Genomic DNA, 71,098 nt, shown 5'->3' on the forward strand with positions numbered 1-71,098 from the left:
TCTCCAGGCAAGAATACAGGAGCGGGTTGCCAGGCCCTACTTCAGGGGATCTTCCCCACCCAGGGACCAAACCTGCATCTCTCATATCTCCTGCATTGGCAGATGGGTTCTGTACCACTAGCACCACCTGGGAAGCCCTTCATAGGATAGGCAGATATTAACTAGATACATGAACGTCCACGCAAATAGGCAGATAAGTATTATTACATTTTTTAACAAATTTCCCAATTTCCAAAATGTGAGAACCCAATCAAGACTCCAAGAGTGTAAGGGCTATGCCTGAATAATGATTTGCATGGTCCATGTACCAGTAAATGGGAAAAGGAAAATGACTGAAGGCTTTCGTAATTATTTCTAACATCTGGATTTGGACAATTAGCATTTGTTATTGAGGTGAAAATTGGGTACTATTTCACAGTATTAAAAATCTAGTGAGTATTGGAGTTGGGGAGATCATTTTCCCTAAAAGGTAAAAAAACAGTTAGAAGTATTCTTTCATCATGTGAGAAAAATGAATTCATCATGCTTCTTTTATAAGCATCAACATTTGGGGCATCCTACTACATCCAATGTAGTGCTTTTTCATGTACTGGGATTGTGTACGTGTGCATATGTATGATACAAAATGAAAATTATATTTCTGAAAAATTAAATTATATTCATCTCAAATAGTAAACTTAAAATTGTTAAAACTCCTATGAAAGCAACTCAGTTAAAATCATATGTATTTTATTTACCCTGATACATATGTGATATATATATAGTATATATACACATAGAGTCTCACCTCCTTTGCCTAGGTAGCTTATATCTCTTAGTAGCCCAAAGGAAAATTCCAGTACAGAACCAGACACTTGTCTTCTAATGGTAATATAAATATTATAATATAATATATATTATATATAATATACTCAAAGTAATATAAATATTACTTTAAAAATGGATTCTGCAGCAGAACAGGAATAAAAATATGTTCATTTTAAATCATTTATTTCAGTAGAAAGACAACTAAAGTTTTTTATTTATATTTTTAGCTTATGTAATGAAGTCATTATTTCCAGACAATAATTCTTCTGTCCAATTGCTTGAAACCACTGTCATAATAATTCGATTTAGATTGGAAAGAAACAGTCATAGTCACTTTTCAATTAAGAGATATTTCATTTTCCAATACCTCCATTTTCTTCATTTCTTCTAAAACTCATTATAAACTAAATTATTTCATTCAGACCAGGCAATTTCTGAAAACACAATCAAGGGTTACAGTATAAAATGAATTTTTAATTTTTTAGTTTATCTTTTTCTAGGGAACATTGTACATTAACAGGTAGAAGCTCCAGCTTTTGAAAATATTTCCCTAGGGCAGTACATTTGCAGTGAAAAACAACATTCAGGAAAACTATAATTTTTCTCCAGGATTAGCATAATATAGCACCATTAAAACATGCTTTGTAAGACACGAATGTTGTCAAGAAACAGTGATTGGTGTATGATCAAAGAGAGCAATTAAAAGGAAGTTAAAAAAAAACAATCCCAGGTGTGTGGATTTTTAAAGTCAGGAAAATAAAAATGTATTCTTCATATGCCTATGCATGTGTATGTATGTGTGTTAAAGCTATAAGTTCTGAAGAAATGCTACTCCCTGAAAATTAGTAATCAAGCAGGACTTTATAACACCATGTGGAAGGGCCAAAATAGAGCTTATATATTATAAATTTTTTTCCTTTCCTTTATCAAGTTTTTATTTAAAATATATTAAATATATTAAATTAAAATAATAAATATACAATAATATATTAATAAAATATATTATGTTGTTATATAATTAAATTATTATATTATTTATATAATAAATATAAATTAAAATATATTAAAAACTTAATAAAGGAAAGGAAAAAAATTTAACTATAATTCTTAGCTCCAAGAATTTCACCACTTTACATATGCAGTTAAGTCATTAAATCTTTTCAACAGTTCAGTAAGGAAGGTTGTTATCACTGCCTTTATTTTATGGATGAAGAAAGTGAAGCTGAAAAGAAAAAAAAGGAACAAATTACCCAAGATCATACAAATTGTGGCAAAGTAAAAATTTCAAACCAGATATCAATTCAAAATCCTTCTCTTACTGACATGAGGATTCTTTAATGTACTATACTATAATTTACCTAGATAATGTACAACAAAGTCAGCACTGAAAAGACAAGAAAATATTGATAGCCATTTAAGAGAGTAATGTGCTGCTGTTGCTAAGTCGATTCAGTCGTGTCCGACTCTGTGCGACTCCATAGACGGCAGCCCACCAGGCTCCCCCGTCCCTGGGATTCTCCAGGCAAGAACACTGGAGTGGGTTGCCAATTCCTTCTCCAATGCATGAAAATGAAAGGTGAAAGTGAAAGTGAAGTCGTGTCTGACTCTTAGCGACCCCATGGACTGCAGCCTACCAGGCTCCTCTGTCCATGGGATTCTCCAGGCAAGAGTACTGGAGTGGGTTGCCATTGCCTTCTCCGAGTAATGTGCTCGTAGCTATCAAAATTTTAAACATAAAAAAAGTTTATCCTTTTACCCAGTAATTCACTTTTAGGGAATTTCATTCATAAAACTGTGCCTACACCACAAAATTGTACATAACAATGTAAGATTATGGTGATTCTACACATACATACATAAAAAGATCTCTAAGATGTATCTTTAAGAGTAAAAGAAAAATAGAATATTACAAGTAACATGATCTTATTTATGAGTTATATCAAATTACAAATAGAATATTGATAGATAAATTGATAGACATATTGAGAAAGAGACCTTCTTACCATCCAAAGATCTTGCAATCTGATTTACCTTTATTCCTAGAAAAGAGCCCACATTACATTTCGAAAACCAAGAATTAAAATGTTTCCCTCACGGGTCTATTGGAGCTTCAGGACTGAATCCACGACTACTATATTCACTGTAAAATACATCTGACATTTACCATTTTAAAGCACTTTCGCTCAGTTCTCACAATATCCATAATCAAAGTATCCCAGAGCAGACAAAAGCCATGTTATACTATTCTGCCATTTTATGCTAATATAAACTCATATTTATTCATTTGACAAGCATTTATGGATGGTTTACTATGAGCCTACTCCTCATAATATGTGTTGTCAGGGTAGAAAGATGAATCAGATTGGACAAAGATCCTACACTGAATAAAATGAGCAACCAGAGTGTATGTGTTGGGAGAAGCAGTGAGTTACATGATACATGCACAAAGAACGTAATTTAAGGAAAAAGGGAATAGATGACATCAAAAAGGCACCAAAACATACAAACTACGGTCTCAATGATGTGCAAATCTCGAAGCCTAGGGGTCTTCTGTAAGAGTCAAAACTCCGAATTCAAGTTGTTCATGTCACTTTCTTTGCTTGTTTATTCACAACAGTTCTTTAAGATGGTACTGATCCCACAACACTCTACTCTGTGATAGAACCAAGGGACAAGCACACAAAGTCAGAGACAAGGGAGTCGGATCTGCTGAGGCGGCTCCACTTACCAACTGTTTGGGAGCATCATCTAAACCCTCCGAGCCTCCGTGTGGTAAACTGGATTTTATAAAAGTGATCGCACCACCACTTCTCTTCAGAACCTTGTCGCTTCTGTACCAAGAGGAGACGCCAGTCTCCCTGCCTTGCATCTGGGTGCCCCCATACTCACACAGTCACCCAGGGAGCAGAATGCTGCAAGCTGCACTGCCACTCCTTTCAAGGCTGCTGATACCAACGACCTCCCTCCGCCCCTCGCCCCTCTCCCTCCGTCTCTTTCCATCTCGTCCTCCCTCTCCACTCCTAACGCTCACCCCTGAAATCCACCCACCACGCTCACAGTCCTCAGCATCCATCAGCACCAACTACTCAACTCGTCAGTGGACGAGCCTTCACATGACCACAGGCTCTGCTTTCCAGGCTTCCAACTGAGGTCTTGGACACTGTGGAATGGAGAGATAAGCCATCCCCATCTGAATTTCGTGTCCACAAATCCATGAGCATAACAAATGGTTGATTGATGTAATCTGTAACAAGGGTAGAGTAACTAGAACACCCAATTTCCTCATCAGAACAAAGTGAGGAGAGAGTGGGGGCAAGAGAGTGGGATGGAATTACGAAATACAAATACATAGTAATATATAAAATAGATAAGCAACAAGGGTATAACGTACAGCACAGAGAAATATACTCACCGATTTTTAATAACTTCAAATGAAATATAATCTATAAAAATATTGAATCACTATGAGGTACACCTGAAGTTAATAACATCAATAAACTATATTTCAATTAAAAAAAAAATTACTGAGACTTGTTTTGAGGCCTAACATGATCTATCCAGGAGACTGGATAGATCCAGTCTCTGTTCCAGTCCTCGATTCCAACATCCATTCCATGTACCCCTGATAGCAGTCTGAAGTTTTTGAGTGGCATATTCTACAGGTATTATGAAACACATCTGATCTAATGTATTGTTTAAGGCCAATGCGTACTGACTGATTTTTTGTCTGGATGATCTATCCACGGATATAAGTGGGCTATTAAAGTCCCCTACTGTTATTTACATTACTGTCGATCTCTCCCTTTACATCTAAAGTTACTATTCACTTTACGCGTTTAGGTGCTCCTGTGCTGTGTGGATAAACACTTACCAATACGATATCCATGTCTTGCTCTGACCTCCTTTATCATTATGTAATGGCCTTCTCTGTTTTTGGCTACAGTCTTTCTTTTAAAGCTCAATCTGTTTGATATGAATATTGGTACCCCAACTTTCTTTCCATTTCCATTTCCATGGAGCATCTTTCTCCTTCCCTTCGTTCTCAGTCTTTGCATGCCTCTAGATCTGGAGTGAATCTACTGTAGGCAGCATATCCAATCAGCCACCCTCTGTCTTTTGACTGGAGTGTTTCTCCCATTTACATTGAAGTGCTATTGACAGGTATTGCTTACTGTCATATTGTCAACTGTTGTTAGTTTATATCTGCTCCGTCCTTTTTGTGATCTTCTCCCTTGTAATTGGATAGCTTTCTTTTATGCTGTTTAGGCTCCTTTCTATTTTGTCCGTGTGAACCTATTGCACATTTTGGTTTGTGGTTTAGCACACAGTTCGTATACATCAACCTGTATACAGTGGTTTACTCTAAGCTAATAGTTGCGTAACTTAAAATGCTTTCTAAAGGCACTACATTTTTAGTTCACCTTCCCACATTTTTATGTCATATCTTTTTATGTCTTTTTAGTTTGTATCTCATGTACTTATTATAGTGGATTTTATGACTTTTGTCTATTAACATTCATACAACCTTTTTAGGTGGCTGAACCACTGCCTTCACTATATATTTGCTGTTACCAGTGAGATTTTTTTTCTTTCATATAGTTTCTTTTTCCAAGTTATGGTTTTTTCTTTCCTGCTTAAAGAATACTCTCTTAAATTTTCTTGTAAGGTCAGTTTAGTGGTTGTGAACCCCTCTAGTCTTTGCCTGTCTAAGAAACTCTCTCTCTCCTTCGATTCTGAATGATACTCTTGGCAGGTAGAATAATCTTGGCTGCAATTTTTTTCCCCTTTTAGCCCTCCCTTCTAGCCCGCCAGTTTTCTGCTGAGAAATCAACTGTTAGCCTTATGGGGGCTCCCTTGTATGGGACTAGCTGTTTTCCTTTGCTGCTTTTAAAACCTTCTCTTTAGCATGTGCCATCTTAATTATGATAGGTATTCATGTGAATCTCTTTGCCTTTATCTGACTTGGGACTTTGTGTAATTCCTCGACCTGGATATTTGTTTCCTTGCCCAGGTTAGAGAAGTTGTCAGTCACTATTTCATCAAACATGCTTTTTGCCCCTTTTTCTTTCCTCTCTTTTTGAGACTCCTATAATGCGAATGTTAGTATGCTTGATGTTGTCTCTGCAGTCCCTTAAACTACTCTCGTTTCTTTTAAGCTCTCTCTTCTTTTTGCTGTTCTCGTTGGGTGCTTTGCAGTACTTTATCTTCTAGATCACTGATCGATTCTTATCATTTTATATGCTGTTTATTCCCTATAGTGTATTTTTTATTTCAATTTTTGCATTTTTCAGCTCTGACTGGTTTTTTCTTTTGTTTTCTAAGTCCCTGTTGACATCTCCTTCTGTTTCTCCATTCTCCTCCAAATTTCAGGAAGCATGTGTATGACTATTACTTTGAACTCTTTATCAGGTAAATTATTTATCTCCATTTCCATAGGATTTCTTCCTGGGGTTTTATCTTGTTCTTCCACAGGGAACATATTTTCTGTCTCCTCATTTTGTCTTTCTCTGTTTCTACGAATTAAGCAAAACAATTACCTCTCCCAGTCTTGACGTGTGTGTGTAGGTGAGCCTCCTATGTAGACCACATGTGTTGGCTGGCGCTGAAGTGGGCGCCAGCTGAGGGTGGCATCCAAGAGTTGCCTTCACAAGACGGCTGGAGCTGGGGCAGGTGCAGACAGGGCGGGGAAGGGTCTGGGGTATGCCACGTGAGGCCCACCTTGGCAGGATGACTGCGGTGGGCACACTAGGGGGAGACCGCAGAGCATGGCACGCCAGGGCCCCCTCTGGGGGACAGTGGGAGCTGGTTTGAGCCAGGGCCCAGAGGCACATTGACAGGGCTCTGGTAGACCAGCCCAAACACTTTCCTGCTTACGCTAACAAAGTGGCAGGGGAACACAGGAAAACGGCATTCTGCTCACCAGTGCGTCTCGTCTGCCCAGGAGAGCTCCAGAAGACCCCCACCGACAGGCTGATGCTCCGGTTAGCACCAATGAGTGGACTTCCTGCATGTACAGTCCTCTCGCCCCGTACCCCAGCGCAGGCAACGCCGACAGGCCGATGCTCCAGAGTTAGCACCCATGAGTGGACTTCCTGCATGTACAGTCCTCTCGCCACGTACCCCAGCCCAGGCAAGTCTGCACATCGGCCCTCCCAGCTATGCCTTCCCCCTGGAGCTACCACGAGGAGGGGTTCCCACTGAGGCTGCGCCTCCACCCCTCCTACCCTCTGGAGGCAGTCTCTCTCTCCTTTGTTGTGCAGAAGCTGTTCAGCTAGTCCTTAGTGCTTCTTCAGGAGAAGCGGCTCTATTAAGTGAGTATAAATTCAATGGGTCCATGGAAGCACGTGAATTCAGGGTCTTCCTACACTGCTCTTCTTGAAGTGGAACCTACTCCCTTCCCCTCTGCATTTGTTCTCTACATAGTAACAAAAGTAATTTATAAAAAGTAAATTTGAAAACAAAAAAAGTAATTTGAAACTTCTGCTTTAAAAAGAAAAAGGAGATCTTCTTCCCCTTATTTCTGCCATGAAGTACAACTGAAAACCCTGGAAACTGTACATAAAACAAACATAAGAAGACTCTGAAAAGTGGAGAGAAGGCAAACTAGCTAAGTACATATGACAGAGGAACCAGAGAAGAGTTAACCTGTGTTCTCTTTTAAACTCATATGCCCCAGATTTGGAGGTGAAGAACTGGCAACTCAGAAATGCCAACAGACATACACAAACAAAAAGCCCAAACAGAAGCCACACATCTTTGGGGATCTGAGAGGGATAGATACACTTGGAAATGAGAGGGGAAGCAAGAGTCGGGGGAGAGGGTTTTGTTAGTGAGGAACAGCTGCCTGGGCCGCTGCCTCCCTTTTCTCCTCCTTTCAGTCCCGCTCACCTACTTCTTCCCCCAGACTAGGGTAGTTTACGCTTCAGATCCCCCTGCTACACTTCCAGGCCATCACCTCCCACTCAACTCCACCACTGCCAGACAGGGATCAGACTGTCGGATGAAATCTGGGAACAGGAATGAAGGAAACGAGAAACGGACAGACGGTGAGATGCCAAATTAACCTCTTAACTTCCAATAAATTCTCAAAGTGTCAGTGAAGAAGGAAAAAGAGAGGAAGCTCTACCAAAATGGAGTGCCAATTCATACGTCAGTACACATCATGAACACTCATTAAGAGCTGCAGACTCTTTACTACCACGTTCAATTAAATGGGGAAGATTTTTACGGAAGACATGAACATGTGAGAATCAGCTGAAGGAAGGAGAATTCAGTGAGTTGCTGGGATGTAAGAAAGAAACTTAGGAAAAACTGCGAAGGTGTCAACATAATGATTGAACCAAAAAGGAAATTTAGTATACAACTACTGTTATATAAATATATTAAAATATAAGTAAAGTGTCATTTTTAAGGTCCAAATCAGTGTTGAAACTGAGCATACTAGGAAGCAGCTGAAACCTTGAAATGAGCGTTTTACATATAAATCCATTAATGTTGTATGCAATATACTAATGAATCACTCTAGGCTTTTTGAATTCCCGATAAATATTTTTGGATAAAATTTTCTGATGTTAAAAGCAAACTGTATATATCAGAAACCATATCAAGTGACTTGCACATAACATATATTAATATATATTAAATACCTTTTGTTTTGCTATCCAGTGATTCCTTTTAAAGCTGCTTATAATTTTTTGCTCAACATATATATTTATAACTGTGAAATGCTAAATATTACCACAAGGTGGCTCTTCTTATATTCTAAATTAACTGTATCATGTAAGTAGCACTGAAAAAACAATTTCCATAGAGATTATATTATCTCTTATATGTTCTTTTAAAATGAATACTATTGAAATAAGGCCAGTCTGGGAAAGGAGAAAAATATAATATATTCAACTACATACTCTTTCAATGATTTTGGTGTGTTCATGGTGGAGGAGAGAGGGCAACTGACTTGAAAATCCATGATTTAACCTTTCTCACTTGTATATTTCCAAGAGTGTATTTCCAATTCAATGTTGGGTATAGGATACAAAATGTCAGATATGAAATAATTTACTTGAGGAATGTCTTAACTAACATTTGAGAGAAGCCCAAATTATCAATACAAAACATTCATCCATGCAACAGTTATATATTGGTTCTGACCACACTCCAGACTCTGCAACAGTCAACGTAACAGAAGGGTTCCGAACACAGAGCCTGGAGCCAGACTATCAAGTTCCACTAGTAGTCTCTCCCACCTCACCATCTGTGTCTCAGAAACACTTAACTGCTTGTACCTGTGTTTACTCACATATGAAGTGGGCCCAGTAACACAAGCTATACAAGCCTCCCTTGGAGCCCAGTCGGTAAAATCTGCAAGCAGCGCAGGAGACGCAGATTTGATCCCTGAGTCAGAAAGATCCTCTGGAGAAGGAAATGGCTCCTACTGGAAGGAAACCCCTCCAGTATTCCTGCCCGGAGAATCCTATGGACAGAGGAGCCTGGCGGGCTACAATCCATGGGGTTGCAAGAGTCAGACACGACTTAGCTACTAAACCACCACTCACCAATACAAGGTTATCATGAGAATCAAATACTCAACATAAGTAAAAAGTATAAAAGAGCACTTTCTAAGTTTAGGTACTTAAGTATTAGCTATAAAATTAGGCACTGTAGTTAATTTAAATCACATCAGCAAATTCCTTGACACTCCTCCCATCAAAATTCTTATTTTCTTTTCTTTAGGTATGCTGCTGCTGCTGCTAAGTCGCTTCAGTCATGTCCAACTCTGTACGACCCCAGAGACGGCAGCCCACCAGGCTCCCCCGTCCCTGGGATTCTCCAGGCAAGAACACTGGAGTGGGTTGCCATCTCCTTCTCCAATGCGTGAAAGTGAAAAGTGAAAGTGAAGTCGCTCAGTTGTGTCCAACTCTTCGTGACCCCATGGACTGCAGCCTACCAGGCTCCTCTGTCCATGGGATTCTCCAGGCAAGAGTACTGGAGTGGGGTGCCATTGCCTTCTCCCCTTTAGGTATGAGCAAGCCTTAATAAGGTATTCCCAACAAGCACAAATGCAAGGTTAGTTTAAGAAAGCAATACAACCTCAGCATGGTCCACTCTTTCTTAGGATGCTCACCCTTGGAAGCCAGATGCCATATTGTAAGGAAACAAGGAACAAGACCCAAGGAAAGTCCAGGTGGAGGTGTCCTGGGCAAGAGCCCCAACTAAGGTTCCAGGCAACAATGAGCATCAGCTGGCAGATGCGTGTGAAGGAGCCCACAGGTGACCCCAGTCCCACCTTCAAGCTGCCCTGGGCGTTGCTCAGTAGAACAGAGCCAACCTGTCTTTCCCAAGCCACGCCTGCTCCCTTTGCAGAGGCATGAGCAAAATAAACGCTGTCGCCTTAAGCCACTACATTTGCATGTTTAGGCACTCGCTAAGCTAATAGATAACCAGGACAGGCACTGAACCCATAAACAAGAAGACACAGCTTCTTCCTTCAAAGAGGAGTACAGTGAGTACACAGGGACAGTGTGACCTACTAAGAAAAGGTGTGGACTTCGGAGTCATAGTCCAAAGTCTTAATCCTGTTTGCTGCCAAACACCTCTCTGAGCTCTGCTTTTTCACCTGGAAAATCAAGGTAAATAACAACCCTTGCCTTCAAAGGATTGCTCTATACCCTAGCAAATCACCCCCCTGCCTTGAGTCTTACCTCTCTATTTCTTCCAGATGCCAGAGACAGAGGAATCCACCTGAAATGCAGATGTGATCCTGGGACCTTCTCTCTGTCTGCCCACTGCCCACTCCCAAGAGGAAACTTCTGTTTCTCAGCCTTGCTTTCAGGGCCCTCTGAGACCTGGTCTTCCACCTTCTTGGCCCGGAAAACCCAAAACCAAACCACATAATGAGTCTTGTGAGCAAGCCACTACCTCTGAGCATTAGACCCTGTACTTCAAACAACACAGCAGACGTGGGAAGAGTCCTTTGATTGGTAATGCTGAGGCATGTTCTGTACCCTAGCTGGAATGAGGCTGAGAAAGCAAGGATACGGCAATCTAGAATTTGAGAGTGGGAAGTGGGCTCTGGCCTCTCACAGGGCAGGAATTCCCTAGATGCAGAAAGACACTCAGAGAGTTGGCGTCCGATGAAGTCCACTGCAGAACTGTTACAGGAGCTTCAACCAACTCAGCCACCCACGTGGATGACACTCCCTGGGGAAAAGAGGAGAACTTGAACAAAGCTCAAAGGGGGTGCCCAACTAACTCTGCAACACTTGGGGATTTAGGCAAAAGTGAAAGTTCTCCGTTTCAGCTGGCAGCAGACTGCTGCTCGGTGGGTCTCCTGTTCAGCGGGGCAGGGAGCCCTATGGGAAGTCCTCCAGCTGGCGTCTGTGTGAGAGCTTGGCTCAAGTGGCACCGAGTGTCTCACCTCTGTTCATGGAAAGGCTACTGCGGAGCTGTCGCTACAAGCAGGATTCTGCTGTTGGCAAAGCAGGGACAGCGGCTCACCCAGCCCTGAAGGGAGTAATAACCGAAACAGAGTCCCTGGCGCACAGAAGACGTCTCTCGGGGAGTTTAAGGATGAGCAGAAAAGGGAAAATTGACACGAGACTAGAATTCCTTAAAATGAAGTGGGAGCTTGAAACTAGCAAGACTGGGATATTAGTGTTAAATCCAACATGTCAGAAACACATGGATCACATATGCAACTGCAGAAACATCTGGCATCTTACTTCTGGGACCAGAGCTCTTAGGAAAAGGAAGAAAGAGCGCTCTGGCTAAGTGGTTTCCTTTTTCCTCCTACAGAGCACGTGAGGCAGCCTTCCTAGAATGCTCTGCCTACATCCTCAGGTTTCTAAAGTTGTTTTCTTCTAGACGTCCAAATCTCAGCAATCAAGACACATGTTGAGAGGGGTCTGCTTCGATGCCTCAGTGGATAACTGCTGCGCCTTCCCCTGCCCCAGCGACTCTGATCATATGACTCATTCTATTGTCTTCAAAGAATATAAACCTAGATAAATTCTTAACACTTATTTCTTGTTACGTTTATTGTCCATCCCCACATAAACATTTACCAAACATGGACTCCATGAGAAGAGTGGTTCTTGATAACTTATGTTGTTCCTGATAAATTCCTAGAGGCTTAGAACAATAACTGGAGCGTACAGAAGGCGGGCAACAAAGCCCTGTCAAATGAAGAGGAGGGTGGGCTCCTCAGAGTTAAGGCTATTCAGTATCACACAAACATTAAAACTGCAGGTCTGTCTTTATTTCAATTCAAACAACTGTCTCTCATTATTAAAAAATCTCTGTATAAAATCCTCTACACCTTTTCTGCCTAGGATATTCCTCTTCCCAACTGCACCCCCTCCCCCAATTCCTATCCAGACACATACTCTACCTGCTTAATTCCTTCCCAATCCTTCTGGTCCATCCAATCTTTCACAAAGGATGAGAGAAGCCAGGGCTCAGAACCAACATAAACAGCAAATGAGAACAGGAGGGCATCTGAGGACAGGAGAGGCACAGGAGAACGTCAGTCTACCAAGACAGATCACCCAGGAGCCAAACCCAGGATGCGTGAATTATACTACAGCTGGGTAAGAGTCAAAGAGAAAGATAAAAGAAACGAAATCACTCGGGTCAGCTCCCATAGTGTTAAATGAAGTGGGACCCCATGCGTTTCTGGAACTAAGTCTAAAGACTTCACTTTCAATCTCTGTCTTGCCAAGGATGGCCTTCTGAGGGGCGAGGCTTCATCCCATGAGATGACAGAGAGAGGATGGTGGAGGAGAAATCTGAGCATGGGCTTCAGAGACAGACAGAATCGGGCTTGAGTCCTTTAACCTTTCCAAACAAGGCTGTTCTTGTGGCTTAACTGCTGAGTCGTGTCTGACTCTTTGCAACCCATGGACTGTAGCCCACCAAGCTCCTCTGTCCATGGGACTTCCCAGGCAAGAATGCTGGAATGGGTTGCCATTTCCTTCTCCTCCAAACAAGATAAATTCTCAGAGAATAACTTTTCATATATAAAGAGCTGCTATTTGGCCTCTTAGAGACTCAGTCTGGAAAGAATCAATCATAACAACACTATCTGACTCATGGGATTATTTTGAGGGTTAAATAAGTTAATGTACATAAAATATATAGTGCAGACCTCTGTTCATAGTTAACTACTATTCAGTCCTTCATTCAACAAATATCTATATTCATTACTATCAATACTGTCTATCTTCTTAAAGTAGTTGAGCTACCCAGTTGACCCCAGATAATAATATCTATTGTTCATTTTGCCAGGTACTGTGCTAAGCACTTACCAAACAAGATCGATTTTTTTTTTCAAAACAACCCTATGAGGAAGGACTATTATCATCACATATTACAGATGAAAAAAAGCTAGAAGTAATCCAAACAAAAGACCATGGATAACCCAGATAATTTAAGCCCTCACTGAAGAGGTTAATACCTCACCTGAAAGATGAGCAGGAATCTTGGTGTCGATGGACCAAAGACTTGCTACTTCTTCCAACACTATAGTTTTTCCTTGAATACATTTTTTCCCTTTTTTGGAAGGATCTCTTGCATGGTGGGATGTTGAAACCTGGAACTAGGACCTCAGAATTCCTTCTCTATGTTTATCGCAGGAATTGCAGTACATCCCAAACTTAATTAAGACAGAGACTTAAAAGAACAATAACACCTGACTCATTGGTCTGTTTAATTTCATAGTTCAGCTTTTTTGCATTTCATTTGATTTTTGCTCTGCCTAATGAACTTGATAGATCTGAACCAGGCTGTGATGTTTGTTTCAGTATCTCCTTAAGGTTTCAAATGATACTCATAAACTCATAGAACATTAGATCTGAAGTGGACCTTGCTGCTGCTGCTGCTAAGTCGCTTCAGTCGTGTCCGACTCTGTGCGACCCCATAGACGGCAGCCCACCAGGCTCTCCCGTCCCTGGGATTCTCCAGGCAAGAACACTGGAGTGGGTTGCTATTGGAGATATCTATCTAATGCAGTGATTGACAAATTACTCTGGGCAAATGAAGGGATCCTTTCTCTCTAAGCAGAGTTGTTTCACTTTGGTTCACAGACTAAATTTCCCTTTTATGTTTCTTTGAAATCAAATTCCACTGAGAATGTGTGCATGTGTGTTTGCTTGTTTCTATTAAACTACCGAGCTGATCCAGTAAGAAAACTGTAGTCAGCTGCTTTCATTCATGTATTCGATATAGCCACAGCTGATGCTGGAGGTTCTGTAAGCCAGTGAAGAAGAAGAAGATATGGTCTCTGCCTCAAAGAGCACACTTTCTAGTCAGAAAGGCAGTCATACAGCGATAACCACATTCAACGGGGGCAAGGCCATAGTAAAAGCTTGAAAAGGGGACTGTGAGAACATGGTGGAGAGGGAGTCAGGCCAGCCTTTGGAGAGCATGGCACCTAAAACTGAGTCTCAGAAATGGGACAAGAGAAGTAGAATTCCAGGCAAAAGCTGTAGGAAAAGCTAGCAAACAGAAAAATAAAAAGCTTAGAATGGAAGATAATTATTGATAAAGCTGGACTTTGAGATGCATTGCATATGATAGGTACTCAATAAATGGCTGGAAAATTAAGTAACTAATTAATTCATCTAGAAGAAATAGACCATAAAAGAGATAAAAGTCATTACTGGAAGGGACTCATGGACCTACTCAAAAATTTAGATTTTATTCTCTAAACCAGGAGTGGAAAATGTGTAAATCTAGAAGAATATTATAGGAAATGTGCACCAGTAAGATGAGCCAGGTATTTTAAAAAGTACTTATTATGGAGACTATACCCAAAGTACCTGCCTTATTCAGGTACTATATAAGGTCAGTATCAGATCAGATCAGATCAGATCAGTCGCTCAGTCGTGTCCGACTCTTTTCAACCCCATGAATCGCAGCACGCCAGGCCTCCCTGTCCATCACCAACTCCCGGAGTTCACCCAGACTCACGTCCATCAAGTCAGTGATGCCATCCAGCCATCTCATCTTCTGTCGTCCCCTTCTCCTCTTGCCCCCAATCCCTCCCAGCATCAGTCTTTTCCAGTGAGTCAACTCTTCGCATGAGGTGGCCAAAGTACTGGAGTTTCAGCTTTAGCATCATTCCTTCCAAAGAAATCCCAGGGCTGATCTCCTTCAGAATGGACTGGTTGGATCTCCTTGCAGTCCAAGGGACTCTCAAGAGTCTTCTCCAACACCACAGCTCAAAAGCATCAATTCTTTGGTGCTCAGCCTTCTTCACAGTCCAACTCTCACATCCATACATGACCACAGGAAAAACCATAGCCTTGACTAGACGGACCTTTGATGGCAAAGTAACGTCTCTGCTTTTGAATATGCTATCTAGGTTGGTCATAACTTTCCTTCCAAGGAGTAAGCGTCTTTTAATTTCATGGCTGCAGTCACCATCTACAGTGATTTTGGAGCCCAGAAAAATAAAGTCTGACACTGTTTCCCCATCTATTTCCCATGAAGTGATGGGACTGGATGCCATGATCTTCGTTTTGATGTCCAATACACAATCCTGGCCCTTATGCTGTACATTTAATGAAAGTCAAAGTGTTAGTTGCTCAGTCATTTCCAACTCTTTGCAGCCCCATGGACTGAAGCCCGCCAGACTTCTCTGTCCATGGGATTCTCCAGGCAAGAATACTGGAGTGGGTTGCTGTTCCCTTCTCCAGGGGATCTTCTCAACCCAGGGATCAAACCCGAGTCTCCTGCATTGCAGGAGGATTCTTTACTGTCTGAGCCACCAAGGAAGTCCTCACAAATAATGCAATGACTGCCTCCACTCATGTACCAAATACAAGGCACTCACAGAGGCTTGTATAAGTGCTTACTTAATTCCATCTGAAGAAAGCAGGAAGGTATTACTAATGAAGTTATACTTGAGATGGACTTGAGGGATGAGTAGGAGCTCGTATCTCTATTTCCAGCTACATTCAAAGGCCCTTCAATTCAATCAGGCTGGTCTCCGCAGTGTTTCACAACACTCCACACAGTTACACCCTTTCTCGAGTTTTTTACTTTGCCCAGTGTGCTCTGCCTGGTGGCTCAGGCCATAAAGAGTCTGCCCATAATGCAGGGGATCCAGGTTCGACCCCTGGATCAGGACGATCCCCTGGAGAAGCAAATGGCAACCCACCCCAGTATTCTTGCCTGGAGGATCCCATGGATGGAGGAGCCTGGCAGGTTACAGTCCATGGGGTCACAGAGTCAGACACAACTGAGTGACTTCACTTTCATTTTCGTTTTTTGCCCTGCCTGCATCCTTTACTTATTCAATTCCTAGCACCCTTTAAGCCCAATGTAGGTCCTCCTCGTGCACAAAATCCATGAAGACTTCCCAGGCATCAAATGTTAACTGAGAACGTACCAGGGGCAAGACACTATGGGAAGGATGACAGACATTTAGGACCCAAGTGCGGAAGTGCTCAGAAAAGGGCATCTTACTATCCCGGATAAGAAGCTTATCCGTTTGAGAACCAAGAGTTCATGGGCGATGGAAATGATTACAAGCAGATCGTTTAGCTTCTGTTTTCCTTTCAGTTTTTGAGGAAATGAAAGAGTCATTTTAGAGTCGTTTTAGAGTCTCGGCTCTAAAATGGAGACTTATCTTCAAGATCATTATGGTCCCTTTCAGTTCGAAGACTAACTGTGATTTTGTGAAGCAATTTGGTCTCTTTGTTATATTTCCAGGAGGATTTCCACACATGCTTTCAAAGTCTTTCTTATGTAATAGGAGTAGAAAGATCACAAATCCATGCTAGTAGTATGAAAGGCTCTTCTCTGTGCCATTATAAGTGCCATGTAATTCCTACCCTGGATTTAGGATATTCCACAGGTCACAAATTCACTGTAATAAAGTTGGCTATCATTTTGCTCCATTGCTACTTTGGTCACCTCCTGTCACTCTAAGAACAGAGTACCTATAGTTCCTTTTCTGAACTTTTAAAATTTCATGACAGGGAGAAAACAGAGGGCAGGTGGAGTTCAGATCCTGACTATTAAGATTATAGAAACACTGCCTATGGAAAACAAGGAATCCATAAAATTATACCAAAGTAAGACTGCAGCCATGAAACCACAAGACAATTGCTTCTTGGCAGGAAAGTGATGACAAACCTAGACAGTGTGTAGAAAAGCAGAGACGTTACTCTGCCAACAAAGGTCCATATAGTCAAGGATATGGTCGCCCCAGTGGTCATGTATGGTTAAGAGCTGGACCGTAAAGACGGCAGAAAACCAAAGAATTGATGCCTTCGAACTGTGATGCTGGAGAAGACTGCTGAAAGTCCCTTGAACAGCAAGGAGATCAAGCCAGTCAATCTTAAGGGAGATCAACCCTGAATATTCACTGGAAGGACTGATGCTGAAGCTGAAGCTCCAGGATTTGGGTCATCTGATGTGAACAGACGACTCACTGGAAAAGTCCCTGATTCTGGGAAAGATTGAGGACAGAAGAAGAGGGCATCAGAGGATGAGATAGCTGGATGGCATCACTGATACAATGAACATGAATTTGGGCAAACTCCAGGAGATGGTGACGGACAGGGAAGCCTGGTATGTTGCAGTCCAAGAAGCCCCAAGGAGTCTGACACAACTGGGCGACTGAACAACAACAACAATAATTGGAAAAGAGTCATTTTATGTTATTTCAGTTATTTCAAATCATTGATAAGGGATTGCTTGTATTTTATCAACTTTCACTTTGTGCATTCAGTTTGTCTCATTTCAATGTGCCATATTAGTTGTACTCTCAGTTATAAGCAAAATAACCAACTCAGGTTAGATTTAAGTAAAAAGCAAATCTACTGGAAGAACATTAAGGTACTCATGAACTCCAAAAAAAGTGGATAATGGGGAAGAACCAAACCAACTCCAGGGACCTCAGCCATGGGACTTTATGGACCTTCACACAAAACTTCCTTAATCTGCCTGTAGCTTCTGTGACTTCCAGGCTGTATGCTCACGTTCCCACAAGACAGTAGGAGAGAGCATCGTTTGGACAGAACTGGGTCAAAAGTCCTGTTCAGACAGAATCAGCTATGACAAAACAACTTCTGTTATAAGAGTGGCATATTATGAACATGACCACGAGGACCCATCCTTGTAGAAGAGGGACAAACTTCACAGAAGGGGGAAATGTTGGGATCTGAGAAGCTACGCCTGTTGCACGTACCTTATTCTGCTGTGTTTTTTTTACATTCATTCTCCCTCCTCCTTAAACCCTCTACCCCTATGTACCAATATCTACATATCACTGTATAAAATCATACCTTGAGCGGGCTCCATATGTCCTGCTACGTGTATACGTTTTATACAAAATTAAAATGATGAAAGGGCAGAAAAAATGGTCTTCTGTTACTTTAAAAATTAAAATGAATGCAATTCAATTTGACTGTGTGCACTGTATAAAGTCATCATAGCTCAAATAAAATATTCCATACACAGAGACTAGCCCATTAGATGCTATCTGTGTTAATATAACTTTTATTTTGACAATCGCAGATATTCTTTCTTGATTGTTAAGGATGTCCTGGAGCTCAGAAGTAAACCCATATGCATATGGCCAATTAATTTATAACAAAGGAGCCAAGAATAGTGTTAGTGTTGTTTTTCAGTCACTAAGTCATGTCCAACTCTTTGTGACCCCATGGACTGCAGTACATCGGGCTCCTCTGTCTCCACTATCTCCCAGAGTTCACTCAAATCCATTGACTCAGTGATGCTGTCTAACCATGGATTCCTCTGTCACCCCTTTTCCATTTGCCTTTAGTCTTTCCCAGCATCAGGATCTTTTCCAGTGCATCAGCTCTTCACGTCAGGTGGCCAGAGAATTGACTTAAAGCTTCAGCTTCAGCATCAGTCCTTCCACTGAATATTCAGGGTTGATTTCCTTTAGAGTTGACTGGTTTGATCTCCTTGCAGTCCAAGGGACTCTCAAGAGTTTTCCCCAGAACAATTCAAAAATATCAATTCTTCATTCTCAGCCTCCTTTATGGTCCAACTCTTACACCTGTACATGTCTACTGGAAAAATCATAGCTTTGATGATATGGATCTTTATCAGCAAAGTGATGTTTCTGCTTTTTAATAGACTGTCTAGGTTTGCCATAGCTTTCCTTTCAAGGACCAAGCATCTTTTAATTTCATGGCTGCAGTCACTGTCCACAGTGATTTTGGAGCCTAAGAAAAAAATCTGTCACTGCTTCCACTTTTTCTCCTTCTATTTGCCATGAATTGATGGGATTGAATGCCATGATCTAAATTTTTTTCATGTTGAGTTTTAAGCTAGCTTTTTCACTCTCCTCTTTCACTTTCATCAAGAAGCTCTTTAGCTCCTCTTCACTTTCTGCCATTAGAGTAGTATCATCTGCGTATCTGAGGTTGTTGATATTTCTTCTGGCAACACTGATTCCAGCTTGTGATTCATCCAGCCCAGAATTTCACATGATGTACTCTGCACAGAAGTTAAATCAGTAGGGTGACAATATAAAACCCTGACATACTCCTTTCCCAACCTGGAACCAGTCAGTTATTCCATGTCCAGTCCTAACTGTTGTTTCTTGACCCACATACAGGTTTCTCAGAAGACAAGCAAGGTGGTCCTGGTACTCTGGTCTGGTATTTCCACAGTTTGTTGTGATCCACACCGTCAAGGGTTTAACATAGTCAATGAAGCAAAAGTAGATATTTTTCTGGAATTCTCTAGACTTACTATGGTGATTGCTTCACAATGAGTACAAATATTAAGTCATTATGCTGCATACTTGAAACTAGTATAATTTATACTGTTAATTGGAATCTCATTAAAATATTTTTAAGAAATGTTCGGTTCATTTTCTAAAAGTAAAATCTAGACATTCATCTATGCCAGATATTCTGGAAGACAAAGGATACATATAGTATGCATGTCCTGTATGCGCCTTTCAATAATTTGTGAAGGAGGTTCTTCTTGGACAATTCCAATGATCTTTTCTAAATCTTTTCTCTATCCCTAACTGAGGTATGTGTATACTTTGCTTCTTGAAAGTTTAATATTCCTTTGCTTCCTGGATATTAGATTATAAGATTTTCCATTTTCAAACTTATCTTTTGCTGCAGTCCTGACAAGTGAGGGAAATATTCCAAAGCTCCTTTTTCTTTTCTACACATTTATTAACTTACAGAACTCAAGGATATATCTGCCACCTCTCAGCCAAGGCTGCCAAGTCTATCCTGAAAACTACCTCATGTTTTAGTCTACCATCTCTACAGAATTCTTTTTTATATTTCAATTTTATTTATTTTTTCCACTGTAGGAGGCAGCATATGGGATCTTAGTTTCTCCACCAGGGATGGAAACTTTGCCTTCTGCACTGGAAGCACAGAGTCTTAACTACTCCACTGCCAGGGAAGTCCCTAGAATTCTCTTATGTCTCATTCACACTGAAAGAGCAATATTATCAATCGAAAACCATCAATATGCCACAAGCCAGATTATCTTCCTATGTTCACTTTGAAATTACAAGTTATCATGTTTTCCCAGTTTTGGGACTATTCCAACGCCTTAGAACTCATTGAATGATTTTTGTATCAAATTGCTCAATTCTAATGATAAATAGGCCTGCAGAGAACATCCGCTGGATCATAGAAAAAGCAAGAGAGTTACAGAAAAACATCTATTTCTGCTTTATTGACTATGCCAAAGCCTTTGACTGTGTGGGTCACAATAAACTGTGGAAAATTCTGAAAGAGATGGGAATACCAGACCACCTGATCTGCCTCTTGAGAAATTTGTATGCAGGTCAGGAAGCAACGGTTAGAACTGGACATGGAACAACAGACTGGTTCCAAATAGGAAAAGGAGTTCTTCAAGGCTGTATATTGTCACCCTGCTTATTTAACTTATATGCAGAGTACATCATGAGAAACACTGGACTGGAAGAAACACAAACTGGAATCAAGATTGCCGGGAGAAATATCAATAACCTCAGATATACAGATGACACCACCCTTATGGCAGAAAGTGAAAAGGAACTCAAAAGCCTCTTGATGAAAGTGAAAGAAGAGAGTGAAAAAGTTGGCTTAAAGCTCAACATTCAGAAAATGAAGATCATGGCATCCGGTCCCACCACTTCATGGCAAATAGATGGGGAAACAGTGGAAAACAGTGTCAGACTTTAGTTTTCTGGGCTCCGAAATCACTACAGATGGTGACTGCAGCCATGAAATTAAAAGACGCTTTCTCCTTGGAAGGAAAGTTATGTCCAACCTAGATAGCATATTCAAAAGCAGAGACATCATTTTGCCAACAAAAGTTCGTCTAGTCAAGGCTATGGTTTTTCCTGTGGTCATGTATGGATGTGAGAGTTGGACTGTGAAGAAGGCTGAGCACCAAAGAATTGATGCTTTTGAACTGTGGTGTTGGAGAAGACTCTTGAGAGTCCCCTTGGACTGCAAGGAGATCCAACCAGTCCATTCTGAAGGAGATCAGCCCTGGGATTTCTTTGGAAGGAATGATGCTAAAGCTGAAACTCCAGTACTTTGGCCACCTCATGTGAAGAGTTGACTCATTGGAAAAGACTCTGATGCTGGGAGGGATTGGGGGCAGGAGGAGAAGGGGACGACAGAGGATGAGATGGCTGGATGGCATCGCTGACTCGATGGACGTGAGTCTGGGTGAACTCCGGGAGTTGGTGATGGACAGGGAGGCCTGGCCTGCTGCGATTCATGGGGTCGCAAAGAGTCGAACACGACTGAGCGACTGATCTGATCTGATCTGATCAAAGAACCATTTTTCTGATAATCTTCAGGTCTTTAGACATGCACGTCTAACAAGCCTGTGTGCTAAGTTGTTTCAGTCCTGCCAACTCTTTGCGACTCCATGGACTGTAGCCCACCAACCTCCTCTGTCCATGGGAAGAAGAACACTGGAGTGGGTTGTCATGGCCTCCTCCACGAGACCCAGGAATGGAACCAGGGTCTCCCCACAGGCATGTTCTTTACCATCTAAGACACCAAGGAAGCCCCTAACAAGCCTAATACTATATTATTTGATTCAAAATTTCTCTCGAGATAATAAAAAATAAATAAAATTAAAAAAAAAAAAACAAAACACCGCCACACTGAACAACTTCAGGAGTTCTCTGAAATTACTCCTCCTCCTTGGAGGAATTACTCCTCCTCCTTGGAGGAATAGTGAGGAACAGTAGGACGAGGAACAGGCTGTAGTGAAGCATCCTGCGCCCCCCTGTTAGAATCAGCTGTCCTCCCCTGAAACGCGGCTCCTTTTGGAAAACAGCCTGTAACCCGGTAGAACCAGCCCCGCAGGGGATGACTACGAGTCCCATGACGCAAAGCGAGCCCCGGCCCACATTGGCCGCAGTTGCTCCCGGGAATTGTAGTCTTCTCATCACCTGTCGTTCAAACCAGGGACCGTAGCCTCCATTTCTCAAAAGTTAACTGATAAAAATAAAGCTATGGGAAAGAAGGTAAAATCCTTACCACAAAACTAGGCTCGACCCAGGCGCCGAGGACCCCTGAGACCACAACTCACGCCCCTGAGGCGGGCGCCCTCCGCGTGACGTCATTTCCGGGAGCGGCGGCAGCCCAGCCCCTCCCTCCTCCTGGCGAGGACCCTGGGCCCGCGGCCCGCGCAGGGGCGGGCGAGGAGCCACTGTTTTTTGGAAGGGGTCACGTGAGTTCTCCGGGCGCTGTGGGTGGAGACGGAAAGCTGCGGTGAGGCAGGGTCGGAGTTAACCCTCCCGGGGCAGCGCGCCCGAGCGGGCTGAGGTAGGGAGCGGGCTGAGGTAGGAGCGGGCTGAGGAGGGGATCGCGCTGAGGTACGGAGCGCGCATAGGTGGGGAGCGGGCTGAGGTAGGTAGGAAGCGCGCTGAGGTGGGGAGCGCGGTGAGGTACGGAGCGCGCTGAGGTGGGGAGCGGGTTGAGGTAGGTAGGGAGCGCGGTGAGGTACGGAGCGCGCTGAGGTGGGGAGCGGGTTGAGGTAGGTGGGGAGCGCGCTGAGGTAGGTAGGGAGCGCGCTGAGGTAGGGGGCGCGCTGAGGTGGGGAGCGCGCGGCAGCTGACACCTGCGCCCCAGTGGCGGGCGGGGGGAACTCCCACGGAGGGCCGGGAGTGCGACAGAGCCCGGGCGGCCGCCGGCTCTGCCGCGCGCCGGGGCGGAGGCGGGGGCGTCTTGGGGCCCCCGGGAGTCCGGGAGCGGGGGCTCGCCTTCCCGAGCCGAGGGGCCCTGGCCTGCTCAGACCGGACCAGACCGTCCTGGGTAGTCCCGGCTCTGCGCTGCCAGCATGCGCGACCTGTCTCGCTCGCCGAGCTGCTCTGGCCACCTCACCTGCCCGTGGTCCTCCAGAGGACCGAGAGGTTCTTCTCAGAGCAGGTCGAGGCCGCGGCGCGAGTCCCGCTTGCTGTCTTCCCGCCGGGCAGCGCTGAGGGCCTCGCGAGCTCAGAGGCTGTGCGGGTCCGGTGTTCCCTGGCCCTGAGGCCTCAGGTGGTCGAGTGGCCGAGGGCAGGGCGACCCCGCCGGCCGTCAGGAGGCTGAGAGTTCAGGCAGTTATTTACTTCTTTGGGGGGAAGCCGTCGGGCGGAACCGAGGAGCGGTGAATCAGCAGCTCGGGCTTCCCGAGTGCCTGATGATGGGGAAGGGTGCCCAGAGCCACGTGCTGGGTTAGAAATGTCTGCGCGTCTCTCGGACTCTGAGCGGCTTGTCTCTTTACCTTTCTCACCAGTAGAGTTGCGTAGACGTAGTTGGATAGGTAGACCCGTTGTTATGTGCCATTTCCCGGATCTGTAATTTACTGCCATTTCGCAGCCTATGGGAAACCTTTTTTCCTGTATCATTGTGAAATTATGAGACAAGATAAACTCCTCCTTTTGACAGCAGAGCTTATGAAGTATGGGTTTTGAACATTTGTTCAGTACCTGCATTTTATGGTGTAGCGGAATTAGGGATGGTCTGGAAACTACGAAGAACGTTTAAACTTGTAATCGTTTAATCTTGTTTGATATGTTTAACGTTCATTGCGGTTTATTTTGGAGAAGGCAATGGCACCCCACTCCAGTACTCTTGCCTGGAAAATCCCGTGGACGGAGGAGCCTGGTAGGCTGCAGTCCATGGGGTCGCTGAGGGTCGGACACGACTGAGCGACTTCACTTTCACTTTTCACTTTCATGCATTGGAGAAGGAAATGGCAACCCACTCCAGTATTCTTGGCTGGAGAATCCCAGGGACAGGGGAGCCTAGTGGGCTTCCGTCTATGGGGTCGCACAGAGTCGGACACGACTGAAGCGACTTAGCAGCAGCAGCAGCAGCAGTTTATTTGATTAATTTAATGTGACCAAGTTTCCCCTCCCCCCAAATCCGTTTGATCCTGGTTTTAATGAACTGTTACTTTAAGAACTGTTTATTATTTACCTTACAAGCTGTCTAAGCTTCTGGTTGACTGTCATTACTCTGGGTAATTTTTTAGTTTCCCTAGTTAAATCGGAAGGAAGTATAAATAATTTTTCTCCCTTTCTTTCCTTCCCTTTACCCTCCACTGCCTGTACGATATTTAGTAGTGTCAGGATCATAATAAAGAGAATAAAGTTTCAGGACCATCTTTATCACTTTTCCTCTTTTCAACTCCTTTATGTCCATGACGTCAGGTTACAATGACCCTTACAGCAATCCATCACGAAGAAAGAGAGGGAAAAAGGATAACATGTAATATTAGGATCAAGAAAAAGAGTGTAGAATACTTCTGCTCTCCTCATCTTGCAAACAGGAGTTCTTAGAGGTGATATTTGTGGATTAAAGAAAGAAGTTTAGGGTGTGTTTTCTTTCTAAACAAAATAATACAGTGTCACAAAATTAAAAGAAATGGATATGAGCATTTTGTTTTCTTTTGGATAATGCTCCTGATCAAATACTAATCTTTCATGTGTTCCTCTCATTTTTAGAGAGTGAATTCCTACGAAGAAAATAATGCATTGCTTATTACTTGTTCTCTAATTGTTCGGACTCAGAAGTGTGCAAGTTTGTTACAAAAGCCAAAAGAAGATGGCAACTCCTTATGTTCCAGTTCCTATGCCCCTAGGGAACTCTGCTTCCAGTTTTGCAACCACCAGAAACCAAAGAAGTTCTTCTTTTGGGAGTATCTCAACAAGCTCAAATTCTTCCAAAGGCCAGTTAGAAGACTCAAATATGGGTAATTTTAAACAGACCAGGGTATCTGACCAAATGGAAAGCACTTCATCTGTCTGTAGCAGTCCCCTCATTAGGACTAAATTTACAGGTGCAGATTCTTCCATTGAGTATTCTGCTAGACCAAGAGAAAGTGAAGAACAAAGTCCTGAAACAGTGAATATTGAAGATAGACCTTCTACACCTATTATCCTGGGTTATGAGGTGATGGAAGAAAGAGCTAAATTTACTGTGAGTATTGACTTCTGCTATCCATCATTAGATGAAAGATTTATTAACCGGTACTCTAAACTTGTGTTGAATGATGTTAGCCTATACTTGTAATTTCTTGAACATAAAAGTTAGTTGGTTTATACCCCTTAAGTTGGCATGCTGTTGGTATACTTTTGCTTTACTTGAATGAATTTTTGCAAACCAGACACAGTTGTGAAACCAGCACACAAATCAAGAACAGACCATTACATCATGAAGGCCTCCCCTCATGCTCTGTCAGTCAATACCCACTCTCCTGATGGCCTAGGTTAATTTTGCCTGTTTCTGTACTTCATGTTAGTGGAATTATGGAGTATTTACTCTTGGATATGGTCTCTTCAGCATACGTTTGTAAGATTCGTCCTTGATCTTGCATCTAATTGTAGGCAGCTCACTTTTATTACTGATGTTACTCCTTTTTGTGAATATACTACAGCTTATCCGTCCTACTGCTGAAGGGCATTTTAATCATTTCCAGTTTGGGACTTTTACAGATACTGCTGCAAACCTGTTAGTACTTGTCCCTCAGTAAACACATGTACTCACTTCTGTTAAAGTCCTAAGAATAAAGTATCTGGATCATCTGCCCAGATTTAGAAGATACTGATGAACATTGTACCAGAGCGGCCATACTAAGTTATACTCCTTTAAGCAGTGTATGAGAATTCTAGTTATTCCACATCTTCCCAGTTCAGTTCAGTCACTCAGTCGTGTCCTCTGTGACCCCATGGACCGCAGCACGCCAAGCTTCCCTCCATCACCAACTCCTGGAGCTTACTCAGACTGATGTCCATTGAGTCTGTGATGCCATCCAACCATTTCATCCTCTGACGTCCCCTTCTCCTCCCACCTTCAGAATTCTAGTTATTCCACACCTTTCCAACATGTAGTATTTTTTTTTCATTTTAGTTTTTCTAGTGAGTAGAATGATACATTGTGGTTTTAATTTGCCTTTAAGACTTTTTTTTTTTTTTTTTTTTGCCCATTTGAGTATTCTCTTTTCTGAAATGTCTGTTCAAGACTTTTGTTCATTTTTCTTTTGGGAGGTCTTTTCTACTTTGATTTATAGTTTCTTGTGCATTTTGTACATAAGTCCTTTTTCAGAACATGTGTTGTGACTATCATCTCTCACTCTGTGATTTGCCTTCCTTAATGGTTCATTTGATAATCAAGAGTTCTTAGTTTTAATATAGTCCAGCACATTAAATTTTTTTTTACAGTTAGCCCTTTTTAAAATCTGCCTCCTTCCTACAAGTATGTTGTCCTATGTTTTCTTCTAAGAGCTTTATTGTTGGACCTTTCATAGTTAGAGCTATAAACTGTCTGGAATTGATTTTTGTCCATGGTATGAAGTAAGAGTCAAGACACATTTTTTTCTCCCTAAAATCAGGTTTTTATTGAAAAGACAACTCTATCTCCTTTGCATTTGCTTTGTTGCCTATGTCACAATCAGGTGACCATAAATGTATGGGTCTGATTCTGTGTTCTATTTCTCCCTTCTTTACTGGTTTCACCCTGTCTTAATTACTAAGGCCCGATGGTAGTCAATACTACCATCTGGTAGCTAAGTACTGTAGCTTTGCTGTTCCTCTTCAGGGTTGTTTTGGCCCTTTGCACTGAGATTGTATTAAATCTATCTAGAGAGAACTGACGTATTTATAGTACCGAGTCTGAATCTATGAACCTAAACCATGTCAGTAAGTCTTTAACTTATTTAAATAATACTTAATTAATTTTAAATAATTTTAAATAATATTTTAATAAGTTATTAAATAATATTTTAAATAATAGTTTTCAGGGCAGAAATCTTAACCTCTTTTGCTAAGGTTGATTACTGGGTATGGATATTGTTTGATATTCTCTACATCTTTTAATGTTTCTGTTTCTTCATTGCTAGTTTAATCTATTTTGTCCTCATTATATATTACGTATTTATATATCCAATGACCTTGTTAAATCCATGTATAAGCTTGTTCTTTGAAACTGTTTCTTCTTTCTCTTGGATTTTCTGGAAGTAATGATTTCATATTTACTTCAATATTTCATGTTGTATAGTTAATGACAGTATGGAAGGATCTTCTAGGAAAAAGAATATTGAAATTATAAAGAGGCAGTTTTTAGAGTTAAAATATTATAAGACATGATATGGATGGCAAATCGGCATGGATCTGACTTTTTTGTGAGTGATTTTTGGACATTATAATAAATCGGTAGCTCATTTCTGTACGGTGACCTACCTTCTCTATGCAAGAATAAGCATTCACTGAGGTAATATTGTGAAAAGTTTGTATATAAAGTCTTTCAAGACAATACAGAGGAAGAAATAAATGACACATATAAAATCAATCATATTCACCTATTTATTAATTTAGCGTTTTTGGAGTACGAGTTATGTGCCAAGCCCTCTTCCAGGTAATAGTGGTACAGGAGCTCAACTGAACATATGAAAGATAGATAAGCAATTTTATTCTTAATATTAGTTTGTCACATGGTGATAAGTGCTATACAGAAGAATCAAAAGGGGGAAAGAAATAGTTTCTTGAAACCAGAGTTGCAGTTTAAGTGGCACTGCCAGTCATGGCCTCACAGGAAAGATGTAGCACTAGGAGAAAATGACAGGGACAGACAGGGAGGCCTGGCATGCTGCAGTCCCATGGGGTCGCAAAGAGTCGGACACGACTGAGCCACTGAACTGAAGAGAAAATGAGCCATGACAATACCCAGGACGTTGAAAGGGGAGGGAAGGGGCTTCCCAGACAGGTGGTGTAACTGCCGAGACCCTCATGGCTAACAGCAGGATAATCAGTGGGGAGAGATGTAGGAACTGAGGTAACAGCAAGGGAGTGTGACCCCCAGTTCAAATAGAGCACAGAAGCCTTTATAAGGCCTTTAGAGTTTCCCCCATTTTGAGCTGGGAATCTCAAAAAGATTTTAAAAGGGAAAATCAGATGATCTGACTTAAGCTTTTTAAAAGCTCCTTCTGGCTGCTGAATTGAGACTAGATTTTGTGGGAGAAAAAGGAAGGCAGGAGGCGGTTAGGTTCTTGCAGTAATCCATGGGACATATGGTGGTGTGCACCAGGTGAGGGAAGGGGGCCTGAGAAATTGTCAGATTCTGGAGATGTCTTGAAGAGAGAGCCTTTGGATGGGGGAGATGGAGAAAGCAAAAATGATCCCAACGCTTCTCACCTAAACAATGTGAAAAGTAGAGTTGCCATTTAATGAAATGGCAGATTTTGAGGGAAAGACCAGAATTTGTTTTTGCACATGCTAGGTTTGAAACATTTGTTAGACATCAAGTGGAGATGTCAGTTATGTGTGTGTATATATGAGGGTGTACACATGTATATATATTTTATCTCTCTCTATATATATATATATTCAGTTCAGTTGCTCAGTCAAGTCCGACTCTTTGCGACCCCATGAATTACAGCACGCCAGGCCTCCCTGTCCATCACCAACTCCTGGAGTTCACTCAAACTCACGTCCATCGAGTTGGTGATGGCATCCAGCCATCTCATCCTCTGTCGTCCCCTTCTCCTCCTGCCCCCAATCCCTCCCAGCATCAGAGTCTTTTCCAATGAGTCAACTCTTCGCATGAAGTGGCCAAAGTACTGGAGTTTCAGCTTTAGCATCATTCCTTCCAAAGAAATCCCAGGACCGATTTCCTTTAGAATAGACTGATTGAATCTCCTTGCAGTCCAAGGGACTCTCAAGAGTCTTCTCCAACACCACAGTTCAAAAGCATCAATTCTTTGGCACTCAGCTTTCTTCACAGTCCAACTCTCACATCCATACATGACCACTGGAAAAACCATAGCCTTGACTAGACAGACCTTTGTTGGCAAAGTAATGTCTCTGCTTTTGAATATGCTATCTAGGTTGGACATAACTTTCCTTCCAAGGAGTAAGCGTCTTTTAATTTCATGGCTGCAGTCACCATCTGCAGTGATTTTGGAGCCCCCCCAAAAATAAAGTCTGACACTGTTTCCACTGTTTCCCCATCTGTTTGCCATGAAGTGATGGGACCAGATGCCATGATCTTCGTTTTCTGAATGTTGAGCTTTAAGCCAACTTTTTCACTCTCCTCTTTCACATTCATCAACAGACTTTTTAGTCATATATTCAGTGTTCACTTTAGGGGAGAGGTCTAAGCTAGAGTTACAAGCTTGAGAGTGTTAGATTTGTCAAATAATTTCACCTTGGTATATTTCTTTGAATTGATCTCTTAACTGAAGAAAGTTTAGGAAAAACTGGCAAGGTCTTATATATAGAGAGAGTGTCACGTCTTTGAAAAGTGATTAAAAACAAAAAGTAGGGAGGGGTGGTGAGCAGGTTCCAGAAAGAGTCACAGCATGGACTTCTTTGGTAATGTTTTGTTTCTTCCTCTTTTACTCGGTACATGGTGTGTTTACTCTGTGAGAATCCATTAAGTGGTATACTGAAGTTTTTGTGCTTTTCTGTATATATTTTATGATTAGTGTATGTGTCTACATTTGTTTACTTAAAGCACAGGCTACATAAAACAAGAGTACAAAGTGTAGTATACACTAAGTTTCAAATAAAGGGTAGAGACAATAACTGCTATTAGAATTTAGAGGAAGCAATGATCAGTATTGTACATAGTTTTCATTGAAGTACCACTTAAACAAGTAGATAGGAGAGCTTTCTAGGACAAATAAAGCAAAAATCTATCCTGTGTTTTTCCTAGAGAAAAAAGGAGTGTTTAGAGACCACTGTGAAGGGTAGCAGTTAGAAAAGGCTCATTTTTTTTAAAACAGAAAAAATAAAGTCAATGTGTTTTGTGTACAGTTGAAGTAATTATCATATGAAGTTGACTTTTATCATGCATCAGTTATTCACAGTCAAAAGTATTAAAGTCAGTTTATCCCTTTTTGAATTAGTAACTTCTAAAAAGAATATTGACTAGTTTTCTGTGAGTATGGTTTCAGTGTGTCTGCCCTCTGATGCCCTCTTGCAACACCTATGATCTAACTTGGGTTTCTCTTGCCTTGGGCGTGGGGTATCTTTTCACAGCTGCTCCAGCAAAGCACAGCCATTGCTCCTTACCTTGGACGAGGGGTATCTCCTCACCGCTGCCCTTCCTGACCTTCAACGTGGGATAGCTCCTCTAGGCCCTCCTGCACCCGCGCAGCCACCGCTCCTTAGACGTGGGGTTGGTCCTCCTGGCCGCCACCCCTGGTCTCGGGCGTGGGGTCATGGTGGAGAGATCTGACAGAATGTGGTCCACTGGAGAAGGGAATGGCAAACCACTTCAGTATTCTTGCCTTGAGAACCCCGTGAACAGTATGAAAAGGCAAAATGATAGGGTACTGAAAGAGGAACTCCCCAGGTCAGTAGGTGCCCAATATGCTACTGGAGATCAGTGGAGAAATAACTCCAGAAAGAATGAAGGGGTGGAGCCAAAGCAAAAAGAATACCCAGCTGTGGATATGACTGGTGATAGAAGCAAGGTCCAATGCTATAAGAGCAATATTGCATATTTGGAATATTGCTCAACCTGGAATATCAGGTCCACGAATCAAGGCAAATTGGAAGTGGTCAAACAAGAGATGGCAAGGGTGAATGTCGACATTCTAGGAATCAGTGAACTAAAATGGACTGGAATGGGTGAATTTAACTCAGATGACCATTATATCTACTACTGTGGGCAGGAATCCTGCAGAAGAAATGGAGTAGCCATCATGGTCAACAAAAGAGTCCAAAATGCAGTACTTGGATGCAATTTCAAAAACAACAGAATGATCTCTGTTTGTTTCCAAGGCAAACCATTCAATATCACAGTAATCCAAGTCTGTGCCCCAACGAGTAACGCTGAAGAAGCTGAAGTTGAACAGTTCTATGAAGACCTACAAGACCTTTTCGAACTAACACCCCAAAAAGATGTCCTTTTCATTATAGGGGATTGGAATGCAAAAGTAGGAAGTCAAGAAACACCTGGAGTAACAGGCAAATTTGGCCTTCGAATACGGAATGAAGCAGGACAAAGACTAATAGAGTTTTGCCAAGAAAATGCGCTGGTCATAGCAAACACCCTCTTCCAACAACACAAGAGAAGACTCTACACATGATCATCACCAGATGGTCAACACCAAAATCAGATTGATTATATTCTTTGCAGCCAAAGATGGAGAAGCTCTATACAGTCAACAAAAACAAGACCAGGAGCTGACTGTGGCTCAGATCATGAACTCCTTATTACCAAATTCAGACTGAAATTGAAGAAAGTAGGGAAAACCACTAGACCATTCAGGTATAACCTAAACCAAATCCCTTATGATTATACAGTGGAAGTGAGAAATAGCTTTAAGGGCCTAGATCTGATAGATAGAGTGCCTGATGAACTATGGACTGAGGTTCATGACATGGTACAGGAGACAGGGATCAAGACCATCCCCATGGAAAAGAAATGCAAAAAAGCAAAATGGCTGTCTGGGGAGGCCTTACAAATAGCTGTGAAAAGAAGAGAAGCAAAAAGCAAAGGACAAAAGGAAAGACATAAGCATCTGAATGTAGAGTTCCAAAGAATAGCAAGAAAAGATAAGAAAGCCTTCCTCAGCGATCAATGCAAAGAAATAGAGGAAAACAACAGAATGGGAAAGACTAGGGATCTCTTCAAGAAAATTAGAGATACCAATGGAACATTACATGCAAAGATGGGCTCGATAAAGGACAAAAATGGTATGGACCTAACAAAAGCAGAAGATATGAAGAGAGGTGGCAAGAATACACAGAACTGTACAAAAAAGATCTTCACGACCAAGATAATCACAATGATGGGATCACTGACCTAGAGCCAGACACCCTGGAATGTGAAGTCAAGTGGGCCTTAGAAAGCATCACTACGAACAAAGCTAGTGGAGGTGATGGAATTCCAGTTGAGCTATTCCAAATCCTGAAAGATGATGCTGTGAAAGTGCTGCACTCAATATGCCAGCAAATTTGGAAAACTCAGCAGTGGCCACGGGACTGGAAAAGGTCAGTTTTCATTCCAATCCCAAAGAAAGGCAATGCCAAAGAATGCTCAAACTACTGCACAATTGCACTCATCTCACATGCTAGTAAAGTAATGCTCAAAATTCTCCAAGCCAGGCTTCAGCAATACATGAACCATGAACTTCCAGATGTTCAAGCTGGTTTTAGAAAAGGCAGAGGAACCAGAGATCAAATTGCCAGCATCTGCTGGATCATGGAAAAAGCAAGAGAGTTCCAGAAAAACATCTATTTCTGCTTTATTGACTATGCCAAAGCCTTTGACTGTGTGGATCACAATAAACTGTGGGAAATTCTGAAAGAGATGGGAATACCAGACCACCTGACCTGCCTCTTGAGAAACCTCTATGCAGGTCAGGAAGCAACAGTTAGAACTGGACATGGAACAACAGACTGGTTCCAAATAGGAAAAGGAGTATGTCCAGGCTGTATATTATCACCCTGCTTACTTAACTTATATGCCGAGTACATCATGAGAAATGCTGGGCTGGAAGAAACACAAGCTGGAATCAAGATTGCCAGGAAAAATATCAATAACCTCAGATATACAGATGACACCACCCTTATGGCAGAAAGTGAAGAGGAACTAAAAAGCCTCTTGATGAAAGTGGAGAGTGAAAAAGTTGGCTTAAAGCTCAACATTCAGAAAACGAAGATCATGGCATCTGGTCCCATCACTTCATGGGAAATATGTGGGGAAACAGTGGAAACAGTGTCAGACTTTATATTCTGGGGCTCCAAAATCACTGCAGATGGTGACTGCAGCCATGAAATTAAAAGATGCTTACTCCTTGGAAGGAAAGTTATGTCCAACCTAGATAGCATATTCAAAAGTAGAGACATTACTTTGCCAACAAAGGTCTGTCTAGTCAAGGCTATGGTTTTTCCTGTGGTCATGTATGGATGTGAGAGTTGGAGTGTGAAGAAGGCTGAGCGCCAAAGAATTGATGCTTTTGAACTGTGGTGTTGGAGAAGACTCTTGAGAGTCCCCTTGGACTGCAAGGAGATCCAACCAGTCCATTCTGAAGGAGATCAGCCCTGGGATTTCTTTGGAAGGAATGATGCTAAAGCTGAAACTCCAGTACTTTGGCCACCTGATGCCAAGAGTTGACTCATTGGAAAAGACTCTGATGCTGGGAGGGACTGGGGGCAGGAGGAGAAGGGGACGACAGAGGATGAGATGGCTGGATGACATCACTGACTCGATGGACATGAGTTTGAGTGAATTCCGGGAGTTGGTGATGGACAGGGAGGCCTGGCGTGCTGTAATTCATGGGGTCGCAAAGAGTCGGACACGACTGAGCGACTGAACTGAACTGAACTAAAGAAGAAAATTTACTTTTCATTCCCTGCATGACTATTTTACATCAGGACTTTCTGGATACTTTACAGGGCATCTAAATAATCTCCATCCTCACCTTTATATGTTGCAAAGATAAATTATTTACTTTTTACTTGAAAACTAAAGAATCCAATCTAACCCTTGCTGATTCTCTCCCTTCAAAGGGAGAAGAATCAAATGGTAAGGATGATCAACAATCCCTAACTAATAATTGTCTCTTGATCATCCACTAGAATTTTGAGTCATACTTGTAATTTAAAATTTCCTTATTTTTAGTGTTAAAAAAAGTAAAAAGAAACTGATGAAATTATATTTAGTAATGTATTTTGTTTAATATATTTAAAGTATGATCATTTCAACATGTAACCAATATATAATATTTTTAATGAAGTATTGTTACATCTTTTTTCATACTAAGTCTTTGAAATCTGGTCTATATTACACTCACAGCATGTTTCAAAGTCACATTTCAAGTATTCTATAGCCACTTGCAGCTAGAGTGCAGCTCTAGAACTACAATTGAAAGTTATTCCACACCTTAACTTGAAGGAAAAAAGTTACTGTTTTTAAGAGAGTTTCACTCATTCAGTAGATAGTTATTGAGTACATTTTGTGTGTCACGTATTTAGCTTAGCTCAAACCACTGTACCAAAAACTACTAGGAGTTGTTTCTCTGAGATTCTGTTGTAAATAGTATTTCTTCGCAATAAACTCTAAAATTATCCTTAGAAAATATAGAATCTAGCTTTCTCTTAAGTACCTTTTAAAATATTGACTTGCTGCAACCAAATTTTTCTATTCAGTAGCCTAGAAAATTGTACATAATTATAGAAATGTAAACTTTCATCTAATACGGATATTTTCTACCTTGTATTTCATCCTTGAAGATTAAAACATCTAATTTATTAGAAAACTTTGCTTGGCAGTTATTGAGTTTAAAAATTAAATTGACTGTGTAAGACAATAGTGGCTACTTTTCATATTAATTTTAGAACATATTAGCGTAAAATATCGGAGAAGGCAATGGCACCCCACTCCAGTACTCTTGCCTGGAGAATCCCAGGGACAGGGGAGCCTGGTGTGCTGCCATCTATGGGGCCACACAGAGTTGGACATGACTGAAGTGACTTCAGCAGCATAAAATATATTTTAGAGGCTGATGAGTTTATTTATTATTAGTGTGTTTCAGAAAAGCATTTTGCCTCAAATTTGTCAGTCCTGAGAAAAAAATCTTTGCTTTTGGTTCCTACATTCGATTGAACATTTGATGGCCTAAATAATTTCTGAATTTTTTAACATAATAATTGTTACCATCTGCCTTTTCAAATGTTTTAAAATTATTTGTCTTAAATTTTAAAATATTTATAGAAATATATTTTAAAGCTCTCTGTCTCTCACTCTCTCCATAGGTATATAAAATATTAGTAAAGAAGACCCCAGAAGAAAGCTGGGTAGTTTTTAGAAGATACACTGACTTCTCTAGGCTTAATGATAAAGTAAGTACTTTAATAAATCTAAACCTAACTTTTCAGTCTGGAATTATAATCTGTTCCTGGAGTTCTCCTGTTGTTACTTGTTTTTTCTCCTTTGTTAATTATTTAAGTGAAGTCAAATCTTTGCTATTTCCTAACAACTGTTTCATTTAATTTTAAGAGTCTGAATTCCCATCTCTACATATAACTTCCTTTTTTTGGAAACAAAAAATTACTTTTAATATTAAAAAAGTGAAAACCTTAAAATTGGCAACAGAAATATGGTTATTTACATAATCTTATAACTTTGAAAAGATGTATGTGTATAAGACCCCCAAAATCTTACGACTGTAGAAGAATGAAAAAAAAATTTAGCACATTGTGGTTAGTTTTCTTTACTGTGTTACAAATTATCACAAACTTTGTGGCTTAAAACACACCTCTTCATTATTTAGAGATTTGGAGCGCTCAGCTGGGTTTGCTGCTTAGGGTCAAACAAGGTCAAAATCAAAAAATTGACTGGCCTCTTATCTGGAGGCTCTGGGAGGGAATCAGCTTTCAGTATCGTTGTTGGCAGAGTTTGGTTTCTTGTGATTGTGAGACAAGGTCCCTGTTTCCTTGCTGGTTGTCAGCCAAAGGTTGTTCTTGGCCCATAGATACTATTCTTCAGGTCTTGCACACGACCCTTCCATCTTTAAAGTCAGCAAGAGTTGGTCAAGTTTTTCTTGTGCTAGAATATCTCTGGCTTTCTCTTTTGTCACCAGCCAGGAAGAAGCTTTACCTTTATAGAGCTTGAGTGATAAGATTAAGCTCATGTAAATAGTTTTCCTGTCTTAAGGTCAACTCAATAGTAACCCTAATTGCATGTACAAAATCTTTTTTGCTGTGTAACAAGGAAACACAGAGGCTTCACCAGGGGCAAAGGTCATGGGTCCATCTAGAATTCACATATGCCCACTGCACATGTGAAACAGACAAAGAAAATAATAATAAACCGCAGTACATTAAGTACCCTTAAAAATAAGTAACAAGAAGCACCCCAAAATAGAAAATTCAGCAATTGATATGAACAGTGTAATCCCCAGAAGAAAGACAAATGACCACTAAATTTGGAAACCATTTACTATCACAAGTACCCCATGAAAAGAAAATTAAGACACTATTTTTCACCTGTTGGGCTTCCCTGGTGGCTCAGTGGTAAAGAATCCGCCTGCCATTGCAGCAGACATGAGTTCAGGCCCTGGTCTGGGAGGATCCCGTACACCACGGAGCGGTTGAACCCGTACACCACAACTGCTGAGCCTGTCTCCTTAGCCCGGGAGCCGCCGCTGCTGAAGGCAGTGTGCCCTGGAGCCCGCGCTTCTCAACAGGAGAGGCCGCCCCAGCAAGAGGTTCACATACTGCCATTGGAGAGCGGCCCCGCCTCTCTGCAACTAGAGGAGAGTCTGCACAGCCATGAAGACCTAGCACCACCAATAAGTAAATAAAATTACAGTTAAAGAAAAGAAAGAAAAACTATTTTAATTTTCACCTGTCAGGTTGACAGCCTTTAAGTGGTATATCTATTGTTAGAAATATAAGTCTTCCTAGAGGACATCCTAAAGCTATACATAATTTGACATGATAATTACATTTCTGGGATTTATCCTATATAATAAATTATTGATATGGGCAGGATATAGCCCTAAGGATACTTCTAATGATGTTTTATGTATTGTTTTTCTCTTTTTTCATTTTGTTTTAAATAGTTAAAAATTTTAGAACCAACCTAAATTTCTAACACTAGGGAACTGATTGAGTAAATTGCAGTAAGATTTCAGTAGAGAAACAGCAGCTGAAGTGTTCACAGGGCTGGAGGAAAATCAGGTAGGACAGATAGGGGTAACTGGTATTTAAGAAACCAAGAGAAAAAGCATTTTTCCAAAAGAAGCAAGCAGTTTATGATGCTTCGGAGAGGCCAAATAAGATGACCTTGGACCACGGATTACTCCCTACTTTTGATAGATGTTGAGTAGAGGGAACTTCATGGGTCCTACTTTCCCACCTGCCGTATTTCCTATTGCTTTCTTGGACTCTCAAAACTTCTCAAGTTGGTATGTTCTTAAAACTTTTGGTGATGGGAAATTCCATTTATGTGACTTAGCAACCGCTAGGATGCCAAAAAGCTTCCACCATTCTTAAACCTCAGTTTCAATGAAAAGGTAAAATATAAAATGCTAAACTGTTTTATTCTTAATTAAGGTATTGTTAAGATGACTTATTGCAACATGTCAAAGTACTTAATATTATTTCTAAGATATTTACATAATATATAAATTTTATTTTCTGTACCTGAGTTTTTATTTTACATGGTTGATTTAAAAACCTGTAATTCTTTACTTCTGTTCATCTTTTTAAATAGTTAAAACACACAAGAATACCAAAGTGATTCATTAAGTTACCACATACTTCAGTGGAATTCTTAGCTTTCTTATGAAATTGTTATAATTTTTGTTTATGCAGACTCATTTCTGACAGTCTCAGTTCAGAGCTATTTCATCCTTTATGACTTTTGTTCTCCTCAGGACTCAACTGTTATTTAGTGTTTGCTTCCTTTTATCTCTCTGGATTCATCTTTATTGCCAAAATATTTCTTGCCTTAGGCAAGCTGGGATTTAGATTGCTCTTAAGGTTTTGAAAAAAGATGTTAATAGAAGTTTAATTTAAGTCTTGTAAATATCTCCTTGATACTCTTAAGTTGGGCACTTAAAATTAATAAGTGTATATGTCAGTCTTCTAGGTACCAGAAAGAGCTCCATTCATCACCTGATTTTACTGGCAAGAGTCAAAATGTGTGTCAGACAGCAGCAGCCACACAGTTTAAATGGTAGTTATTATTTTTATAATTGTTAAAGTAAAATCTTAGCATCTTTAAATCATGAAATTTTTGAGTTCATCACTGTGCTAGGAATTTGGTATCATATAGAAACTATACAGATCTGATTCTAACTTTGAGGAGTTTACATTTTCCATTTTTCTATAGCAGTGAGAAAAAAATAGCCAGTTGACAATGTGAAAATCATTTTAGTTAAAATAACACTGTTTAGAAAGAGAAATTTTTTCTTCCTCTTTTTTTAACTTACTGGGTTATAATCTGGCTTCAGCTTCTCTAGGAGTTTTTAAGAGCCTCTTCTGAGAAAGTCAGAGGGCAAAGTCATGAGCAAGGTCTGGAACACAGTTCTCAGAGTTGCGGCATCTGGCAGAGTTGTAGAGCAGACTGGTGATGAATAGTTTGCAGAAATGTGGCCGTGAGAGTGGGGTTTTCTTTATTTTCTACTAGAAACCTCACTATTTTCTACTTCCAGTTTGCAGAAGCAGTTTAAAGCTGAGTAATTCTCTGAGGTAAAATGATTATTCTCAATTGGTTCCACCCAGCAGAACATAGAGAGGAAGCAGAACCATTATCAGCCCACTGTCAAGACAAGCAGAGCTCATATGAAAATCTGGGCTAAGCTCAACCAAGCATTCAGTCCTTCCATTAAAAAGAAATTCATGGTAATCTTCAACTGTCTGTCTCTTAGGTCACACTGTCCTGAACTGCCCCAAACTGACTGACATCAGGCGGTTACAAAGCTGCCTTTCACTATCTTTCTAGGGTTTGTTCACTTTTTCCGTTGTTGGGTTTTGTTTCCTTTGTGTTGTGTCTTCTTTCTTGGATCATGGTCTCCTCGTGGTAGAACTAACCCTTCAGTGGCTTCTTGAGGAAGACCACATGGGAAGTGGTATCCTTCAGACCCCACACATCTAAATGCTCACTCTGTTTTCACACTTGGTTGAAATGTGGGCTGGGTATAGAATTCTAAGTTGGAAAATGTTCTTTCAGAATTTTGAAGACATTAAGCTATTTTATCTTGTTAGTGTTGCATATTGCCCTTGAGAAGTCCAAAGCTGTTCTTGCTCCATATCACTTGCATGTCACCTGTTTTTTTCTTCTTTAGAAGTCTTTTGAATCTTCTCTGTGTAATTAATCTGAAATTTCACAGTAACTTTTTTTTTTGCCACCTTCTAAATTTATTTTTTAATTGAAGAAAAATTACGTTACAGAATTGTGTTGGTTTCTGCTAACCATCAACATGAGCAGCCAATGGGAATTTGCTGTATGACTCAGGGTACTCAAACCAGGGCTCTCTAACAAGCTGTAGGGTGGGTTGGGGAGGGAGGTGGGAGGGAGGTTCAAGAGGAAGGGGACACACGATGACTTTTTGTGGGTTCTTTTCTTGTATTAACTTAGACACTCTGTGGGCAGTGCATGTCTTTCAGTTCAGAGAAGTGTTTTTGAATTGCTTTAGTAATGAATTCCTCCCTTCTGTGTTCTCTCTGTCACCTTGTAAAACAGACCTTTGGGCTGATTCTATATGATTCTGGATCTTTCCCTCCCCGTTTACTATTTTTTGTTGTTGTTGCTATTTTGAAGGCAATTTTCCTTTCTCTTTCTAAGACCATCTTTTCTCTGAATGTCCTCTCTTTTGGTCATCTTATTCTTATTTCTTAATGTAGTATCTTAATCCATTGACTGCATTAGTGATTGTATTTTTATTCATACTTTTTCCTCTTTGTGTTGTCTTTGTTTTTCTCCTTGTGATATTTGTCTTTGTCTTCCATGTTAGTACTAGTGTGTAGTAATTCTTTGTTGTCTGCTCATGATTAAAAGTTGGGTACTAATAACTGATTGGAATCTCTTACCTCATGGTAGAGTCTTGTGTTGACTTCAAGATTCACTATATAATGGGAAAGGTGGGCTTTTGCTGGAGAGCTTCTGATTTCAAGACCTTAAAGTCATTCCTGTTGAGTTGATCGGACTCTCCAGAGGTGTTTTCCAGTCTCCTGCCTTGAGCTGCCAGTTTGTGAGCAGTTTGAGGTCTCTGTAACTACAAACTTGGAGTAAGTTTTTCTACACCTCAGGTTTCTTGGCTCTCTTGAGTCTTTGCTGCTCTCCTCGGTGCTTTTTAGTTTCCAATATGTTGTTTTAAGTGTTTTTCCTCTTTACTATAATATTAGCAGAACTCAGAAAGACAGAATTAGATGAATGTGCTCAGTTCTGCATCTTAATCCCACAGCATGTGTGTCATATTTTTAAAGGGTTTTTTATAGAAATATCAAATGCCTATTTTGATGTCATTTCACAGGAAATTTATTAAAGTTTAATGAAATATAAAAGCTACCATTTATTGGTTATTTCAAGCTAATGTATAGTTCCCAAATTGTACTTTGTTCAAAATAAAGTTATTGAATAAGCACTTATAAACACTTTGTGAAGGCCTAATTATGAAACAACTCACTCTTTTCTGAGGATTATATTTTAAGGGGAAAAAAAATCTAACCATGCATGTGGACATATGTTATGTTTAAATTTTAAAGCTTAAAATTAATTTTTTTAAAAAAGACTTTTTATTTCATCCTTACAGCTTTTATTACTTTCAAACAGTAAAAAATCAGACTCCAAGGCCAAAAATATTTACATCTTGAAATCAAATCAGAATTTTTAGTATAGAAATGTTGACAGAATGTTTTATATTTTTATTTAGCTTTTTACCCTGTGAATTTTTCTCCTTTGCTAAGTTTTTTCTTACACTGTAATGTTTTGTTTTGTATTTAAGTAATGTGAATGTACGTGGTTCCATTTCATTCATCCATTTATTGAACATAGATTGTTGACTACTTGTAATGTAGCAGGCATTATGTTAGGCATTGGGGGTGCAACTGTGTGTAAAATGGTTCTCAGTCTTAGCTGTACTTTGCACTTCCCTGGAAAGCTTTTTAAAATTACAATGCCCAGGCCATATCCCAACCACTTAAAATCCAAATATGTCAGAGGTAGGACACAGTCATTAATATAAATCCTGATTAATTATCTTCAGACAAAAGGGAGCTGTTCTACAGTGGAGCCCTCTCAGAATCTGTGTGAGTTCCTACTCAGAAGTTCCTTGGGTGATTCCAGTATGCAGCCAACATTTAGAATGAGAGTCCAAAATTAAGTAAACATTACTTAATTTGCCTCATGATAAATATCATTCAAAAAATAAGTGAAGGATTTGACAATGTGTGGCAGCTTGTGTTTTCCAAAAATGTCTGCAGCAGCACTCTCAGTCCCACATGCTTTCCCGGAATCTTGCCACTTACCATCAAGGGGTAGAATCTTGTCTCCTCTCCACCTCGAACATGGGTGAGCTTATGCCTGATCTAACTAATAGAGGACAGTGGAACTGATGCTGTGTTAATGAGGCTAGATCATAAGAAGTATATAGTTTCATCCTGGCTTTCTCTCTTGGGATGCTCCCTCTTTGAAACCCAGTCTCTATGTGGTGAGAAAGTCCACGATACATGGAGAGTCCATGTCAGGCTTGTGATTGACAGCCCCAGCTAAGGTCTCAGCAGCAAACAGCCTATTCCCGTATAAATACGTGGGAGTGAACTTCAGATGCTTCTCAACCTCAGGTGTCCAGCTGAAGTTCTAACTCATTGTGAAAGAAATAATCCATCCTCACCCTGCCCTTTAGGAATTGCCTAAAGAGTCCATGGCCTAATAAATGATTATTTTCCACCACTGAATTTTGAGGTACCTTGTTATCCAGTTATGTTAATATAGTCAGTTAATCAGAGTGTATAAAGGGAAATCTCACCCAGCTTAGAAGGTGGAAAAGCCTCCCTAAGAAAGTAAAATGTAAGCCAAATATGCAAAATGGATTATAAGCCAAAATGTAAACGTTAAAATTATGAACGTCTAGGAAAAAACATGGAAGAAAATGTTTACAGCCCTGGAGTGAGCAAAGGTTTCTTAGATAGTATCTAAAACAGCATAAATCAGAAAAGGAAAAAAAAAAAAAAGGATGAGTTAGGAAACAGTAAAGATTTTTAAATGTACTCTGTTAAGAATAACATGAAAAGTCAAAACATAGTTTGGGAGAATATGTTCATCGTACCTGTACCTGACAAAGGCCTTGTAGCTAGACTATATAAAGAACTCGGACAACTTAATCCAAAGACACGTACCCAGTTTTGTGAAAAGCAGGGGGTTCAGAAGATCTGAATAGATCCAAGCACATAAGAAGATACTTAACACCATTTGTCAACAGAGGTATGCAAATTAAAGCCACAATGAAATGCTGCTACACACCTAGTAAGATGGCTAACATTAAAATGATGGACCATACCAAGTGTTAGCAGGGACAAGGAGCACCTGTAATTCCTGTGCATACGCAACTGGTAGAAATCAAAGTAAAACAGTCAAGGCGTAAAAAGCATATCTGAATTTAAATCTTTTTTTGTAAGCTTGTTTTATGAATAGTTTCATAGAGTCGACAGGTTAGATTTTGTAGAATTCAAGTGATTTAGTTGAACATTGTATTTTCTTTTTTCTTCTTTTTCAGTTAAAAGAGATGTTTCCAGGCTTTCGATTAGCCCTTCCACCAAAACGCTGGTTTAGAGATAATTACAATGCGGAGTTTTTAGAAGATAGGCAATTAGGATTACAAGCGTTTCTTCAGAATTTAGTAGCTCACAAGGACATTGCTAACTGGTATGTAACAAATTGAATAAGAGTTTATGCATTCCAATAACTGGTTTAAACTAGAGAATAAATCTAGGACCATATTTATTCAAGCACAAAAAATATAAGGTAGGAGTATAATTACTTATCCTGTCTAAAAGCAGTAACTGTGATTTTCTTGGCTTTTTTTCAGTAAGGACTTATTTGGTGTTTGATTTATATTAACACTTCCAAAAAGTGTAGCAAAGTTAGACTTTGTATGCCATATAGTCAAACCATCCACTGAGCTGTAAACTTGAGTTCAGTATTTTAGTAATAAAACAGTAGCTAATATATTGGTAGATTTTTGGTAACTATGACACTATATAATTTTGACAATATTTTTAATTCTCCAAAGTAATACAAAAATCTTGAAATCAGGTTAATTTATACAGAGAGTGAAGTAAAAATACCAGAAACTTTTAGAGAAAGGATCAATATCCTTTCTTTATTTTTTGTATCTGAATATATTTACAAGAAAATTGCTATATGATCTGATTGCATCTGGGTATCTAATCTTGGCACTTACATTATCAGATAAATTAGAACCATTTTGAAAAAAATTAGCATTTACAGCTTCCCAGGTGCATCGGTGGTAAAGAATCCACCTGCCAGTATATGAGACAGGGGTTGGATCCCTGGGTCAGGAAGATCCCCTGGAGGAGGAAATGGCAACCCACTCCAGTGTTCTTGCCTGGAGAATCTATGGACAGAGGAGCCTGGCGGGCTGCAGTCCGTGGGGCTGCAAAAGACTCAGACACAACTTCGTGACCAAACAACAGCAGAGAGCAGTTACAGTGCAGCAATAGCATGTTGTGTAGAGACCTACTTTTGGAACGATCTTCAGCATTCTTCACCCTGTTTCCTTAGTCTTTCTTTTATTTATATCACCTCACATTGCAAGACACTCGTACTATACAAACACACCTTGCTTCCTAATGTGCGCTAAGCTCAGTGACTACGTGAGACTTCTGCCACCCTCCTCACTTTCCTCTAATAAGGTAATTGCAGGCCGGACCCCTCCTCCCGTTCCCAGACTCACTGCTGCGGTTGCCTCCCTGCCGTCTCCTTCAGACGTCTCAGTGTGACCTCAAACCTAGAACAGACGTCACAGCTCATTGTCTCACTTTCCCCCAATATTCAGCTCATTGTCTACCCAAAACCCAGTCATCTGGACACATCCCTGTCTTTATACAATACAACTCAAATCTGTCAGCTTTTCTCCATCCTGCCATTGCCACTCTAGTCTAAAGGGTTGCCTCTCACTTAAATCACTCCTTTCCACCACTGTCTTCCTCATCCACTCCTATTTCTGTAGCCCACTGGAGCCACAGTGTCCTTTTGTAAGGCAATTTAAGTCATCCTTTCTGGGCCCTGACTACATGTCTGTCTTTCCAACCTTATGTTTCATTATTCCTCCCTGCCCCTGTTCTCTACATCAGACAGAATTGGTCTTGTACTTTTCACAGTCACCTGTTCCTTTTTTAATAAGCTGTTCCTAGAAAGGCATTTCACACTACTGCCCTTGCTCCCACAGCCCCAGCCTAGATGACTCTTTCAGGCTTCAAGCAGACTTCACTTCCTTAGGTTGGTCTCCTGACCAACCCCTCATCCATCACCACCACTAAAAATTAGGTCAAGTCTTTCTCATAGTATCTTCTCTGCTGGTTCTGAAAGTCAGTTCCTAATGCCTTAAGACACCCGTTGCATGTAACTAACTTCTCTCTAGGATAATACTAGCCGTATACCACCAGTCTTAAGAGAACTGAGAAAATAGTCACTCATATCATTGGCAATAGGATTTAATCCTCATGTGGAGTCCCAGTCGAAAAAGGCTGGTTGGAGCTTTACTTTAGTAGCCTTTCAGTTTGTAACTATTTCTGTGATTATTTGATTGTGTTCTCCCACCAGTCTGAAAGGTGCATACACAGGAGTAGGTCATGAGGCTCTTTGACCCACCATTCAGTGTGCAGGGCCTTTTAGCACAATGCAACAGTCCATGTCAAAAAGTCCTTGTTGAATGAGTGGCAGAACTGTTGATAGTTGTTATTATACTGTTTATAAGAAAAAGAGGGTGAAACAAATATGATCAAACTTAGCAATTGTGTGTTCTTGTCTAGGTGGTGGGCAGATGGATGCTCCCTACTTTTCTGTATTTTTTTTTAATATCTCTCCAAAGGGAAACAAACTCTAAAATCATAGAGAAAACCTTGAAGAAAATATATTTTATACCATACCATAAAAGACTTTTATCTCTAAGAAATCAACAAATCCTATCCCTTTTCTCTTACTCCTTATTCAGTAAACCTTTATATATTTGTATTGAAAATATGGCAAATTAAAATTGAATTTATTCTATGACTACATCATCTTTATTTAATGAAATATAGTATGAACCACTTGATAAACTCATGATTTATTGATTTTTTAAACATTAAAAGTGTATCTTAGTTGAGCTGTATCTTTTTTTAATTATTGGTACTAGATCTCTGTAGAGTAAACATTCAAGATCCTGTTTCTAAAACTGTCCTTAGAACAGTGATAGTGGTCTTGTTCAGTTCACAGATAGATGTTTTCAGGAAAAGAAAGATTTCTTGGTCAAGTAAGTTGGGGAAAGGTTTCCTTTGACATTCCTAGAATATTAAAGGTTCTAAAGTCTTGCACAAAAACCTATAGTGTGCCTCACGCTTACTTGCCTGTGTATTTTGGTCATATATCTGAGATACTGAAGGAATTTGGTAAGATAATTTAAGTAGAACTCTATAAATAATGTATGTGTTGTTGTTCAGTCGCTAATTCATGTCCAACTCTTTGCAACTCCATGGAAATAAGATAAGTGTAGAAACCTTATGTTTGTTCTAGGGTACTGTCTTTTTCGTGAGTGATGAGTAGCATTTTTTATTTCACATTTTAAGCAGTTTTTTAATTAGTATTTAAAACATGACTTGGCAGAGGGAAGAGTTATTAATCTATATTTTAGGAATTTGTCCCTTTTCATACTAAGAAGGGTATAACAGAAATTGAGGATCTATTTACTAATCTTAATTCCTTTGAAGACTAGGCTTCTCTTCTAACAAAATAAGGGAGATTATAAACTTCTACTTGACATGATACAGATGGTGAAAGTAAAAGGAATTCAGAGAAGGGGAAGATCAGTCCTGTTTGCAGTGAACCAAACAGCACTGCAAGTAGGGAGTGGGGTTTGAGAACCGTGAATGATAGATTAAGATTACAGGTCCGTCTATGAATTTCTTCTAAGGGAGGAAGAGGGAAAAGACAGAATCCCAACTCTTCTTTATACAAACATGAAATTGCATATTTAAGAATCACTATTTAAAGTGTCAGTTAGTTTACATTACCTATTGGTACGCCTGTTAGCATCCTGTTACAGTTGGAATGGCAGCACAGAAAGTTACTGTCTTTATATGGCCAAATAATTATTTGAGATTAATTCTTTATGCGGTTCTTTCACTTTGCTTTTTGATTCCTTAGCACCTCACAACGCAGTTGAGATCCAAGGGATGTTAAGAATTGTTGGTTTAAGTGTTTTAAGAGAATATTTTCAGATACACTTAGAGAATACAGAATAAAACAAAAATGTTAATATTTTCCTGATAAAATCTTTGGTTTTGTTTGTTCAATAAATGTTTATTTAGGTCTTTTATGGTATATAAAGTATTGCAGCTACACAAAGGTTCATTAGATGCTAATCCTTTATTTAAGAAAACTAAATAGGAAGAAAAAAGACACACCAAAAAACTAAAAGTTGGATATCTGTCTTTTTCAGAAGGGGAAGAAAAGAGAAAAATTTTAACTGGAGGAGTTAGAGGAGGCTTCCTAGATGGTGGTCTTTAAGCTGGGTTTTGAAGAATTACTGATATTTAAACTGACAGAGAGAAAGTAAAGAAGGACTTACCAAATGAAAAGGAATACTACATCAAAATGCAGAAGCAAGCAGGCACAGTCCTGTACCCGAAACAGCATCTAATTTAGCTTGTCAAATGTGTAAAGATGGATGGAGGGGGAAGGTCTCTCATAGCTGTATAATTAAAATATAGCTATTGTTTTATCCTAGCTTCTGCTATTTTGAAATAATTACATCATTTAATCAGCACAGCAAATATCTTACTACTCCATGTTTTCAGAATTACTACACATATATCCTGATTACCATATTTTTCTTCTTAATGCTTTAAAATGCAAGAATTAAAATTATATATATTTTCCTTATATTACCATTCATCTACAAGAGGTTCAGTGCCAGAATTCAGTGTTTTAAACTCTACATCTATTTTAAAAGAAAAAAGTCCAGGTATATCTGGATTAACAGAAGCTCATTATTTAAAACAAATACTATCCAAACATTTTACATGAGGAATCAATTGAAAGAAATGAGACTCTTTACCCTTTGAAAAGAAAACTTACTTGGAGAGACATGGTAACCATATTCAGGTGTTTGAAAGTCTTGTGATGGGGAAAAGAATTAATCAAATGAGGACTTCCCTGGTGGCTCAGTGGTAAAGAATCCTCCTGCCAGTGCAGGAGACACAGGTTCAATTCCTGATCCGGGAAGATCCCACACGCCTCGGGGCAACTAAGTCCAGGGACTGCAGCTAGTGAGCCTGTGCCCTGGAGCCTGGGAGCTGCAACCGCTGAAGCCCACCTGCCCCAGAGCCAGTGCTCCACAAGAGAGACCCCCACACCCAGAGTAGCCCCTACTCTCCACAGCTAAATACCACGCAGCAGGGAAGACCAATCACAGACAAAAATGAGTAAATAAATAAACATTCAGAAAAGAATTAATCAAATGATAGTTAGCTCTAAAGCCAGGCTTCTCCACTGTCAGGCACATCATGTTCAAACACAGATTCTGAATTAGCAAGGTCTGGAGTGGAGATGCAGTGTTTCTAACCAGTTTCCCAGTGATGCCGATGCCGCTGGCCTTGGACCTCATTTTGAATAGCAAGACAAACATGTAAAACTCAGAATAAATGAGAAGTTAGAGGAAGCCCCCAGTAAACTCAGATAAAAAAGTTACATGTCCTTTCAAGCTGTCTGGTATAGAAATGTGTTCTGCCTTTTGAGTAAGTGAGTTTACCTTAAGTATTAGAAGAGACTAGGCTAGGTAACTACCAGTGGTATTAAAGAGGGAATTATTACATGGGATATATTGAATTAATGACTTCTTAGGTGTCTCTTCTAGTTGTAAAAGTCAATAAATTATAATTTTTGAGCAAGAACATCTAAAGTAACTTTTTTATACATTTTCATATCTTCTCATGTGTCTAAGTTTTTATATATAAAGAGACTGTCACGAGAGGTTGAGTTAACCTTAGTGTTTTTATAAAATGAAGGAATTCAGTTATATAAGCAATAGCTTATATAATGCTAGCTCATGAGAATGAACACGTTATTGCTAAGGTTGGTTGGGTGATTTTTACACAAAATATTAGTTTGGTAGACATTTAATTATGGACAGTTTTCCTTTTAATGCATTAAAGCTAAATATGTTGTATTCAGATACATGTAAACTCTTACCTAATTGGGTCTCAAAGATCTTACGCAAAATTCCGTTTCCTGAGCCTGGCAGTGAAATAATTTTAAGCAATTACTTAACTGATTTTAATCAGTGTCTCCAATTAGAAAATGAAGTAATTAGACTAAATGTTCTCTGAAAATATCCCCTTTGAGCTCTAAGTTTCTTACTCTTTTTGTTGTGCTTCTTTATAAATCTTGAAGTCATACCATCAGAAGCAACCAAATTCTAACCTTCTTTTAACTCTTAAGACTTTTGGTCTTACATTTTGCTGTCTAAGCTTACTTTCACATGAAAGGAGGAATATCTGTTGAAAACTAAAATCCATCTCAAATTTGAGAGTTCTGCTGTATTATTTATATACAGCAGTGGATAGAAGTTTGTTCTGATGCTCTTAAGAGTTTCATTCCTTTTTTTTTTTTCCTAATTGCATGGCTCTTACAAACAAATTCATTATTTTTGAACACTAACTCTGTGCTGTGCTAATTAATTGGTTCAGATTCTGTACAGTCCTGAAACTTGTCATCTACTTTTTGGTGAAGCAGAAGACTGCTTGGTTAAATAGATAATGCTAATAAGACTGTGTGGAAGTCCTGTGAAAGGGATGTCTTCAAGGTGGTGTCATAATGCATGTAAGAGCACTGGGCCTGGTAGCGTGTGGAGGAGAGGGTGGACCAGGATAATAACGGCAGGCGTGAGACGACACCATTTCTGAAGTGTCAAATAAGGAAGGCCGTTAAAGTCTGAATGTGCGCAGGTACTTTATGCCAACGCCAAGACCTCAGCTTTGTTCCCTCTTGTTAGAGGACGCACAGATGGGTTTCAAGGTGGGTTTGACATAAAACATTTGTTCTGGAAGCATTTCATGTTAGAAGGAATAAAACTGAAGGTCGGGACACAAATGAGCTGAAAGAAACCAGGTGAGACATAATCAAGGTGTAAACCAGGCCCACACATCCGCCACAGGAACGGAAGCATGAGCCCTTCAGCCCCACACCCACCAGCCCAGCTCCTGCACGGCAGCCCTCACCGCCACCAGCCTTGAGAGTCCCTGTCCTCAGGGCTACAGTCAATGTCAAATTTTGTTATTTTCTTTTTACTAGTTGAGAATACTGAAGAGAAGTAGTAACTTATAAAACATTTCTATCTGAAATCCCTCATTAATTTTTTCATGCAGCGACTTTTTGTGCTTAATTTGGTTTTGACAATTAGTATCTAGTATTTTAGTACATTTTTTACCTAGCTCTTTATTGACCTTTTAATGAATTGTAGGCATTAGTTTTAGCTTTTTTTAATATAAATTTTGAGATAAAGAGCATATTTAGCTTTAAATTACTGGTCTGTTAGAAAACTGGGATGTAAACAAATACATACCCATGAAAGAAAAAAAGATACATTATGAAATACAAGGTGAAGATTCACTGAGTGAAATAGTTTTTTAAGAAATTTGAAAATTACAGTGAAACTCTTCTAAAGGAAACTTTTTCAGGAGACTCAAAGGAAGAGTCTAAGTTACAGGACAAATTTGCTCTGATAAAAAGAATGCTGAGGGATACCATCTCTGGTTTCCTTATCGTTGGGCACATTAAGTCAACAATTGATCACAATTTTAAAATAGGGATTTCCCAACCACTCTTTAACTCTAGGTACTAAAGAGAGCAGAAAGGTGGTCTTTTCTTACCTTTCAATTCCAGATTATTGGATTTTCTCTTAGATAGATTTCCCTCCTATCCTGATATTACCTTTATTATCAAGGTCAAATGAAAAGTATTAAGCATTGAATACAGAAGAGAGATTAGGGGTTATATTGAACTTATCAGTGAACAAGTAAATAAAACTTGTTTAAAAGAATTAACTTTTATTTAGTCCATAGGTCATTTAATAATATAGACCCTTTGGTACTTATACTTTATTTGAATTTACTTGATTTGTTTATAAATTATACATTGATAATGTATAAGAAATCACTGAGCAGGCCATGGCACATATAGGCAATCAAATGTTTATCAAATGTAAGTAAAGTTCTCCAGTCAGTGATTCTCAAGAAGGGGTAAGAGCTTGATTTTCTAGACAGGAAAAACATATCAGAATTTTTGATAAAGCAATTGTTTTCTCAAACACTACTCTCTGTCAGACATTCTTATCTGCCCCTTTTCTTGGATAAGCAAGAAAGCTTGAGAGTATTAACTTTCTTCCTCCATCAAGTGAGTCCTGTTGAAACAGAAGAAATGTATTGAACCCTTTAAGTGTTTTGTAAATTACAGTTGTGATGCCAGTTTTAAATTTCATTCTTATGCCACAGATTAAACAAAGTGGGACATAGAATATAACCTTAGAATTATAGTGGAAAAAAAATTAGAGAATCCATTGGACTTCATTTGAGTAGAACTCCTGTTTAGTCGCTAAGTCATGTCCAGCTGTTTGCAACCCCATGGACTGTAGCCCACCAGGCTCCTCTGTCCAGGGGATTTCCCAGGCAAGAATACTGGAGTGGATTGTCATTTCCTTCTCCAGGGGATCTTCCTGACCACCTCCTGTATTGCAGCTGAGTTCTTTATTGCTGAGCCACTGAGGAAGCCCAGTCATACTTTTTGAGTATCCACATTTTTAACACACACACAGAGCTGTCTCTAAATCCCAAATTACTTTTTAGAAAGAGGAATGTCATATAACAAGTTCAGTTTTTACCTTCTTAACCTGTTTCTGATCATTGAAAAGTATAAATATAACTATCATTTCATTATTTTGAAATTTTTGGTAATTCATAAATGGGATGATCAGAATTCTTTTTCTTGAACTCTCTAGAGAAAATACTTAAGTAAATTAATATAATAAACATAATTGCAAGAAAAATCTTTAATTTGTAATTACTTTAGAATCATCTCCTAAAGAGGGAACAATGGTGTATAAATTAGAAATTGTATTTCTTCATAACAAGATAATGGCTTTTTTAGACTAGTTCAAATAAACATTTCTCTGAATGCTATGCCTGTTCACCATTTAAGTTGCTCTCTTGTACTGTTATTCAGATTTATGTTTTATGTCATATAAACTATGTAACAAATTCAGAATGTCTGTTTATGTTCGTAGGACCTTAGAAATAACCTAAAATCTTTGTATCTTCTATAGATTTTATATTTGTATTTTGTTACCTGTGTGAAAACACATAAGCCATCTTGCTTATTTTCTTGCTTATCAGAACCAACTTACTTAAAACACCGTAGCTTCGGAATGACTTTTGCTTTCTGCTGTCTTTTGTAAACGTATTTGTACCCCAGCTTTTTTTTTTTTTTTTTTCTATGAAAGCCTTGCAGTGAGAGACTTTCTTTGTCTGGATGATCCACCAGGTCCATTTGATAGCTTAGAAGAAAGCAGGGTAAGTGCTGTATTATATATCACATGAAAAGAGGAACAAATAATACCATACAATAACTTCATTGTTTCTTGAATGGAATAGCAAACAGCAAAATTATAATTTCAGACTGGTAGTTTTGCACAGAAAGCTTTTAATGTTTGAGTCAAAGCTTTCTTTCACTGAAGTACATGGACCTAATTCAGTAAAAAAGTAAAATTTCATACATATCATATAGTCAGTGAAGCTCGAAAATTAAATCCTACATTTATTCTCTGTGTTTTTACCATTTCAGAAAACAAAAAGAAAACTACTTGGAAATTTATTTTACATTCAAAAGCAATATGTGTATGTTGAATTTTCTTCCATCCAAGTATCAAAGTAAGGAAACTGCATTTAAAATCAAATTTAAAAAACCAATCTCCAGAAGTTGAAGTTACTATCTTGTTATCAGTTCAGCTCAAGCTTGATGCTACTCAAATTACGCTAATTGACGTTTAGAGTGGCCTATTTCTTGAAGAAATTGGCTAGATTCACAGATTTGGTAATAATAGATTAGCTAGGATTTTATGCAAGTTTTTCCCTAAATGTTTAATGATTTTCAAGTGGAACAGATTTAATTGTTAATGTTTTCAGTTAAACTGAGTCAGTTTTTTGTGTTAGAAGCATGCCATAGCTTTTTTTAAAAACAGCTTTATTGAAGTAAAATTTTCATCCATAAAATTTGTTATTTGCTATTTCATTGTAAATGTACAATTTAATAACTTTTAGTAAATCTTTAGAGCTGTGCCTTCATTAACATACTCCAATTTTAGAAATTTCCACGACCTCAAAAAAAATTCTACAAGCCATTTTGCCATCATTCCTCAGTGCCAGCCTCAGATGACTACTGTTCTGCTGTCAGTCTCTGCGAATATCTTTTCTGGTTATTTCGTATAGATAGAATCATATCGTGTGTATATAGTGCTTCCCCAGTGGCTCAGCAGTAAAGAATCTGCTTGCAATGCAGGAGACACAGGTTCGATCCCTGAATGGGGAAGATCCCCTGGAGGAGGGCATAGCAACCCATTCCAGTATTCTTGCTTGGAGAATCCCATGGACAGAGGAGCCTGGCAGCCACAGTCCACAGGGTTGCAAAGAACTGGACACTACTGATCGCACAGAGTCGGACACGACTAAAGCGACTTAGCAGCAGCAATAGCAAAGCAACTTAGCACACACGTGTGTATATAAATATATATCAGTTCAGTTCAGTCACTCAGTCATGTCCGACTCTGCGACCCCATGGACTGCAGCACACCAGGCTTCCCTGTCCATCACCAGCTCACATGCTTGTAAATGTATATGTGTCTATATAAATACATAATACCATATGTACAATATGCATAGCATATAAAAAAACAGATGCAAAGATTTTATATAAAATCTTTGCATTTTTTTTTAAATTTAACATGTTTCTGAGCATCATCCATGTTATGCATGCTAATAATGTGCTCAGTCATGTCAGACTCTTTGTGACCCCATGGACTGTAGCCCCCCAGGCTCCTCTGTCCATGAAATTTTTCAGGCAGAAATACTGCAGTGGGTTGCCATTTTCTACTCCAGGGATCTTCCCAACCCAGGGATTGAACCCAGGTCTCTTGCATCTCCTGCACTGGCAGGCAGATTCTTTACCACTGGGAAGTGCCACCAGCGAAGCCCATCCGTGTTACAGTCTCTCAGTGTTTCATTACTTTTTATTATTGAAGGGTTTTCCGTTGTATACATAAACCACATTTTGCTTATCCAGTCACCAGCTGAGGGATAGTTGGATTATTTCCAGATTTGTACTATTACGAATAATGCAGCTATGAACAATTTCAAGAAGACTTTCTGTGGACAGATGTCTTCTTTTCTCTTAGGTTGGTTCCTGAGAGTAGAATGTCTGGTTATATGACAAATCATGTTTGCCATGTAACCAGACATTTATGTTAACTTTAAGAAGCAGAATTTTCTCAGGTGGCTACACCATTTTACATTCCCACTTGTCATGTGTGAGAGTTCCAGTTTCTCCACATTCTCACAGGCATTAGATGTTGTCTGTCTTTTGGATTATAGCCTTTCTTGTAGATATGTCATGGTATTTCATTAAACTTGGAATTTTATTTCTGTAACGGTTTTCATGTTAATTGCTTTTTCATGTGCTTTTTATGCCATTTGTATGTTTTCCTTGATGAAGCTTTTTGCTTATTTTTTTAGTTGGATTGTTTGTCTTACTGAGTTGTAAGAATTCTTTAGATACAAGTCCTTTATCAAATATGTTTTGCATATATTTTCTCATAGTCTATGTGTGTCTTTTTATCTTCTTAATGGTATATTTTGAGGTACTAATGTTTTTAATTATTAAGATATTCATTTTATCACTTTTCTATTTTGGCTTATGCTTTTGGTATTGTATCACAAGAACTCTGCCTAACATATGACCACAAGTATTCTTTCCTATTTTTTTTCTAGAAGCTTTATAGTTTTAACTCTTACATCCATCCGGAGCTAATTTTGTATAAGGTGTGAAATAATGATCTTGAGTTTCTATAAATATTTACTTGTCAGTGCCCTGTGTTGAGTTATGTTGGCACCTTTATCAAAAGTCAAGTGAATGTGAAAGAACAGGGTTCACTTCTGGACGGTCTTCTTTCATTGACCTCATTAATTATCCTTATGCTGCCAGTACTGCACAGTAGAAATGAGTAAATGACAAACACATACGAGATGTTAATGAGACAGCAGGGGAGGAGGAGAAGAGGGGAGTGGAAAAGACTGGGCTACCTGGGTCATACAAAGCAGTGAAATGCCATGATCTAAGGCCTGCCTGGTGGATTTGGTGGTTAGGGATTAGGAGGTAGAGCAGATGTTCCCTTGGATTCTAACCTACTGTTGGTCCATCCAGTTGAAGAGGACCAATAGGCATATGAATGACAACTGTGTACTCAGGAAAGGTCTGGGCTGGAGATTAGCAGGGAAAAAAAAAATTGATAGCAAATAGTATAGGTTATAGTTGAAGTGGTAACAGTAATTGCCCAAGGATGTCATATAGAGCAAGAGAATATATAATCAAGGACAAAACTGTGAATGCCCACATGCAAAGAACGAGTAGAAATCTCGCTGTAAAGTTAGGGGAACCACGGAGTTTCACAGATGCCTTTTTTTTTTTTTTTTACTTTTTAAGTATAGTGACATGCGGTGTAGTTGAGAAAACCAGCATTTTGGATTTGACAATTAGAAGTCATTATTAGCATTTGCCTTGGCACAGCTAGTATAGAAAAGAGAGTAAGACTCTTAGTGAATTTGGCCATAGGTAGGGATGGGAGGGAGGAGGTAAATTTGGAGGATAAAAAATTTCATCCAAAGGATTCTGGGAGGGTAGCATTTTTTTTCTGGGATGGGCATAAAGATCATCTGCTGGGCTTGGGATAACCAGGAGTAACATACTGTAGGAAGTTTGCAGGAATGAAGAATTCAGTCACACGGGAGACAGGGAATGATAGATAACAAGAGATCATTCAAAGAATTGATCAGCAATACTGAAAACCTAAGTGCGTAAGTGACCCAGATTTTTTTCATGACATCATTCTGTCAGTATGATTTTAATTTTTATTTCAGTACTTTAGCTTCCTGGTATAAAGGATAAAATGTCCTTGCATGAATATAGTGAAAGGAGAAGTAAGGGGAAATAATATTGAAGGTACTATGATGGAAATTCTGATTATCGGATATGTCTTCTGAGCTAACACAAATGGGATCAATAACCAGTTTGTTTCCATTTTGTTTTTTAAGTATAATCATCTTAGAGTGGGCAAAAGCAGACTGAGTAGAATAGAAACTAAAACAGTGGTTATTGGTAATTTTTTCCAAGTTGTACACTGGAGACATATCACATATTCATTTCTGGCACCCTGACTTACTATTTAATAATTCTCAGGAAAAGGGACTTGTATTTATTTATGATTTCCCCAGTAAGTGAGAGCTAAGGTAGCAGAAACCTAAAAAGATGAGAGTGGAGAACAAAGCACCTGGGTTGTATCCATATTATTTTGATTATCTGAGTTCTTGAACTCTTCAGTTACACTCTTCAGAAGTGTACTGCATAAGTAGTTCATGTTATTCTCATTCTGCATGTGGTTTTTATTTGCTGTTTGTTTTTAAGGCTTTCTGTGAAACTTTAGAAGAGACAAACTACCGTTTTCAAAAAGAACTACTTGAAAAACAAAAAGAGTTGGAATCACTGAAGAAACTGCTCAGTGAGAAGCAACTTCTTATAGACACTCTAGAAAACAGAATCAGGTATGTGCTGTGGACTGCATTTTCAGTCCACCAAGTTCAGCTCAGTACTCTGGACTAAATACCTTTTGTCCATTAATATAATTTAGGAAATTTCTGACTCCAGAAGTCTTAGGCTCACGGTGTACATCCTCATAGATGGGGAAAACTGTTGTCTGATTATTTATTTAGAAGGCTGAAAATTTGAAGGATAGGAAATACTGGGAAAATAAGGCTGTAGCTGTTCACCAAGGCAAACATTATCTATTTTAACCTATTTAAATGATATGTTTGTTTCTAGTCATTTATACCAACTCTTCACATATTGAAACTTCTAATTTGCCCTCTTGTCAGCATATATCAAATTGATGTTAAAATCATTTTAAACTAATCATAAGTACTGATTTCACTATTGACACTTAGAGTCAACAGTTTATTAAGTATATGACTCCACTTAGAGCAGCTAAAAGCTGCTAAAGCTACATGCATCGACAACAATAAATATATACCTATTTTACTCATAAAAAACAACTTGTCACTGTACTTTACCTCTAGGACATTATCTCTGAAACCTGAAGAATCACTGCTCACGTCAGGAACAGAAGGCAGACAGACCCTGAAGGTGGAGCCCTCTGCGCTTGAGGTTGATCAGGGTGTCCTGGATGAAGAATCTAGGTATATAATGTTTGGTTTACTGTAGCCTAATCATCTGAGTAATTGGGGGGAAATAGTCATGCTCTATGGGGTCTTTTTTTATGAATTCAGTATCACTGTATCATGAATCTGATGAGCAAACACAGGGAGACTCTACATATTCTAGGCTGTCCCTAAAAGTGAATCTTTGGCATCCAGGCTATACAATTTATTACACTTATTTTGAAGATATGTCTGAATTAACAGGGGTGTGACTCGATTAATTCATTGATTTTGTAACCTTGACAAGTCACTTTAATCTCTCTCAGTGTCAGGCTTTTCCGTGCAAAAAGTGGGGCACTGTGATAGAATCCAGCTTGTCTACATAATAGGAATCATGAATAGTATATTTGAACACAGAATTTTTATTGCATGTAAATCCAAGGTCATCATTAATACTTCAGTGATGGTCGTTAAGCTTATAACCATGAGAACAAATTTTATGTTGGTAAAGGTCATTACAAACTAGATTTTTATTGAAAAATAATAGGTCAGAAAGCTGAAAGAGTTAAAAATACATCCCCAAAGGTGTTATCTGGCAATGATAACTTTATTAAATTTCTGATTGAATATTTAGATATTCTTTTTTATTGAGTATTTTTCCATTTAATATTCTCTACAGGAGGTAAAAAAAATTATAAGGTAATAAGTGAAGAAGTGTGCATCTGGTCTCTTCATTGTGTTTCTTTTTTTGCAGGGCTGATAATAAGCAATACTCAAGTTTTAGTGAACCTAAAAATTCCATATCAGACATAGAAGTAGCAGAAGTGGCGTATAATGCAGAAGACTAACGCAGCTCCAGCAGTCCCTTCCATTTTTACGTTCCTGTGAATTTAGAATAGAGTGACAAATATTTAAAAAGAAAAAAAAAGAGACTGAAGCATCTACATTAAACAGCCAGATTGCACATGTATAAAGTTTACATAAAGGAAAATTTAAGTTATTGGTGTAGGAAATATATTCACGGTTGCTTTAAATTGTCTTTTAGACAAACTTTGTATTTAATACACTAAAAACAATCTAGTTAAGAGTTCTGTCATCAAGGCCCACATCCTTAAATACTGTACATAAATTATTTTGGTATTTTGCCAATATATTGATCCAGACTAACATGGGTGAGCACACTGTGTGTGTATGTGTTTAAATCACCAGTTGTATTAGTTCAGTGCACATAAATTGCATGTTGCTGTCTGTTGAATATATACTTCCTTGTGTCTCTGACCTGATATATTTTTATTAATGGTTTAAATGAGTGGTAAAGATGAGTTTAAATATTGATGTGTTTATTATCTCTAAATGAAAGTTGCTTATTTGGAATGTTACTATTTACAAGAAGAAAACTTTCTAGTACCAAAGCAAAACTCTGAAAGAGCTGTAATAACATAGCTAAAGTGATAAAGTAGCTTTGATTTGAAAAGCAAATCCATTAATATCCAAATACTATAATAAGTGTACCAGTGTATTATATGTTACACTTATTTATTTTCCATGTAATCTTTATCTTAAGTCTCTACCTATAGAATCAATGGGTTTGCCTTTTTCAGAATACTACCTCTTTTAGCTAATCAGGGCATACTCTTTTGAAAATACAGATTCTAAGCAAATAGGCAGTCATACAAAAAAAGAGAGAAAAAGCCATATATCCTGCAGAGTTCCTATGTCAGCTCCTGGCATTGCGTTTTTATTTCTGTATATGTAAACATGATGCTATAATGTCTTGATGCTGATTTTCTTCTTAATATATTTAGCTAAGTGATGCACTTTATGATAATTAAACTCCTTTGTGCCAAGTTTAATGGGTGAATTTCTTTAGTAAGTGGAGTTAGGAAAAAGAATTATATACTGCCTTCACTATTTCACCTTTTACAAAAGTCACCTAGAGTCCTGTGAGTCTGCTTTATGAAAAAGATATTTATTTCAGCTTTGCATATAGTTGTCAAAAGTGCCTTGTTTCATTTTATAGTATGAAGTTACTCATTTTAGTTTTTATTTCTACTGTTTTGCATATTGCTCTTAATAAGCATGGTAATAATTCTAGCATTTTGAAATTCCAGTTGGTATATTGAACTGCATATGCTTTCTAAAAAGTGAAGGAAACTTATTGGGGAATTAGAATAACAATCTCCATTTTTTCCCTCCTCTAAAATTAATCAGTGTCTTGATGTACAGCATATTAAGATGCGGTTGTTTAAAATTCTACTGACATAGATAAACAGATACAATGGCTGTTGTTAGTCTTTGACCTGAAAAGGAGACTGCTTTTCACCAAAGTACCAAAACTTTTTTAAAGTTTTCATCAAAATGGACAGGTATGCTTTATCTCAGAATATTTTTGACAAATTGTATTAGAAATATGTTTGCTATCCTGGGAAACAGAAAGAGTATAATAAAATGGTCTACTTGTTCATTTCAAAATGTTTAAAAAGGCTTAAAGAGAACAATCATTTAAATTAATATCGTTTTCAGTCTAATAAAACACGATAATAAATTTCAAGTATTATAGTGCTACATGTATGTCTGTTTTAAAATGAACCATACACTTTCAAAATCTGGCCTTTCAGAAGATTGTATTTAAAACTTAAATGGGTGAAGAAAAACTCTTGTTAATTAGGGAAATCACTATTATTTATATATATTTAGAATTTAATTTTTTTACTTTTATAATGCATTTTATTCCCAGTATTATATTCATTTAATAAATTATTTTTTCAGTAAATATTAGCTGTCTTGTCAGATCGTGAATGCCATTTTTCCCCTCCAGTTTCTGTGTTCTTGTTGTCCCTACAATTTTTGTAAATCAAATTGTAGGTATTTGCATTCCTCTTCTTCGCCACCTCCAAAATAAGAGATGGGGGAGCTTGTTTTCTCAGCTCCCCTTGCAGCCAGGTTTGAGTCTGTGACATATATAGTCAGTGACACATGTGGACGTTCGCTGGTAGCTGCGTCTGCTGCATTTCACAGAAGGGGACTGAGTCTGAGATTTTCTTTTTAAGTTTATACTTTATATTACTGGTCATTTTAAGTATCTGTGAATAGGTGCAGTGCACTTCAAATGTAACCAATATTAATAAAAAATTTGAACATAACTGAAACAGAAAACATTCTATGAATGGTTTTTTAACCTTTTGAAAATTAAGTCCATGTATAAGAAACACAACCATAAAATTCAGCATTTAGAATGTGTTCTTCTATCTACTAAACTTAGATTAGCCATTTAAAGCACATTCATTTAGAAAACCATGGTCGGGGACATCCCCAGTGGCTACAACTCCACACTCCAGTGCTGGGTCCTGGGTTCAGTCCCTGGTGAGGGAGCTAGCTCCCACACGCCACCACTAAGAACCCACGTGCCGCAACTAAAAGGCCCCGCCCGCCACAACTGAGACCATCACAGCAAATCAGTAACGACTATTTTTTTTTAATCAACAAATGTTTATTTAAAGGAAGAAAACACGGTCCTGAGAGAAATCATGTAGTTTACTACACATGTCTGTGAGATTAGAAGGGAGCAGTGGCCTTAGGTCCAAGAATAATTAGTCTGGTTTTGAAATGGGTTTTTATTACTTCCAGTGATATTAAAACAAGTTTGTGTTCCCAACTAGTAAAGAAAGGAATCAATTTTCTGGCAGATTTTCAAAGAGCTACATACTTGGTCCACATTTTGATTCTTCATAAAAGTAGTTTTGTTCTGTTGCTGTTTGTTTCGACACTGTTGGCTTGTACTGGCAAAAACGGTCACCAAAACTTACATTTTCAATACATGTGTGTTTAAAACTGATGTCTTCTCTGTCACGTTGTGTACCGTTTATGAGAACTCATGGGAGAGAATTCTCTTAGGTCTCAGTTCCAGTAAAACCTGTGCTTCTAAACAAGTGATTTGTTTTTATCTTAAAGACTATGTTACTGTCTTGTTTTGTCTTCTGGGCAGCTCTAAGCCAAATTGTGGTTCACCTATAGCTACTGTATAGAAGCTTATGAGTTACGCTTTTGTGTAGTGAATATGACTTTATTTTTCTCTCATTTTCTCTTAACTCCAGTTTTCTTCACTATTTAACTTATTCAATTAGAGCAGATGTATTTTTGTTCCAGTAAAGTCTCAGATCTGAATATTTTAGACTACGTTAGATAAGAACTTGCCGTAGCCTGCACTGAAGCAATTACTGCACCCTTAAGTGATACCAGTAACTATACAAATTACTTTAAATGGTGCCTTTAAGTAAAATCGGTAAACATGAGTGCAAATTTAGACATGCTGTCTGTTGGTAGCTGTTGGTAGCTTCTTGGCCAGAGCACAATATTAATAAACTCAAGTTATGGTTTTAACTGTTGCCTCAAATTAGAACAGATGCTACTTACCATTTTGATATTTATCACTGACAGAACAGTGATAAATATCAGAAAGTGACAAAAGTGATCTTCTCCATAAGATGTTACAGAAAAACCTGAAGGAAATTTTGGGCCAACCCAATAGAACAGTGTTGTGTTATCTCCAGATAAAACAAATAATTAAAAATACAGCCAGTGCGTACTCAGTAGGTGAAAGGTAGCATTTTAGATACAGGGAAGATTAGATGCAGACTTCACACGTCCTCGTGTAATGTTTGCAGCCCAGCTAATTACAGTCAGAGGGCCACTAGTGTTAGTCCCTGAAGCCCTTTGCTGCAGTGCGGAGTACAAAACCCGTCTCGGGGAGGTTAAGCTCACGAGCAGAGAAGTCAGGAATGACCTGATCCACCAGTCTAGTTTTCCAGTTCCCTATATAACAAATATGCAATGACTAACCCAACAGGTATTTCCGTTCCTCTTCTTCGCCACTTCCAAAATAAGAACTGGATAAACTTGTCTCGGCGCCCCTTGCAGCTCGGTTTGAGCCTGTGACACAGACAGTCAGTGACACTCACGGGCGTTTGCTGGTAGCTTCTGGAAGATGGCTCGCTTTTCTTGTAAGAAGGTAAACGTGTCACTGACCTAGCCTCTCCAGCTTCCTCCTGTTTTGACCTCAGATGCTATCCAAAGGTATCACGAAAACCACATTGCAAAGGAGGTGTGTGACAAGCGTGGGGGAAGAGGAAGAGAATCACAGAGACTCCAGCTACTTGTCAAACCACCCTGAGATGTAGCTTTTTGTTAATTATGCCAAGATAAAAGTTATATTAAATTTGGATTGTAGGTTGTGGCTTCAGGAGAAGATAAAAGCCCTTCCTGTGATGATACTGTATATCACCAAAGAAAAAAAGGAGAAAAAAGTTTTGAAAGCTAGAGGAAAGATAAGAAGTCTATTAGACATATCAAAGGTCACTTTACATTTGAGGCTCCTTTTGACAAATCAAATATGAATGAAAAGATCTATTATTCTATGTATAGATATTAGTCTGGTCAGGTAACTAAAACAACAGCACGGACTGGATGGCTGAGACAGTGAATTACAGTGGAGGCTGGGCGCCAAGATCTAGGGGCCAGCAGCGTTGGTGTCTGATGAAGACTGTCCCTGGGGCTGCAGTCAGCTGCCTTCTCACTGTGGCCTCACGTGGCCCTTCCTTAGGGTGTCTCTCGTAAGTACAGTAGTCCTGTTGGATCGGGGCCTACCCTTGTGACCTCGTTTAACCTTAATTACTCCCTGTGAGTATGCGTGCCTGTGCATGTGTGTGCTCAGGCGTGTCTGACTCTCTGCAAACCCCCGGACTATAACCCAGCAGGCTCCTCTGTCCATGGGGTTTCCCAGGCAAGAATACTGGAGTGCATTGCTGCTTTCTGCTCCAGGGGATCTTCCCAACCCAGGGATCGGACCCACGGCTCCTGCACTGCAGACGGATTCTTTGCTGCTGAGCCACTTCAGAAGCCAGAGGCTCCATTTACAAACACCGGCAACACTCGGGAGGTAGTATTTCAATATATGAATTTGGAAAGAATGTAAACATTCAGTCCCGAACAGTACAGAATGAATATGACATCATTACATGTCTACAAAGATTTTTCTCAGTTCAAAAGATAAAAGGAGATACACTAAAAAAAAACGAAAAAAAACAGCCTATTCTTTCATTTGTTTATTCAACAACACTGAGTATTTACTGTGTATCTTCTCTGGGTTATAAAAATTGTTGAGAAGTATGTGATCCCTCCCAGGAGTTTAGAGTGAATGGATTTTTTTTATAATCTATAGCGGCATGAGGTAAACCTGATAATAGAGATACTCGTGATGAACTGTGGGAATGAGAGGACTGGAAGGGGGCAAATAGTGGCCAGCAGCACAAGTCCAGTGCCCTAGCTGCTGCTTCACGTGGAATGCAAGGGCACACCGAGCGCTGGTGTCAGCCCAGCCTGCACGAGACACAAGTGTCGGCCCTAATTCTCCTCCCTCTTCCCGTGCCTTAGATACGGCTACGAAATGCAAAAGTCCACCTCCCTGATGTAATAGAGACACATGCTGTGATACACATGGTAACGTTTTGAGGTAGGGCATGTACTGCATATCCATTTACCAGTGTTCTAACAGCGGTTCAAACTTTTACTTGGTATGGCTTCACTAGGATGAGAGTTTCTGGTTCTCTCTTGATAAGCCACACCCCTAGCGCTTTTGTCTGAATCTTAGCTTTGGTTTGGAATCTGTGACGTGAAACATTTTCTTACTGTTTTTTCAATCCTATACTGTTATTTTGCCTTTATTTTACCAAGTGTCATCTGACCTGGTTCTTCCTAGAAATAATTATTTATTCTCATATTTCACTGTTTTATATACTATTAGTAAATACATTTAAACTTAGTTTAAGTACGGCTGATACACACAGTTTTGAAAACAAAACTGATAGTTTGGTAATCAGTCACACAGCAGTGCAGGTGTTCTAAGCAGTCAGCCGTGACCATTCAGCTCATCACGAGTGTTGGTGAGCCCATTCTATAGAGAACATGGAAAACTTGAGTGGCTGAATTATGTCTGTCTTCTGAGCTTGGAGGTGACAGCGGAGCGCTTGTCTTATGCCTTGAATCTGTCCAGTTCTCTTCGTCTCCACTGCCATCGCCCTGACCCGAATCACAAAAACACCTCGTGAAATACAGCACTGGGAGGGTCCGTCAGCTTCCACCTTTGCCCCACTTTAATCCAGTCTCCCAGAGCAGCCTACTGTTCTTTTTGAAAAACATTAATCATACCATGTTTTTCTCTACCTAAAAATTTTCAAAGATTCCTCATCACTTTTAATATTAGAACAGCCAAACCTCTCTCTGTGGTCTCCAAACATGGTTCCACTCTGCCAACCCCTCTCCTTAACGCCCGCCACGGGCCACCTTCCGTTCCTTGACGGGTTCAGGTCTGCTGCTGCCTGACCTTCCCATAACCCCTGACTAGAGAGCCATACCCCAAGTCCTAACTGGCTCTTCTCCTCCAAGTCTCAGGTTAAATGTTACCTCAGGCAACCTAAAATAGTCCTCAAAACAGTCCTGAGGCAACCTCTTCAGGCAACCTAAAATAGTCCTCAAAACAGTAATTTCGATGTCAATTTTCTTCTTATTATCTGCTCCACTTGCCCGCCTCCCCACAGCTTGCCCCAAAAGGCAAGGCTTTGCCTGTTTTCCTGTAGTCCCTGCCTGCCCCACAACTACCAAGCTTAGGAAGAAATGGCAGATGCTCAAAATATTTATTGAATAACCTAAATTAGGACAATAGTAGAGAAAATAGAGGTATTTGAAAGGAAATTTTAAGTCTTGGGGATTGATACTTCCTGTGGGTTGTTGTGCTGCCAACTGAGGAAGAGAATAATGCAGGAAGAGGGGGGTTTAGGGGCTAGATTCAGCTTGGGACACACTGGATTTGAAATAGATAGATCATCCAAGTGGAGCTCTCGAGCAGGCATCCAAAATTCAGAGGAGTGGTCTGCCTTGCAGAACTCAAGTCAGATTCACAAGGATTAACTGTTCTTCACACCCGTTGCCTAGTCTACATTGATCTAAACCCCGTCAGGGCCTCGTATGTTAGCAGTGCTAAAATGAACACCAGAAGCGCATGATCCCAGGTGTACTACTGTGACAGGCGTCACAGAAACACACTTCATGGGCCCGGCTGTCTCATCCAGGTAGTTTGTTTTCCATTCCAAAAGTAATTTGTAACCAGGGAGAACTGTGTCCTCTTCTTCCTTTAGAGGGGATACAGTAAGGGCACCATACCACAGTTTGGTCTTGTTTTGGCTAATTTTATTACTTAGCATTTAAAGTAAAGGTTAAGAAAAATTCAAATATACAGTAAAATTTAAATCCTTCAACCTCACTAGTAATCAGATATAGTTGCTATTTTTTTTTTAATGTATTTTCACTAGAGTTGGAGTAATGAAGTCTGTGTATTGCTGGTAGGAGTGTGGACTGGTTCAAGAATAGCATTTCTGGAGTTGATTTGACTACATACAGCCAAACTACTAAAAATGTTCATAGCCTTCAATCTAGCAATTACACTTTGAGGAACTTATACAAAAGAAATGTATATGATGTTTAAAGGATATAATACATCACATTTATCTTGAACATGTCAGCCAGTTTCCAGTACTGAGGGGATTCTGTCAAATATTTTATGATAGATAAAAAGTGGACTGCTTTGTACCCAATAAAGCAATGTTACAGAAGATTTAAAGATATTCATGATATAATTAAAAGAAGCAGACTTCAAGATAGTATTATCTCACTTTTAGAAGTAAAAAGGTGTTCAACATTTATGCATTTGTATACAGAAAAAAATAAAATCATAGTCATGGTTATCTACTTGATGGAATTATGAAGGAATCTTATTCCTGTCATGAATCTGTATTCTCTCTCTTTTCTATAATAAGCATGTACTGAAAAAAGTCTTTGTAATTTTTAAATTATTTTCAAACTAATAGTAATTAGTATGTGTATTACCTCATCATCTACAGTGTGTTTGCCTCAAGGCCAGTTCCTTCATCTACTTCACTCCTACCAGAGGAAGACAGTGCCGTCCACACTATGGCACTGTGGTGGTCCAAATGGAGTGTGAAAATCCTCAACTCAGTCTATCCCATAGTCAGTGCAGTTCAGTCGCTCAGTCGTGTCCGACTCTTTGCGACCCCATGAATCGCAGCACACCAGGCCTCGCTGCCCATCACCAACTCCCGGAGTTCACTCAGACTCATGTCCATCGAGTCAGTGATGCCATCCTGCCATCTCATCCTCTGTCGTCCCCTTCTCCTCCTGCCCCCAATCCCATAGTAGGCACGTGTAAATGAACAGACTCTGACAAACGACCCCCTGCACCGAATAGCATCACCTTGGCCCTTCAGGAGTCTACCTGTGAGCAGGAAAAACACTGGAAATCCTTTATTAAACTGACATTGGTGGACGGACTGAAAGTCATTCGTTAACTAACCTTGTTATCCCATCATTTATCCTATATTTTACATTTTGAAAGCTTGAGTAGGCTCTGTCTGGTTTACAAATGGTTTTTGTTCTAACCATGCTTCGCCATACTTAATCCGTTGAGACTGCATGTTAAGTCCCTCAGTTGTGTCCGACTCTGTGCGACCCCATGGACTGTAGCCCTCCAGGCTCCTCTGTCCTTGGGAGTGGGTGGCTTGCCATGCCCTCCTCCAGGGTATCTTCCCCACCCAGGGACCGGACTCACCTCTCCTCTGTCTCCCGCGTTGGCAGGTGGACACTCACTAGCGCCACCTGTGGTAAACGATGGTCTTTCAGATTAATCTTAAAATGCCTTTCAATATATAAGATAATGGAAATCTGCATAATGATTGCAATGGGACAATTTATAAAGTTTGAACTGGTGATTAAGCACGAGTAATTTAAAGCAAATATTTGTGTGGACAAACAGGGCTTCAGGGGGCTTCCCAGGTGGAGCTAGTGGTAAAGAACCCATCTGTCAACACAGGAGACATAAGAGACTCAGGTTCGATTCCTGGATTGGGAAGATCCCCTGGAGGAGGGCATGGCAACCTGCTCCAGTATTCTTGCCTGGAGAATCCCATGGACAGAGGAGCCTGGCGCGCTACAGTCCATGGGGTCACAAAGAGTTGGACAGGACAGAAGCGATGTAGCACGCATGCACAGGGCTTGAGGAAAGCAGATTAGTTAGAGATGAAAGGTAAGTGGAAACTTTTGTAAAGAATCCAATGGGAGATTTCCAAGTGAGCCAGGCCAAGCACAAAGAGATGATACAGATTTGGAGTCTGCTCAAAAATGACACGTCGGGCCACCTCAACTAAATGGGCCCACAAGCAGTGCAAACGGTTTGCCAGAAGGATACAGATCACTTCCAAGCCAGCCTCCAGCCTGGCGACTCACGCAGCACACTCGAGGCAACAACCGCACGAAGTCACAGAAGCAGAGAAACTGCCGGTTCCCGCCCTGTATTCGGTCCACCAGCTGAAGTGGAGCCACGTCAGCCCACCTACCACCATGCAAGGGAACCCCTTGCCGCGCCACCATTATCTGACGGCTCGTTCTATTTTTTAATGTCTTCATGCATTCATGTTTCACAAAAGTCTATCAGTCACCAGCTCTAATTTTATACTCATTAATCAAAATAAGGGCTGTGCTTCTGCCTAAAACGGATTAATAATGCTTTGATTATGATAAACAGACAGGAATTGGAAGACCCAGGAAGAAGTGAAAGATGGCCCGCGGTGAACTAACGAAAGCATGCATAAGGAGGAGCAAGTGATAACAGCATACGGGCCCATGCCCCAGGAATAAAGGAAAGGCGAGCAGAAAAGCGTGGTGGATAAGAGTGGGACAGACAACACAGGAGGGCACTCAGTGTGGGAGGCTGATCATTCAGTTTCAGACCGCAACCCTTTAGCTAGTCCGTCAGTGATTTATTTACAGGATCTTGGGGACGCTGGTCTTATAGTACGTGAATGGCTTTATGTGCAAAGTAACATTTTACTGTATGTGTTGAAAGATATATGTGTAGAAATGTCTTCCAGCTTTTAGCTAGGCCATACATTAATTTCTCCTTTATGGAGGAACCTTTGTGGGTGATACAGCTTGTGTGTGTTTGTGTGTTAGTCACTCAGTCGTGTCTGCCCCTTTGCAACCCAATGGACTGTAGCCCACCAGGCTCCTCTGTCCATGGAATTCTCCAGCCAAGAACACTGGAGAGGGTTGCCATGTCCTTTTCTAGGGGATCTTCCCTTCTCAGGGATTGAACCCAGGTCTCCTGCATTGCAGGCAGATTCGTTACCATCTGAGCCACCAGGGAAGGCCCTGATATAGTTTACGTGGATATATTCATAATGCCATCCTCAAAGTATTTTGTAAAAATCTGTGGGGTTTGCTTTTCTGAATATGTCATATCTACAAAATGTTTCCTTATTTTCTCCAGTTCTTGGAACCCCAGAACCTTCCAAGTGCACTTATCTCTTAATCCGAAGCTAGTTAAGAATATACTTTAAAATTAAACAGACCTAAGCTTGGGTTCTTGCTTCTTACCAAGTAAAGCAAATTGCCTCAGCTCTCTGAGCCTCAGCGCTCATTTGGAATAGAGATAATGGGAGTGCTCACCAGCTCGTTTTGTTGAAAGGAGGACACCTGGGAGGGTGTGTCAAGCGTGCAGCTGCGGACCTGGCATTACCCGTGGCTTGGAACCAGCAGCGGAGCCCAGGGCAGCAAGGGGCTTGCACAGGTGCCCAGTGTGCTCTTTTGCACACACTTCTGCCTCACGCAGTGCCCACCAAGCTGTGTCCCTGAGAGGTCGCAGTTTAGCCACAGCCGGAGAGTTAAGAGGAGCAGAGAAAGCTCCCTGAAATGCTGAACTGTCCATATTCCTACCAGTCACAGTTTTCTTTGGTGATGGTGGGATCTCTGTTTGAATACATTCACGGACATGCACGTTTAAGGCACCTTGGTTGACAGTTAATCTGAGGTCACCTCCTCAAGGTCGCCTCTCACGCTGCTCACTTCTTAGTCATACTAGCCTTTTCAGCACCTGGAATGTTCTACTTGCCTACGGCAAACCTTCAGGGACAACATTATCGCTACATTTTCTTTCAATAGAAGGATAAAGCCAAAACCTACGGAAACCTCAACTTCCTGCTTCTGCAGTCTGCCAATAAGTCTTGTTTTATGAGTGATGCTTACAAACTGTTCTGTAAACATTGAAATTTTAAATGTAAATATAAATACATAAAGCAAATAGGCATATTGTTTAAGGACACAAAGAAATAGGGAAATGAGAGAAGTTGATCTATTTGTTGTCAGATATCAAATTCCTTCAAACATTCTTGGAAGCATTTTTCCTTCGGTTTAGTCTCACCTTTCAAATATATCAGAGGAATACCATTGATTCAGTGTGCTGTCAAGGCGTAAGAAGCTGATACGGAAGTCACTTCCTGAATTCATTTTCAAGGCACAGAACGGCCACCGTGACCAGACAGACAGTATGCCTTGTGCCTTGGTCGGTGCCTCACTCAACTGCATAGAGAGTTTTTCATTCTAAAATGCTTGAAAGCAAATATCATTTGAGTAGTGTTGTTCCATTCTTTGTTCACAAGCTTCTGCTGAGAAGTGACATCATCTGAGAAATTTGTATTTTGAGATATGTAAATAAGAATTTCCTTGTGTACAGTGTACATGCTAAGTCGCTTCAGTCGTATCTGACTCTTTGTGACTCCATGGCCCGCCGGGCTTCTCTGTCCATGGGATTCTCTAGGCAAAGATCCTGGAATGGATTACCATTTCCTCCTCCAGGAGATCTTCCCGACCCAGGGATCAAACCCCCATCTCTTATGTCTCCTGCATTGGCAGGCAGGTTCTTTACCACACGCCACCTGGGAAGTTCTAAGAATTTCCTTAAATTTAACCAATTTAATCATTAAAGTCTTGCCCATGTCTATAGCACTTCTGGAAAAATTATGGCAACAAAAGCACAATCTATGCCGGCCTTGGATTCTGTCTACAGAAATATCATAGGAACATTTCAGACTTTGCTCTCAAGTACCCAACATTCTGTGGTCTGTATGCCCACCTGAATGTGCCTGTGCTTGACATGTGTGCAATGAACAAGGCCCTTCCTGACCCAGCTACTTCCGCAGGCCCCTCTGAGAGCCCTCGACTCCAGACATGCTGTCTTCCAGCTCTGCAAGGCGTGTCTCCAGCAGGACGCCCCGGCAGGTGGGCCCCCAGCACCGTGTGCATGCCTCTAGTAGGGCACTTACTGCTTTGGGTTGTACTTAAGTCCATTCCCCATGTAGACGCTAAGCATACGCACGCCAGAGGCTCTACGGATATGTGTTTCATATGAATGGATGGATTCATCTTAGAAATTAAAAATAAGTTAAAAATAAGATATTTGAACCTCTTAGCCCTCAGACAATTAATACCTTATGATTAAAATGGACTCAGAGGGTCTATTGTAACTAGAAGTACTTTGAGAATTGGCTGGTTTAAACTGACCCTCAGCACGAATCCCGTAGGTATCAAATCTGCCTTTCCCCCAGAAGCTACTGTGATTCAAAAAGCTCTTCCACAGCGGTTGAGGGGTACAAGTTTGCAGACAGACTCTACTTCATTAGGTCCGAATCCTAGGACTTTCATGCCTGATGGAGCCCATCAAGTAAGTCTTCTGCCCCAAACCCCTCATCTTACAGGTAAAACCTCACACCAGGAAGATTATCTGAATGCTGATGGAGCAGTAGAACGCTGTGGAAAACAGGTCTCTTTGGTTCCCAGCCTGGTGCTGTTGTGTTTGGTTATATCCACAAAAATGGCATGGATATTGGATCATAGCCACTATCTGAGTGTTAACTTTTTCACAGCCACTGGAGAGAGGTTCCCAATTTTGTCCTGGATTCCAGACTCCAGTTCTACCTTTCAGGCTTACGTCAATTGGAGAGGTTGGTGAAGAAAGGTCATGCAACATATTTTAAGTAATTACTTATTTAGTTGGAGTGTAGTTGCTTTACAATGTTGTCTTAGTTTCTGCTGCACAGCAAAGCGAATCAGCCATATATATATGTGTGTGTGTATGGGATAGACTATGTATGTACGTATATATATACCCTCTTCCTTGTATTTCATGCAGCACATTTTATTCTTTTTAATTGGAGTGTAGTTGCTTTACAATGTTGTTAGTTTCTGCTGTGCAGAAAAGTGAATCAGCCACATATATATATATATTCCCTCTTCCTTGGGTTTCACGCATCACATTTTAATACCAGTAAGTGTGAGTGTGTGCGTGCTAAGTTGTTCCAGTCCTGTCCGGCCCTTTGCGACCCCGGGGACTGTAGCCCACCAGGCTCCTCTGTCCATGGGATTCTCCAGGCAAAAACACTGGAGTGGGGCGCCACGCCGTCCTCCAGGGGATCTTGCAGACTCAGGAATGGAACCTGCGTCTCTTACGTCTCCTGCCTTGGGAAGCGGGTTCTTCACCACTAGCGCCCCCTGGGGAGCTCAGTATTCATAAGCAGGGTCAATAGCGTCCAGCCTGAGCCTGGATGCATGTATTCTATCCTCCTTCCTGATGGCTTTGAGAATCGCTGCCCATTCCAACGCTGGAAGCTCGCAGCTAAGCGCTTAGCTGTTGAGCCCTCAACTGCTGTTGCAATCATGCCGTCCTGATTC

At 39.9% G+C, this 71,098-nt stretch overlaps 1 protein-coding gene across 4 annotated transcripts; it reads left to right on the top strand.

The window, feature by feature from the left end:
• Positions 1-22,414: 22,414 nt before the first annotated feature.
• Positions 22,415-60,305, top strand: SNX16 (sorting nexin 16). 4 transcript variants are annotated; one of them, XM_027561660.1, is made up of 9 exons: positions 22,415-22,598; positions 24,764-25,011; positions 25,099-25,238; positions 35,024-35,110; positions 42,493-42,641; positions 51,493-51,562; positions 55,722-55,858; positions 56,390-56,509; positions 57,225-60,305. In XM_027561660.1, exons 2-9 carry the CDS (start codon positions 24,864-24,866, stop codon positions 57,316-57,318), a joined length of 945 nt encoding a protein of 314 aa, XP_027417461.1. In that variant the 5' UTR covers positions 22,415-22,598; positions 24,764-24,863; the 3' UTR covers positions 57,319-60,305. The 4 variants fall into 4 exon arrangements, with proteins under 4 accessions (XP_027417461.1, XP_027417458.1, XP_027417459.1 ...); XM_027561657.1 differs by having other exon boundaries at positions 22,416-22,598; positions 24,764-25,238; XM_027561658.1 differs by having other exon boundaries at positions 22,420-22,503; positions 24,764-25,238.
• Positions 60,306-71,098: the final 10,793 nt, after the last annotated feature.

Source organism: Bos indicus x Bos taurus, chromosome 14 (assembly GCF_003369695.1).
Source record: "Bos indicus x Bos taurus breed Angus x Brahman F1 hybrid chromosome 14, Bos_hybrid_MaternalHap_v2.0, whole genome shotgun sequence".
NCBI classification, from domain to species: domain Eukaryota; kingdom Metazoa; phylum Chordata; class Mammalia; order Artiodactyla; family Bovidae; genus Bos; species Bos indicus x Bos taurus.

Coding starts and splice junctions, on each gene's coding strand:
- SNX16 (XM_027561657.1), top strand. CDS start 24,864: ATGGCAACTCCTTATGTTCCAGTTCCTATGCCCCTAGGGAACTCTGCT. Junction 25,239..35,023: donor AAGAAAGAGCTAAATTTACT/GTGAGTATTGAC, acceptor CTCTCTCCATAG/GTATATAAAATATTAGTAAA. Junction 51,563..55,721: donor ATAGCTTAGAAGAAAGCAGG/GTAAGTGCTGTA, acceptor TTTGTTTTTAAG/GCTTTCTGTGAAACTTTAGA.